Source organism: Miscanthus floridulus, chromosome 8 (genome assembly GCF_019320115.1).
Source record: "Miscanthus floridulus cultivar M001 chromosome 8, ASM1932011v1, whole genome shotgun sequence".
In the NCBI taxonomy this organism is placed as follows: domain Eukaryota; kingdom Viridiplantae; phylum Streptophyta; class Magnoliopsida; order Poales; family Poaceae; genus Miscanthus; species Miscanthus floridulus.
This window is the reverse complement of record NC_089587.1, coordinates 33223362-33293950: the sequence shown is the minus strand read 5'-3', so window position 1 is coordinate 33293950 and position 70589 is coordinate 33223362. Positions and strand designations below refer to the sequence as shown.

General features: G+C 44.4%; 5 protein-coding genes across 7 annotated transcripts; 3 read left to right on the top strand and 2 right to left on the bottom strand.

The window, feature by feature from the left end:
• The first annotated feature begins 21572 nt into the window (after nucleotides 1-21572).
• Nucleotides 21573-26080, top strand: LOC136476141 (polyadenylate-binding protein-interacting protein 8-like). Its single transcript, XM_066473859.1, has 10 exons — nucleotides 21573-22283; nucleotides 22964-23074; nucleotides 23155-23199; nucleotides 23394-23466; nucleotides 23550-23662; nucleotides 23778-23837; nucleotides 24201-24248; nucleotides 24335-24403; nucleotides 25458-25519; nucleotides 25617-26080. The coding sequence occupies exons 1-10, from the start codon at nucleotides 21846-21848 to the stop codon at nucleotides 25672-25674; spliced, it is 1077 nt and encodes a 358-aa protein (XP_066329956.1). The 5' UTR covers nucleotides 21573-21845; the 3' UTR covers nucleotides 25675-26080.
• Nucleotides 26081-27966: 1886 nt separating this feature from the next.
• LOC136471536 (meiotic recombination protein DMC1 homolog B-like) lies at nucleotides 27967-37908 on the top strand. The gene is made up of 14 exons (XM_066469274.1): nucleotides 27967-28053; nucleotides 28151-28269; nucleotides 28985-29076; nucleotides 29243-29314; nucleotides 29413-29451; nucleotides 29661-29715; nucleotides 29794-29839; nucleotides 30410-30455; nucleotides 30614-30675; nucleotides 30776-30842; nucleotides 30941-31033; nucleotides 31114-31182; nucleotides 31285-31363; nucleotides 37215-37908. Exons 2-14 carry the CDS (start codon nucleotides 28170-28172, stop codon nucleotides 37457-37459), a joined length of 1065 nt encoding a protein of 354 aa, XP_066325371.1. The 5' UTR covers nucleotides 27967-28053; nucleotides 28151-28169; the 3' UTR covers nucleotides 37460-37908.
• A 1826-nt stretch (nucleotides 37909-39734) lies between these two features.
• LOC136476140 (phosphoenolpyruvate carboxylase 1) lies at nucleotides 39735-46887 on the bottom strand. The gene is made up of 10 exons (XM_066473858.1): nucleotides 46591-46887; nucleotides 46114-46505; nucleotides 45895-45979; nucleotides 44184-44406; nucleotides 43803-43906; nucleotides 43626-43713; nucleotides 42456-42610; nucleotides 41372-42370; nucleotides 40495-40881; nucleotides 39735-40315 (listed from the first exon to the last, which is right to left on the bottom strand). The coding sequence occupies exons 1-10, from the start codon at nucleotides 46744-46746 to the stop codon at nucleotides 40022-40024; spliced, it is 2883 nt and encodes a 960-aa protein (XP_066329955.1). The 5' UTR covers nucleotides 46747-46887; the 3' UTR covers nucleotides 39735-40021.
• Nucleotides 46888-56255: 9368 nt separating this feature from the next.
• LOC136471535 (peroxisome biogenesis protein 7-like) lies at nucleotides 56256-59097 on the bottom strand. Of its 3 annotated transcripts, none has more exons than XM_066469273.1 (2): nucleotides 58028-59097; nucleotides 56256-56274 (listed from the first exon to the last, which is right to left on the bottom strand). In XM_066469273.1, exon 1 carries the CDS (start codon nucleotides 59006-59008, stop codon nucleotides 58049-58051), a length of 960 nt encoding a protein of 319 aa, XP_066325370.1. In that variant the 5' UTR covers nucleotides 59009-59097; the 3' UTR covers nucleotides 56256-56274; nucleotides 58028-58048. The 3 variants fall into 3 exon arrangements, with proteins under 3 accessions (XP_066325370.1, XP_066325368.1, XP_066325367.1); XM_066469271.1 differs by lacking the exon at nucleotides 56256-56274 and adding an exon at nucleotides 56370-56387; XM_066469270.1 differs by lacking the exon at nucleotides 56256-56274 and adding an exon at nucleotides 56534-56985.
• An 8999-nt stretch (nucleotides 59098-68096) lies between these two features.
• LOC136471534 (hydroquinone glucosyltransferase-like) lies at nucleotides 68097-69832 on the top strand. Its single transcript, XM_066469269.1, has one exon. It carries the CDS (start codon nucleotides 68209-68211, stop codon nucleotides 69715-69717), a length of 1509 nt encoding a protein of 502 aa, XP_066325366.1. The 5' UTR covers nucleotides 68097-68208; the 3' UTR covers nucleotides 69718-69832.
• The last annotated feature ends 757 nt before the right edge of the window (nucleotides 69833-70589 follow it).

The following is a 70589-nucleotide window of genomic DNA, read 5'->3' as shown; positions in this document are numbered from 1 at the left end:
ACCACCATCAGCTACACTATTTTCTTCAAAGGACGAATGCAGTGCATCCAAGGCGGAAGTCGGTAGCACGACAAGGCAACATGGAGCAGAGAAGGCCGGCGGGCATCTGTCTACCCAAGACTGATATGATGCTGGATATGGTGTTGATCTGCACCGGACAGTCTCAAGATAGACGACAAGGATCAACCCAGAACTGCCAGATGAAGGAACGAAGCCCATATCACAAGACTTCCTCCAACTACCACCACGTACATCCTGGCACAATGCTGTCGTGGGATTAGCCTACCTCTAATCTCTATCACAAGACTTCCTCCAGCTATGACAAGACACACAAGAACTATAAAATATGCCCAGGGGCTGCTCTACTTCACAAACTACCATGTTCATGACCACAAAGGTTTCAACAGAATGTCCAATGGATGAAAACAAGCACTCTAAGATAGTATTTATAGATCAAAGGAGCGGCGCACATGGACTAGGAGTACCAATGAAATAAGACTAATAAAGGACACAGTGAAAAGACAGGACTCAATAATGGATGACTCAGGCGAGAAGGAACAGTACTCGAAGATGGGCATATTCGGAAGAATATACCAGCACAGTACAACCCGTAAACAAAAGGCATTTACACTCAACTATCACTATACAACTACATCTGACAACAGTAGACTATCAAAGAATGCGCCAAGACCTCGCATCCGAGTTCTTCCTGAACAAAACAACAAGGATATACGCTCGAAAGCTGCATGCTGCGAAACTACTCGGATGATGGTTTAATCCAAAGGGCTGCTTCGAAAAGATGCCGCAAAACTACTCAAATGATGACATAATCCAACTCTCAGGAACTACTTCAGAACATAAATTTTAATACAACATAAAGATTCAAGACCCTCCAACTTTTTATTTCAAATAGCAAGAGGCTCGGGGGCTACACTCAGTGAGTGCACTTTTCTTCAAAAAAGCGCACGTCACCAAAAGACTTCCTCAACGTAGACCACTTCAAGACATTACGACAAAAAGAACCCGGAACGAGCCATATTCGAGTTCTTTTTTATAAAACTTCAACGAACAAACAGAGCAACTTCAAGACAAGATCCTCCAGCTCCTTGTTCCAAGTAGCAAGAGGCTCGGGGGCTACAACCAGATGGATGTACTTTTTCTTCAAAAAAGCACTCACCACTCGAAGGTCCTAAGAAGTGCTACAAGGTTTCACTCCAGAAAGCACTCGGATGATGTTTGTTCCTATTCATCAAAACCTGAAGGAGCAAAACGAGACTTTCAGAGCTCAACCATGAAGTGCTCGGAGGCTTGTCGATACGGGACCCACAGGATACCCCACAAAGGAGAGAGAAGATCTAGTCTAACTAGGATTCTTCCCTTATAATCCTAGTAGTAGTACTATTTAGTAATCCTACTAGGAACTCTTATTGTAAACCGACTAGGACTCTGGCCTCCTGACTATATAAAGGAGGGCAGGGCTCCTGGACGAAAGAAGAACGATTGTACAACACAACACTTCACAATCAATCCAACGCAGAGGCTAACGTCGACTGGACGTAGGGTTATTACTCGATCTACGATCGAGGGCCTGAACCAGGATAAATCGACTGTCTCTTACGTTCACCATCGAGTTCTGCATACGCTGAAGCCCGAACATACTGCCTCGGGTATCCCCATGGCAGGCTATCGGTGGTAAAACATCGACAACTACCTATCTCATGATCATCTTGATAAACTAGGTTAGCACTTAAGGTTTCATCAATTAACCAAAACCAAACTAGAGCTTTCACCCAGCCCACAAGATCAAGGCGTGCACGGCGCTACTCGGCGTGCACCGTAAGACATTGTATAGTATCAAATATGCTACTTTACTTGTAACCCTATCCCTCCAGACTATATAAGGAGAGGCAGGGGTCTCCTAGCAGACACAATCCATCCAGATCTATCTACTACATCTTAATACAATACACCAAAGACACAAGACGTATGGTATTACGTCGATCAGACGGCCCGAACCTGTCTAAATCGTTGTCTCTGCGCCTTGTGTTACCATCCGGTTTCTAATCACGCGTACCTCCACCGACAAATCTACCATCGCGGGATACCTCTCGGTGGACTGCCGACGATATTCTGTCGACAATATTTGTTCTTGGTTGTTTCTCTTCTCCCTCAAAGCGTCTCTTAGGATTTAGACTCGATCTACGGAGTGGAAACTTCGGACAGTTGCTGACCAGCTACTTTGAGTTTGTGTAGAAATTTTTAGATACGCCTATTCACCTCCTTGAGGCATTGTTTAGATCCTTTCAACTAATACCAATTTTTTTTCTAAAAAAATATCATTTTACTGTTGGTGATTTATTTACAATTATTCCAAGCTTATTTATTTCTGTCCCTATTGCTTTATTGCTTGTGGTATGGTTTATTAGAAATATGAGTTGATAACCCCTAAAAAAAGAAATACGAGTAGATAAGATTCAAATAACTCCAAATAGAGCGCTGATAGATAAATAACAATTTTAGGAAAAAAAATATTTTAGTTTCACATTTTTTTATTTGAAATAAATAAGTTATGAATTTTTAGAGATTTAAATAGATATTTATTATTTGGAAAACAAAAACCACCTTGGAAACTAGCTGAAAGACTAATTTTATCCAATTTCGACAGATGGAGGGTGGTGTCTTGTATCCGGTTTGATAGTTTAAGGTTGAAATTGGAACTTCCACAAGGTTGAAAAATGCACTTTATACCTTTTTTGTGATCTAATAAAGCCTACACCAACGCTAACCTCGTTTCAGCCCATGGGCCTATAGATTTTTTTTTGAAACTCCATGGGCCTGTAGAGTTGACACGAGCCCCATCTAAAATTTCGTGTCGAAGAAAAATGATGGGGGGTGAGCGCGGCAATGGGGGTATATTCTCCAACACAACTGCACAAGGGCACGAGGAGGTTGCAGCTGCAGTTGCAGTTGCAGCAAAAGATTCTCGCTGCACGCCTGCACAGCCGTATCGAAGAGCCGGAAGTGCACGTGAGATGATGGAGCGTGGCAGGCTCCACCTCCACACATCTCGCCACCGGAGTACTACTTATACTATCTCCAACAGACCCGACCCAAATACTAGACCTATTTCATCGTTTGGATCACGCATAGCGAAAGAAAAACGCATCCAAAACTGGCGAACTCCATCAGCGAACGCAAAAAGAGAGGACCCGAGCGCCGCCCGCCTCTCTCCCCACTGAGCGCCGGCCGCCTCCCTCCCCGTCGAGCGCCGCCCGCCTCCACGCTGGCCTCCTCCTCGCTCGTCTCCATGCCGGATCTGGCCGAGGAAGGAGGGATCCGGCCGCACGCCGTCGCATATGCCTCGATGTGCCTCGATCCGCCTCGATCTGCCACGTACTGCCTCGATCCGCCGCCGGAGCTCGCGAAGCACGCCGCCGAGGCGCGCGGCGCCCGCTGCAGGGCCCCCGCCGCCGGAGCGCGCGACACCCACGCCGAAGCGAGCGAACCCCGCTGCTAGAGGAAGACGCGCGCGAGGTGGCCGTGGCCGAGCTTGTGGACGAGGTGGAGGTGCGCGAGGCGGAGCACGCCGTCGGGCGTGGCGGCGCGTGCCGCGGCGAGTTGCGCCCAGTGCGGGGACGCGGAGGAGGAGTGCGGGCGCGGGGAGAGCGACGTGGAGGAGGAGAAGGACAACAGCGATAGTGAGCTCCGCGCGCTGAAGGTGGTGGCGGTGGTGAAGGACGAGGTGGAGGCGGAGGCGGTGGATGTGAAGGACAGGTCCAGCGTGCCGGAGTCGGCGTTCGTGAGCGCGGGAGGGAAGTGCGGGAAGAGGGCGGTGTCGGAGGAGAGCGGAGAGAAGGCGACGCAGTTTTGGTTCCCTCTCACCTCGGACGCAAAATAGGTACTCCGTTTGCGTACTCTGTTGGATGATGGTTTTGGCCTGTGAACGATGCATTTTGGATATGGGTAGCGTAATGCATAGCCTGTTGGAGACAGTCTTAATAGTAGAAGATTGCTCACACGTCACACACAACACCTGCTCGTACCTCTTTTTTTGGCCAGGAGCTTGTACTTTTTCTATTGACGATGAATATCGTTAATGTCTTGTTCGGATGTTGTTGGATTGATCTTAATTCATATGTATTGGGATGGATTAGGGTGAAATTTAGTTCAAATTTTACTCTAATCCACTCCAACATGTGTGAACTGATGCCAATCTGACTACGTTCAAGCAAGGTCTAAATATATAAAATTTTCTTGTCATTGTCACCTGACGACACTGATAGAAATATGTATGCACTTTCATGTGCCATGCCTGTTGCGACCACAGTTCTGTGACTAACGGCAAGTGGTTTCCAAGACCAGGAGGGGTCGTGACTGAATATTTAAGTAACTGAATCACGTTTGGAGCGTAGCATATGACATATTCGCAGCTGATGCTGTCGTGTGTCCTCCTCCAGCGACATTTTCCTCGTCACCCTGTCTGCTTCTCCGTCTTAGACTAATGCATGTACTAAGTGATTTCCTTGCAAGGTGGCATGCGTTTTTTTTTGTAACAAGAAAGATCAGGAGGAGGTGATATCGTAGATGAAGTGGTGGAGGTTTGACTAGCTGGTAAGGAAGTCTTTGCAGAAATATTTCCTCCATTGTCCGCGCAATGAACGAACGAACACCCTTGAAAGTGAATGGTGACCGGTAAGGAAGTCTGAACTTCTCTCAAGAACCCGACGGTGAAATCTCCCAGTGACGTCAGCGGCGGCGCCTTGCTGATTTTGATACCTGATGCTTCAGTCCCAGGCTCTCAGCTTTACGCAGTATACAAGTGCCATGTGTCTGCTGACGTGGCTTCAGGACATGAGTGTGCCTTCCTTCGAGTCTTTGCTGATGTCTGTATCCTGGATTGTCTTTTTGTGTTCCATATTCTCTGTTGAGATCATGGTCCTGTCTTGAAAGGCTGACAATTTGAGAAAGGCACATCTTTCTTTGGCACTTCTTCTCTCAGTAATAATTGTTAGGACCGTGGGTGTATCTTTCTGTGTAACCGTAGATCCGTAGTAAGGCTCCTTTGCCCTTCGGAGCTTCACCGCAGCGACGTGGACGCCGGTGCCGCGGTGTAGTAGGCATCCTGCGCGACGAAGATGAAGTCCAGTGGCGCTACAGTGGCGACGGTGAGGTTGATGGGCTTTCCGTCACTGGCAGCACTACTTTGATTGGTTTAGGTTTACTGTGGGTGGGATGGCGGCGGCTCCGTTGAACCTCGTCATACGAGCCATGATCCCCACCTCTCTTTTATATATGCTGTGCGACAGGGGCCCACCAACCATATTAGGGTTGGGCTCCCCCGATCAGGAAGCAGAGACAAGGGTCTATTGGTGGAGATCAAATAACATTCTCCCCCTTGATCTCACTACCATCTTTCAATTTCATTTCATTTACTTTTGTTCATTCCATTACAGATTAGCCCATAGAGCATGTCTTATCGTCACGGTCCATTGCCGATAGATTTAACAACTACAACACACTACTCTGTTCTGAAATTGATACTTATCTTTGGGCATTCCTTTTGTCCAAGAATTTTAGGCTTTCCCTTAAACCCATGCTAGTTACATGTTCTCTAAACACCATGTTCTCTGAACACGTTGGGTGGTAAGCTTTTTGTAAGCGGATCCGCGAGCATCTTTTCTATACTTATATGCTCAAGACTTATGACTTGATCCCGGACTTTATCTTTCACAACATAATACTCTACGTCAATGTGTTTGGCAGCACCACCTGACTTATGTTATGAGCATACTGTACTGCCGGATTATTATCGCAGTATAACTTAAGTGGTCTATAGATGTTGTCAACCACCTTTAAACCGGGTATAAACTTCTTTAGTCAGTTCACCTGCCCTGTTGCCTCATATCACGCTATAAACTGTCATACATTGTGGATGATGTAGTGACGGTTTGCATTTGAGCTTTTTCATGAAATAGGTCCCCTTTTCGAGAGTGAATACTATCCCGTCGTGGATTTTCTATCATCTCTCGCATAATCAGAATCTGAATTTCCCACTATGTGGAGTGAATCAGATCTTCTATACGTCATCATGAGGCCTTTCGTTCCTTGCAAATAATGCAAGACTTTCTTTACTAATTTCCAGTGTTCTATTCCAGGATTGCTTTGGAATCTGCCAAGTAACCCGGTAACAAATGCCAAGTCAGGGCGCGTACATACTTGAGCATATTGTAAGCTTCCGACAGCTGAAGCATATGGAACCACTTTCATTTGATTGAGCTTATATTGGTTCCTGGGGCATTGAAAATCCCCATATCTATCGCCCTTGACTATAGGAGTAGGTGAGGGACTATATTTGTGCATACTGAATTTCTTTAAGATTCTTTCTATGTATGCCTTTTGTGACAGTCCTAATACCCCTTTTCTTCTATCTTGGTGAATCTCGATCCCTAGAACGAATGAAACTTCACCAAGATCTTTCATATCAAGTTTTGAGGACAAAAACTTCTTTGTCTCCTGTAGTAGACTGACATCACTACTAGCAAGTAAGATATCATCCACATACAGGACAAGGAAGATAAACTTCCCATTCTTAAACTTTGCATAGACACAATTGTCCTCTGCATTCTCTTTAAAACCTAAAATTCTTTATTGTCTGATCAAACTTCAAGTACCACTGTCTTGAAGCTTGTTTTAATCTATAAATGGATTTCTTTAGGCGGCATCCCATTCGTTCTTTTCCTTCCATGACAAAACCTTTCGGTTGTGCCACGTAAACATTTTCCTCCAAGTCCCCATTGAGAAATGTCGTCTTTACATCCATCTGATGTAATTCTAAATCGTAAGGTGTCACTAATGCCATTATGATTCTGAAAGAATCCTTACATGAGACTGGAGAAAAGGTCTTATTGTAATCAATCTCTTCTCTTTGCATAAAGCCTTTTGCCACAAGTCTCGTTTTATATCTTTCTATATTCCCTTGAGAGTCAAGTTTTGTTTTGTAGACCCATTTACAGCCTACTGTTTTGGCTCATTTAGGAATTATCTCTAAATCCCAAACTTTATTGATATTCATTGATTTTATTTCATCTTCCATGGCCTCAAGCCACTTTGATGAATGATCATTTCCCATGGTTTCTTCAAATGAGGTAGGATCATCCTCCATTTGAAATTTTTTAGTATTGTACACTTCATAATCAGCAGGAATAATTGTTTTTCTAACTCTTTGAGACCTTCTAGGGGCCTTCATATTTGGCACATCTTCTGTTTAAGGCTGTTGTTGCTCCCCCTCATGTGTGGCAATTGGTTCTATAGAATCCTGAAGAACAGGTTCCTCATCATCATTCATTGTTGCCATAGGTGGGATAACAACAGGTGCTGGCACCACAGTACCTAGCACTGTCGGTGTAGCGACAGCAGGTAGTGAGAAAAATGGCTCATGAATCATTGGAGTGTGCGCATACACCCGCTTCACTTCAAAGTCAATTTCTCGAGCTACCATTCTCCCCCTCATCAATTCATCCTCTAGGAAGACAGCGTGTCTCGTTTCTACAAACTTTGTATGTCTCTCTGGACAGTAGAAAACGAAAAACTTTTGATTTTTCTGGGTAGCCATACAAATGACAACTTACTGTTTTGGGATCTAACTTCCTAATTTTTTAGGTTAAATACTTTAGCCTCAGCAGTGCTCCCCCACACACGTAAGTGTTTAGTGAGGGTACTCTTCCTGTCCATAACTTATACGATGTTTTAGGCACCGACTTACTTGGTACTCTATTGAGAATATGAATGGCGGTTTTTAACGCCTCCATCCACAGACTCATCGGTAAGGTAGAGTAACTTATCATACTGCCCAACATATCCATCAGGGTACGATTGATTCTTTTAGCTACACTATTCTGCTAAGGTTTGCTCGGTGTAGAATACTGGGCTACTATGCCATTCTTTTAGGGTATGTCGACCGTAGTACTCCCCTACGATCAGACCTGACTATCTTAATCTTTAATATCTCAAATTTATTAAATGCTTCTGTTCTTTTTTTGATTGGATAAATGTAGCCATAATGGGAGTAATTATTTGTGAATGTTATGAATGAATCATAACCATCCACACTCTTTATAGGAAAATGATCATAGATGTCTGTGTGAATAATCTATAAAATTTCTGCGCTTTGTTTTACATCTTTCTTAATTTTCTTTACACACTTTTCTTTTATGCATTCTCTGCATTGTTCTAAATCTGAGAGCTCTAATGGAGGAAGAATATTATTCTTAACTTGTCTTTCTATTCGTCCTCTCGAAATATGGCCTAAACGACACTGCCATAATTTCAACAACGCATCGTGAGCTCTCTTATGCCACCATTTTCAGATTAACACTCTGTGACCAGCTGCTTTATCAGCTAGGTAGCATATGTCTTTGAAGAGCTAGTGAACTGACTCTTTATGCTATCGTGGTACTCGATGACCGTGTCACACACTAGGATTGAGCCCACAATTCTAGGCTCGATCGTATTCTTTATCACAGCCAAACATTTTTTGTTGACAGTGACCCACTTCCTATGCACAAGGACATAGGATATCTTTTAGGATTCAAAATCCCTCTCTTTAGTTGCCCAAGTGGCATCATGCTCATTTGTCTCCCTCACCGGTACCACACACTTAGTGGAACACTGTGAGGTGATTACCTAGTTCACCTCAGCCAAAATGAAAACCTGGTCAAACCTTTTCTTAACATAAAATTAACACCATTTGCATGCCTTGATTCCAACGTTGGTCACAATCAAAACATATAATTATTCTTATACACTAATTCTACATCACCGTTTGACAGAAATAGAATTAATGCATAAAACATTAACTTTCACAACTTTCTTATACACTAATTCTACATCACCGTTGGGCAGAAATAGAATTAATGCATAAATCATTAAAATTTATAATTGTTCTTACACACTAATTCTACATCACCGTTGGGCAGAAACAAAATTAATGCATAAATTATTAAAATTATGATATTGTTATTAACAACGTTGGTCAGAAAATAACAACATCATAATCATGTCAAATCTTTTTTTCTCCAATTAAATATCACATTGATTCAAAAAACTAGAGAATAAACATTTTCTTTAGCAGCGGAAAAACTTTTTTTTCTCCAATTAAATATCACGTTGGTACAAATTAACTGGAGGATAAACAATTTCTTTGAATTTTACCCACTGGGAAAAATTACTTTTCCTATTTTCTTTAAGCCATTAATCAATTTTTAGGAAATAAACATTTACTGGAAAAAGAAAAACAGAAACTGCTTCAATTCAATACTGTACATTCAGCCCAGCCGACAAAACGGCCCAGCCCATCTCCCTTGACGCGCGCCCGGTCGCACCCAGGCCACAACCTGGGCCTAGGCCGGCAAAGCGGTTCGGTCGCGCGCGGCCGCCTGGGCCGCATCGCTGGCCCGTTCAATCTCGGTCGTCTGTTCCGATCGGACGGTGGCACGCGCGGATAGAGAGAACAAAAGCCCTGCCCGCGGCCGGCCTGTCTCCCAAAACCCTAGCGGCCTCACTCGCTTCCTATTCTTTCTCTCTCTTTGCTCTCTCTCTTCTCTCCTCACACAGCAGCGAGGCGAGCGCAATCGAGCGAGCAGCAAGCGAGGACCGGTAGAGCCATGGCGCCATCGCTAGCCCCCTCGCCGGTGCGCGTGCTCCCCAATAGGTGAGCACACCACCGTCTAGTGGCTTGGCCACGTCGCCCCCTTGGCCGAGCCCGGCGAGGGGCTGCCCCTGGCTCGGCCCTTCTTCTCCCGCGCCGGTGAAGGGTTTTCCCGATGCACGGCGTGGTTGGTCCATTCCCCCTTCCCTTTCTCCTTTCCCATCCCCTTCTTCTTTTCGATTTGGATTGTGTTCTTCTCTTTTCCGAACCGAGGTGGGGATTAGAGCTAGGGTTAGGGTTTCTTTTCTAATTCGATTCGACCAATTCGGTTTTTCTCTTCTTTTGATTTCTTTTCTTTTTGGAGTTCATCCGAATCGGGATCTAGGGTTAGGGTTCGAGTTCTGACCCCTGTTCTTCTTCTTTCTTTGGATTTCCTTTCTTTTCTTTGATTTCTTTTCTTTTCGGAGTTCATCCGAATCGGTCTCTTCCCCTTCTTCTTTTGGGATTAACCCGATTTAGGATGGGGTTAAAAATTAGGGTTACGGGATTTGCACTTTTCTTTTGATTTCTTTTCACGGTTTTGATTCCGATTGGGATGAGGATGGATTAGTTTATCCGAATCGGGTTCACTGTTGTTCTTCCCCATGGTTAGGGTTCGGCTTCGTGAGCCAAGGGCCCCTCCTCTTCACCCAGTTAGGGTTAGGGTTGGGGAACTACTGTACTTCTTTCCTTAGATCCGAATTGGATCTGTTCTGTTCTTGCCATGCGCCGGTGAGAACGGCGGTGCGGCATCTCCCCCCCCCCCTGCGCGGTGGCGGTGGTGACCGGTAGACAATGACGTCCGCCACCCTGGTCTCTCTTTCTCTTTGCTTTTACCCGGTTAGGGTTAGGGTTACACACTGGTAACCTGGCTCTGGTACCAATGTTAGGATCGTGGATGTACCTTTTTGTGTAACCGTAGATCTGTAGTAAGGCTCCTTTGCCCTTCGGAGCTTCACCACAGCGACGTGGACGCCGGTGCCGCGGTGTAGTAGGCGACCTGTGCGATGAAGATGAAGTCCAGTGGCGCTGCAGTGGCGACGGTGAGGTTGATGGGCTTCCCGTCACTGGCAGCACTACTTTGATCGGTTTAGGTTTACTGTGGGTGGGATGGCGGCAGCTCCGTTGAACCTCGTCATGCGAGCCATGATCCCCACCTCTCTTTTATATGTGCTGTGCGACAGGGGCTCACAAACCATATTAGGGTTTAGCTCCCCCGATCAGGGAGCAGAGACAAGGGCCCAATAAACCATTGGGCCTATTGGTGGAGATCAACTAACAATAATAACATATCAAAAGTTCAACCTCGGCGAAAACCACTTAAGTCTGTCCATACTCCATAGCACCAGAAACTCTGCTAATGATAAATGCTTACTTTTAACATGTCTTACTTTTACTCTAGTTATATTCTGACTAGAGAAAACTATTGATGCACACCATTTTTTTTCTTTTGTACTTCCACTGACCGGAAACGTACGTTAGGACATCGACGCATTCTCTGACACGTGAATCTGACACTTTAACCAATAATATTTATGAAATTATATTTGACTAATAACTATCCGGTCTAATAAAGGCTAACTTTTATTAAAAATATATTTTACATTGGCGAGGCTCAGAATGCAGAAGTATAATGTACTGATTTTTTTGGATAATAATGTGGTGACTTGCCTCTATGATATTTTAGGCACTCCGATACATCCAAGTTTGGTACCTCAGATAGGAAGGTAGGAAAACTGTTTATCGTTTCAAAAAAAAAAGGAAAACTGTTCATTCTTAGATAACAGGTGGGGCTGGCGCCCCTACTGATTTTATTAGAATCAAAACGTTAACAGAAGGTACACGGATACTTCAAGAGACAAAAAAAAAAGCGAAGAAAGAAAAATTACAGAGCCATCTCATTTGTCTCCTTACAGTTTTCAATGCTTGCAGGTATGCTTTTGAAGATGTGAGCATTCCTTGCCTCCTAAATTGCCCAGCACATTACCGCGTTCATAAAGAAAGGGGGTCAAGTTGATCCCTAATGACAGTCAGAGCCTCCCAAACGAAACAGTTTGGAGATAGGTTGATGTTTAACATGTTCCAACACTCATGCGCAGAAGTGAAGTTGAAGAATAGATGATCTAAGGTTTCTTCTGTAGCCACTAGCCAATTGACAAAGAACACAATTGTAACAATCGAGATGTATGTTTCTTCTTCTTAAGATGTCCCTAGTTCTTAATCTGCCCTTGAGGATTGGCCACAAGAAGAGACTTTATGTTTGAGCCGGCAGAAAGATTGCCAAAGCCATTTGTATCCATCATACAGCTGAATAAGGCCAACGAGGGTGTATCATCCAGCAGTGATAAAGTGGCCATCCCCATCGGTACGGCATTCGATCCGGTGGTGATGAAGTGGACATAACTGTTAGTCTGGTGCACGATCCGGCGGTGATGGAGAGCTCATCACCTCTGGTGTGTTGTTTGATTCGGCGGTGATGAAGTGATCATTACCATCGGTGTCACTGTCTGTGCGACGTTTGATCCGGCAGTGATGTCTTCATCATTACCGCCGATGCGATGCTTTATCCGATGGTGTCGTCTTGATCATCACTACCGGTTTCACCATATCACCAATAGGTTGTCTAGGACCAGCGGTGTTAATGCATTTTCAGAACACTAACTTAAATGTAGCATAATAGTTAATAGCATCAGTGATGTGATTACAAAGAGTGTTCTAGCACAAAGAGTTGTTGGCCATTTCGCTCTTCGCTCGGAAAACTCAAGGAGGAAGCTAGAATTTGGGTACTAGCGTGAGCAAAGAAACTATCTAAGATCTTGCCTCCTTATGGCTGGTCCTTTGTTATTAATAGCTTTTGTTTTTCTTTACCTTGAGAGGCCAGGGATTCCTAACGTGTTAAAGAAAGTAGTAGTTATTATAATCTAATTATTGGTGACCATTAGGTGATGATGCAGTAACCATCCTTCCTAGTTCTGTTCCTAGGAGCCCAACTTCGTGCTGCCTAGTCCCAACCACTACAAGAAGACCTCACCATATGCTTTGGCAACACTAGCTAGATGTCTATTATATATATATTTTTGACAACATAAATAAATCAACGCTAGCTATAGGGTGGATGGTCGTGACATGACGTGGATTTTACTAGAGTTTTTTTTTTTTTTTTGAAACTTGGATTTCAGTAGAGTTGGCGGCACGCGGTCTCCGGCAATAAGCAGCGGTCTCCGGCAATAAGCAATGTAGGCTAATTAATTGATTTTAGCCATTATCCTCCTATGATGTTTTAATTTTAGTTACGGTAAATGTAACTAAATATATAAAAAACATTAATATTTATGACATCAAATTAGTATTACTAGATAGACTATAAAATGTATTTTCATAATCTACTTATTTGGTACCATAAATGTTATTATTTTTTACTATAAAGTTAATCATATTTAAGATATAATTTGTGAGAAAATTGACTATTTGGCATGCCAAAAGAGTAGGCTTTGCAAATTCGCCGTTCAAAATATTGACTTCGTAAAATTACCGGCCAAAAGATGTGCACCCTGATTTCAATACCATCATACCTGTTTATCTCCTTTTTTCTCTCTCCTAAACTCAGCCATGCAAAAGTACAAAACTGCCCATGGGCCAAATTGACTTACCTGGAAGCCAATATATACATTACATAGATGCACATTTGAATTGTGTGGAGTATTTTGATGGAGACATTTTTTGAGGCTTGTGCCTCAGCTAGCACTGCACGACGATATCACAAGGTGCCATGGAATTGTTGGACCTAGCTGGAGGCTTATCAGAATAGCGGCACAAGTCTCACATCTAATGGGTTGGCATTATACATACCGGCTGTGGATTTCCCGCCACATGCATGCCTTTATGTCCCTGATCAGCGGCGGATCCAGGAAATATTCTAGGGGGGACTGAACAACACTGCTGCTTGATCTTAAGTCTCAGCCCCCCTACACTATAGAACTTTGTCTAAAAATTCATAGGGACTCTACAGTAATTTGCACTGATTCGGTTTGGGTAGGGGGGCTTGAGCCCCCCGCCCCACCGCTGGATCCACCCCTGTCCCTGATGATACTAATAAATATTTTGTAACTATATATATATTTCATTCATTCGTTCGGTCATCGGCTCAAATAGCCTGATGGGACCACCCTGCAGTACCATGGTGGACCAGTACTTTTGACACATGCTCTAGCCCCTCCATCTCCATGCCCATACAGCATCAACCTGGAATAGCGATTTTCTGGGCAGGCTCACAAAAGAAAGATGCCTTTGCTGTGGACAATTCTGAAGAGCATCTGCATCATAGAGATGAATGGCTGGCTGCAGCAAATGCAGCTCGCTTTCCGCTCTTTTCTCTCCAACTTTTGGTAATCCGTTACGCAGCCTGTTCGCTTGATTGTATTTCTCTTACGTCAAATCAACCAACAGTACTTTCAGCCATGGCTTATAAGCCAAACAAACCAAACAAGCCATGGTCATAAAGTTCTTGCCTACTACTCCATTTGGATATAATGGCAGACCTAAATAGGAGTTGTGAGGCTATAAGTGAAAATGTTACCCGAAAAGGTAAAATTCCGTGAACTAGTTGGATTATGCCTTGCACCGGAGCACTTTGTCAATCAATCCCTAAAACTCTTTGTCAATAAATTCTGTAAGTTGTTAATTTGCATACGTTCATACATTTAGGTCTCAACCGTACTCAACGTTCCTTAGTGCATTTATGGTTGACATTATTCCGACCCTATCTTTCTCAACGTGTTTAGTGAAAAAACGAAGAGGAAGAACTTGCGTTTCAAAAAAAAAAATCTCCAAGGATCTGGACTTGACGTGTGGGCGTGGCATTTTTCATATGCGTTGGAGGTTGGACACCGTCCTTCCAAGGATAGATCAATTTTGCACAAACATTTCCCCCTTATGGGCACGTAATCTGGGATGAATTTGACGCGCACGTCGTCCATCTGGACAGGTCATCATCATGAGGTACTAGCTGCTAGTTTTGTCCGTGGCCAATCTCTTTTTTCCAGTAGCCAAATGCAAACATTGTGACTGGGACGGCCGTCACATTTGTGTGGCTGCTCTGCACCTTTTGTTAAGCATCACGATTAGCCACGTCCGTGCCCCACCCAAACCTGATCTGATGGCTTGTCCAATTGTCTCGTCTCGCTGCCCTGCCTGACACGTTTGCCTTCACAGTGGAGTACCGAGCTTTTCACTTGTGTCATGTCTTTTCGTCATTGCACAGATTGAGCTATGAAGTTACCGTCCCCGAAAAAGTACAGTATGACAGTATATATATTGTGTCCAACGTCTGTCCCAAAGTAGAAGTTGTTGTTGCTTCGTGAGAAGTCAATATTTTATTAACTTTGATTAATTATATATAAAAAATATTAATATTTATAATACATAATTAGTATAATTAGATATATCGTTAAATATACTTTCATAATAAACTTACTTGAAGATTTAAATGTTGCATGTATTTTCTATAAAGCTAGTCAAAGTTGAGAAAATTTGACTTACAGACATCGACCTTCCTTCTTTCTGGAACGGAGTGAGTATTAATCTTCTTGCGACCGACTATTTAGGGGCTGTTTGCTCTACCCTAGGCCAGGCAAGTTTAGGTGGTGTTTAAATTTAGAGAGGAAAGTTTAGGATGTCACATGGGAGTATTCGGATAGTAATAATAAAACAAATTACATAAGTCCTTAGTAATTCACGAGACGAATTTATTAAGCCTAATTAATTCATCATTAGCATATATTTACTGTAGCATCACGTTATCAAATCATGGACTAATTAGGCTTAAAAAATTCGTCTTGCAAATTAGTCATAATCTGTGCAATTAGTTATTTTTAATCTATATTTAAGACTCTATACATGTGTCAAATATCCGATGTGATAGGGAGTAAACTTTAAAGGAGAAATTAAACAAGGCCCAGCCAGTCATGCATCCAGACCAGGTATGAAATCCAACGCCTGGGCCTGATGCAAGTGCCGTGCAACCTTCCCCAGTCATAAAGCAAACAGGCCCATCATCCGGAAACGTTAGTTGCTGCCAAGGAATCGTTAAGGCATATACACTTAGCCCTTGTTTAGTTCGCGAAATTTGGATTTTGGGGCTACTGTAGCACCTTCATTTTTATTTGGCAAATAGTGTCCAAACATTGACTAATTAGGCTTAAAACGTTCGTCTCGCAATTTCCCACCAAACTGTGCAATTAGTTTTTCTTTTCGTCTACATTTAATGCTCCATGCACGGGCCGCAAACATTCGATGTGACAGGTACTGTAGCAACTTTTTGGATTTTGGGGTCCAACTAAACAAGGGCTTATAGAGCTTACCTTCTAGTACCATTTTTTTAAAAAAACAAACCAAACAGTAAAGCCACCGATTATATTAAAAAGAGAAAAAAGAATTTAGACCGGACAATACAACAAAATAACAATAACAAGTATGACAACCCTAAAGGGACAAACAACAAACAACACCTCCTAGTATCATTGGGCATGTTTTCTCTAATGTTAACATTCAAAATTGTCGAAAGAAGGTGATCCGTTCCTAGCCGGTTTCCAAACTGGCCTCTATGTGTGTTAAAATGCGCAACAAATAAAATATAATTTTTGGAAAGATTTTGCTTTAGCCAGCAGAAATTGGCATGAGCCGGTTTTACAAACCAGTCTAGGATGGTGTTTCAACTTGTTCAAATTGCAAATTGGACTTCGTCATTGTCTCTTTCGTCAAGACGATCAAAATGCATATAGAACATCAAATTTGGAGTGATGGGAAAACCCCACTCCTGAAAAAGTTTCGCTCTACAGAAACCGGCACGAGCCAGTTTTGGTACTGGTCTTGGCTGGTTTTTGTTGTCAATATCGGCCCAGACTGGTTTTTACTGTCCATTTCGGATTTGAGTTGTTTTTATGTGATTTGCACGGGATTTGGACCTCGCACGGGATAAAGACCACCCTCTCATTATAAATATAAGGGAATCATCGCTGATTAAGGCATTCAACACACAATCAAACAAAAAACCAATCTACTCTCTATCTCCCTTTCTCGTAATCTCTTCTAACCTTCATGTCGCTCTTCATAGCTTGATCCGATGACCAAGGACAACGCTCTATACTTGCTGGCCGATCTAGGGCAACTCGCTGACGTTCTTGCTCTGACAAGGTCCCTCTCGGGCGTTCCACGTCTCCTTTGCTAGTCTGCATGAAAACTAGCCATTCTTCGTCATGTAAGCACGATAACTATCCTTTGCTGGTTTGCTCGTAAATCTTGCCACTCTTCACCACAAAAGCGTGTTAGTTATCCGCTGCGTTCTTCGATCCATTTGTGACCTGAACATTCTAGATACTTGTGGTGTGTGATCCATCATTTGCGACTTGAACAATTTGTGTCAACATCTAGCTAGGTGATCGTTGGATAGTTACCCAGAAGACTTAGCAGAATCATACGGCAGGGAAGCAAGCAAGTGTGATAGGAGTGAACGAATCGTTTCCACGCGTATGGAACCGTACCATTGGGTTGAATAAAGGTGCTGGGTGTTTGGAAGAATATAATCTATTCCAGGCCCAAGTGCTAATCCTCTTTTCCCATTACACTCCTCCTACTTGAGCACGTAGTTCAGCATCGATCTTTCTGCCGCAGATTCTCCACTGGCTGTTGTGTGCTGTGTGCTTGGGTCAGCTCAGTTCAGCTAGCTCCGTCGTGATCGTGGCATTGCTGAGTCAACTGGGGAATAAGAATAAGATAACCATGCCTCTGCGGCTCTGCCCAACATAACCGGATCCATTCCATATCATCACATAAAGAGCATCGTCTTCATGGTTTGTTGCGTCAGTTAGCAGCTTAGCGTTCGTGGCTTACCATCGATCACGCTGCGCTAACTAAGCAGCTGCTGTCCACGTGTAACTCATGACAGCTTTACACCTTTTTCCTCTTCTCACAAATGGCGCTATATTATTCTTGATGCTGCTCCTGCTACTCGTTTTTTTTTTTCCGATCGTCAGTCAACTCTGAAATTTTATTTCCACTTTTTGATGCGGCACTTTTCATAATTAATTCTTTTATTAGAAGCTCCCTAATCGTCTGTTGGATCAAGAATAGCTAACTGATTCCGCTGTTTAATTAGATTGTTGACCACGCCTGTTCTACAGACTACGTACAGCAAGCAGTAAAATACGCAGGCCCGTAGGGCAGTGAGATGCAAACCGTTGATAGCTGAAGATCGGGTTTCCAGTATGTTCCTGCCGTGTTCACGTTTTCGTGTCCCACAACAGGCCACAGTCTGCTGAAAATGAAAGCCCTGTCCTTTATACTCCTTAAAATAAAAATAACAGAAAAGACCCTAAGCTTTTGTTGAACGTCTCTGGTTACCCTGCTGTTCCCTTCACTCACGTGCTCAATTGACAACCACGGATTGGCTGCATCCATAAATAAACTTTGTAACATCTCATAGCACAACTCTCTCATGAGTGATTGTCATGTTTAGACTCCAAAGCTAATGGTTTCCATATTAAAGGTCTATTTGTTTGAGCTGTAGAGCTTTTGGTTTTTTAGCTTAAAATCTGGCTTTTGGCTTCTAATTGTTGACTTTTGTAATAAACTGTTAGCCTCTTAGCACAACACCAAATTAAAAGCTAGAAAAGCTCTTCTCAATGTGCCCCCCCCCCCCCCCCCCCCCCCCCCCCCAGGTTTTAGCTTGTGGCAGAAGCCAGCAAAAAAAATAACACAAATAGGCCCTAAAGTTGTATATTGGTATCAACATTCAAATTATTGTCAGCTCAATATATGTATACACACACTTTCCAAATTTAACTAGCTTAAGGAGGCCAGATACATAGAACTAGATGGTAGAAATGAAAAGAGCGGTCTCTATTCAGGTGCAACAACACTAGCTCCGACCTTCATAAGTCCACTCAAAAGGGCATTGTATGTAAGATGATAAACTATACTAGCTTCTATGGGTGTATATTGTACCTTTCTTTTGCCATATTGATATCGCCTCCATTCTCACTCTCATATGGCTGCCACATATGGTGCAATAACCATATGAAAAGAAAAATGAGGTAAGTTAGCCTCACCGTGTACTCTATTTATATTGCCTATTGCAAGTGCTTTTCAGCACCAGGAGCTTCTTTTCTTCTTGTCCCCGTTGTTAGTTTTGAATTCTTCAAATCTAAATGTTGCCACTAAAAACAACTAGGTTTATCGCCACCCTCGTGCCATTGATTGGCATCATTCTTGTTATCGTCGATTACAATTATAATCTTACTAAACAAGAGGTTTATGGATCAGATAAAAAGGAGTAAATTGCACCACGATCCAAATATGGCTCTCGACTCATTTTGTGAGATGTCTCATTCCAATCCACTGTCATATGGTTCCAAGCGACGGTATCTAGTCCCTCTATGATGCACTCACCGAGTTGCAATGGGGGGGGGGGGGGGGGGGGGGGGGGGGGGGGGGGGGGGGGGGGGGGGGGTCTCAAGCTCTACAATGCTGCTAGCAACCACGATTGAAGATGCTACGACACACTGGCCTCAGTGGTGTTCTCCTTTACTTTTGGAGTTTGTTGTCGCTAGGTGTTGATTTGGGTAAAGAATGGATTGAGGTGAGTATTTTCTTTTATTTTCTTTATTATATTTTGGATGCAAGGTATTGATTAAGCATTTGGTTGCTAAATTGAACTATTGTTTGCTGCCAATGCAAGAGAAGTGGCTATACTTTCTTCTTATTTTAGAGTTTTTAGAGTAAAAGGTAATTATAAGGCTTAAATATTAATATATTTATATTTTAATGTTAATCTGACAACAAGCTATCTCACCGATGTTGAGTAAAATGGTGTTAGTTTAAATGACCATTATGCTATCATGGTACTTAAGAGTGCAATCTGACTTAAAATCCTTATTTTCAACAAAAGTACAAAAGAAGAATTGATAAGATACAATAAACACAAGAGTTTAAGCTTAAGAGTAATAAAATCTGTAGCAGCTAACAAGATCAAAAATTTAAAATCAAAATATGAATTCACGATTTTATAAGATTATATCTCCTAAGATTGTAGCGTGTACGGGAGTATCAATTGATGTACTAGATTGCTAGATTACTGGTTTACTCAAATACAAACAAATTGATATTTGCACAGAAGAGTTGAAATAATTTCACCCAAAAGGTGCAAAAATTGTACCAAATATTCCCAAATGAGTGCAAGTCCTGTTTGGCTCACGGCACATGAGGAAATGTGAAATTTCATTGAAGGTTAATTTAATTTGTTGCACGGTGTTCTGGGATCGGTTGTATGGGCTATGCTCATGTTTGAACCTGTTGGATGTAGTTTTTAATATGACACCGTTAGCTATTGAAGTTAATTATATGGGGCTTGCTAAAATTAGGTGCCTGAATTTTAGTTTCCTTTCCGACGATAGTTATTGCATATATTTTATAATAAAATTGTAGTTTTAGTTTGTTGCAATTTATGTAGCCATTTGGGTCTGTGAATAAAAAATCCGTTAGACAAAACTACAAACCGGATAAATTTTGATCTATGTTGGTACAAAGATAATTAACAATAAACAATTATTTTTATCGTCAAACAAGGACAAAAATTTGATATGCTATGATACGAATACAAATAACAAAATTAACAATTTACTTGTACTAATTTGTTATAGAAGAGTGTTGTCTAAAATCATTTTAAAATTCACGCACATGAAATATAGGAGAAGTATATATATATATATATATATATATATATATATATATATATATATATATATATATATATATATATATATATATATATATATATATATATATAAAGTAAGCCTACTTCAACTAGTGGATGGAAGGTATCATCGTGTATCCAATCTCTCACGTATTTTGAGTTGTCTTTGACTCAAATTTAGATGCCTATTTCTTCTATGAAAAAACGTTTGGTTCGTCTTAGGTCAGTGTCTTTTCTTATTATATATTTTTTCATTAACACACGGTTTCATATATAATTTGCAATCTACAGTTGAGTGGACTAAAAATGAAAACTTGTATCTTACTTATGTGGCTTTTGATATTTTTCTAGGATTAATCAAATAAAATAAATCCAATTTGTCAAAATCGTAAGAATAAAGTGTCAACACACCTAGACACGAAAAAATCTCTATAATTAATTCATCAAATTCTTCTCCTAATAATTAGGTCCAGTAGGATGGGTAGACGGAAACAAAATTAATACAAAATTCAAGATCCCACTCTTCAGGGAGCATGTGCAACAAATGATATTGACGTATTCCGCCGTCCTAAAATAATATACATTTTGTTTTTCGATAAGTTGTGGAACATAGAAAATAGTATCAACATTTATATCTCTAAATAGAATTATGGTATATTAAATAGTCAATCTAATGATACGTACTTTACATCATAAATATTAGTATACTTTTGTATATATACGATTAAATTTTAAAACATTTAACTTCTCGAAAAATGAGATGTATATGGTTTATTTTGAGACAGAGTAAGTATTTTCCATGAACAAACAAATATCCAGAATAATTATAAGACCTGGTTTTTTCTATACAAGATGCAACGAAGAAGGATGTAGATTCTGAGAAGATGCAGGAGGCATGCAGCCGCAGGCAGGCAGGCAGGCAGGCAGTCAAAGACTGTTACCGCTGTAATGCAAATGCCGCCGCAGAATTTCTGAGATCAATCAAATGGATATCGCCGGCTAAATTTAGACACAGGAGATCCGGGAGAGGCGTGGACAGTGGACTGCTGCGTGCGCCAAGAGACCAAGCGGTGGCCATGGATGATGGGGATGGGAACAAAAGGCAGGGCCCCGTGACGTGCCTCTCCTCCACTCCACGCCTCTGACCGAGCTCCTGCCCTTCCGATTCTCTCTCGCCAACTACCCTCTCAAAACGGCTTCACTCTCCAGTTTTAATTTCCCATCGTTTCTCTTGTCCCGTATCTGCACTTCTCCTTCCTCCTCTTCACTCCACCCTCCCCTCTTGTAGTATCACTATCACCAACAACACCAACAAGGCTAACGCACACCAACGCAAGAACAAGAAAGAAAAAGAAAACAATTGATTCTGTTTTGATCTCTCTTCGATCGAGGTAAGTGCGCGAGGAGGCAATAATGGTGGCGGTGCAGGCTGCGGCGGCGACGGCGGAGGCGCCGATCCGTGTCGAGGCCAAGGTCGCGGCGGCGCCGGAGGCGGAGGCCGAGGTGGAGGTGGAGGTGAAGGGCGATGCTGCCGCCGCGGCGGGAGAGACGGAGGACTACAAGAGCGACCTGAGGAAGCTGGAGGAGCTCATGTCCAAGCTCAACCCTCGCGCGCAGGAGTTCGTGCCGTCGTCGCGCCGCACGGCTCCGGTCGCCGTGCCGGCAGCGGCAGCCAAGCTGGCGGTGGGAGGAGGGGTGCTCTCCGCCGACGCGCCTGTGTTCGTGTCCGCCACCGAGTACTACGGCGCTGCCGGCGGGCGCCTGGAGATAGGCCGCGGCGGCGGGGGCAGGGGCTCTAGCAGCGACGGATCCAGCAACGGCGGCGGCGGCGGACACCCACTGAATCGCCGGGTCGGTGAGCTGTGAATTCTGCGTTTTTTTATTTACGGTTCTGTTCTACGCGTCTCGATTTGGGAGGTTTTGGTGTTTCTTTGACCTTTCCTTTCCTGTGATCTCTGGAGGATTTGGTGATTTGCGTATCCCGATCGTCTGAATTGATGGGGGTGTCGGGACACGTTGATCACTTTCTTCTTCGTAGGATTTCGTTTTTGTCGCCTTTCCCTTCTTGTTTTATCTTTTGAAAATCAAGTCTTAAACCCTGAGGCAGGGTTTAAAATTTTGTTCTGTTATTAAAGAAGATTTTCTTCTGAATCATTTGCAGAATCATCATATTGCAGTATTATGATATAAAAAGAACCTCCCCCTCCTAAAGACGACAACTTGATCTTGTTCTTTTTTTAAGAAATGATTTGATGGGTGCTAAACTGCTAACCAGATAGTATTGATGAATGATCGGTGCTAGTGGTACGACAATTGCCAAGAACTTGATACGTGGATCGATGTGATAGTGATGGGCTACTGTGCTTGATGTCAACAATTCATTTTCGCGGGCCTCCCTTTACCCTTTGAGAATTTCAGAACAAAATGGTGTGATTCTGTGTTCATTTATTGATTCTGGTTTTTGTCTAAAAAAAATTATTGATTCTGGTGGTAGGACGACAAATTGACTTTGCCCTCCTGATTGATATCAGAGAAGGAACAGCTTCAACCAGGGGAGGCGGAGGGTGGGAGGTCGGCCCAGACGGGCTGATAGAGAGGACAGTGTGCGGCGGACAGTCTACGTCTCTGACATTGATCAGCATGTGAGCTAACTAAACGCAGTGTCTTTTTGCATTGCCATTTCTGTGTCAATGCTGTTATATTTCTTCTTGTTGCTTTACAGGTGACTGAGCAGAAGCTCGCTGAAGTGTTTTCTAACTGCGGGCAAGTAAGTTCTGTGATTCTTTTGTGGAAAAAAACATGGTGGTAGAATTTCCTCTTAATTATGTGATGGCGGATGACAGCATTTGGGTGACCTTTGTCACCTTTCATTTCTTTGAGAAGTGAAATAGATGATTTAGCTGCTCTTTCTTGGTAATAATATAGCGTATTTGTAACATTATGTCTACTATTAACCTGTAGGTGGTAGATTGTCGTATTTGTGGTGACCCCCATTCTATCCTGCGCTTTGCGTTCATTGAGTTTGCTGATGATGGTAGCATCCTTGAGACATTATCTTTTCATTTACTGTATTGGTAACAATAAAACAGCGATGGTGAAGTTTTCCTTTCTCTGCAGCTGGTGCAAGAGCAGCACTAACACTTGGGGGAACCATGCTTGGCTACTATCCTGTTAGAGTTTTGCCTTCTAAAACAGCAATTTTACCCGTCAATCCTAAATTTCTTCCTCGAGTAAGTCAATGATGATGGCAATGCTTTGACATCCGTAGCATTTATAGAAAGAGAAGTATGGAAGCAGTTCTCATAAAAGTTTTGCTAACATTATTATAATGATTTATTTTTACAGACTGAAGACGAAAAAGAAATGGTATCGAGGACTGTATATTGTACTAACATAGACAAGAAGGTATATAAGTCTTTTTTTGGTTAGTTGTGTGATTGCAAACTTAGATTCGGATTACACATAAGATGTTTGTCATTACATTCAGAGTTCAACATTGTATTTAACAGTGCTTCTGTAATCTTTTAAAACTGAATTGCGCAACTTCTAGCTGTTGTTTTAGATTGTAATGGGTGATTCCAAATCAAGGCCTGATTTGCTTTAGATTAGTTGCTTCATTAACAAGCTTTCCTTCGTGGGATTTGTGTACTATTCTGAAATGATTGGTAAATGCTTAAATTTGATACATATGATTAATAGTGAAGATAAAAATGTCTTGAAAAGTTAAAATTTTGCAGCTTATGCGTTCTGAACTCTACTTATGTGCAGGTTACAGAGGATGATGTAAAGGGTTTCTTCCAGCAAGCGTGCGGAAAGGTATGCTATAAAATTGTTTATAAGGTGTCTTTTCTAGAATATTTATATTCTTTTTTTAAATGGTTGCCATTTAACACTTTGTTTAGGTTTCTCGGCTGAGGCTCCTTGGTGACTATGTACACTCCACATGCATTGCTTTTGTTGAGTTTGCTGAAGTAAGTAAAACAAAGTCTTTTACTGATATATTCTGATTGAATTAAGATTTTAGCTAATCTTCGAGTGCGTACATAATAAGGGGCCTAGGAGTGAGAGTTATGTGAATCAAGGGAAACAAGGTCTTTAGTGATGTATTCTGATGCAATTAAGATTTTAGTTAATCTTCAAGTACTACTGGTACAGTACAGCTTGGTTTCTAATAGCAGAACACCTCTCACCCCTTGGGTTGGGTTGGGTGGCTTTCATATATATATATATATATAGTCACAAAGGACTTAGAAAGACACCCTATACCAACAGTTTTATAGCATACGTATCTAACAGTCAATTAGAATTAGACCCCTAGATATATTTGTATCTAACATTCACAAACATTACCAATTGAAAAGGTGCGCTCAAAGGACGAGTTTTCGTAACGGACATATTTGATTATACCAAAGTCGAACAGTTGTTGTATGCATTGTTTGAAATTTTGTTATTTTGTGTTCAGTCCAGGTTGGTGTTCCTTTTAGTTATTTTTCATTATATTTCTCTTTGCCTCAATGTTGATCAAGACTTAGTTTATGTTGATTGGAAAAATCCATTCACTGAGACGTGTTAATGTTCCTGAATTAGAACCTTGTTATTGTTGCTCTATCTTAGTTGGTGGGGAACTTGTAATAATTCCAGATGTTGTGACAATACACACCAATTATATTGTTAACTGCTCGAAACAGGATGGTCCTTGGTCCATTTTCTTAAAAAAAACATGCTACTCTATAGAGTAAAATTTTCACTGGCAAAGACTTAAAAATCAGAGTTTTCTGTAGTCCACTAGAACCTTTTTTTATAGGTGAAAGAACTACATTTGTTTCAAGTTACTATCCTTCTTAAAGCATTTAGGTAAAGACATTGATTAGAGAGGTTTCCAGTCCATCCTTTTGTGCTTTTTTCTTTTTTAATTCAGTAAGTATGCCCAAGCAATCCTATTGGTACATAGTCCAAGCCATTTGTAGCCATGATTGGTCTGACTTATGCATCATTTGTACTCTCGTTTTGCATGTTTTTTTTCAGGCTGAAAGTGCAATTATGGCCTTAAACTTCAGTGGTATGGTCCTTGGTTTACTCCCTATCAGGTAAAACATTCTGTTAGCAACCCATATTTGTGAATTCATGAAAGAGTATCATGAAATACCGTGATACCTACCGTAAGGAATGTCCTTGATTGCGCAGGGTGAGCCCTTCCAAGACACCAGTCCGTCCGCGGCCTCCCCGCGTGATGTCCAACTGAGCCCGTTCCAAGCCGTCGTCACCCTTGAGGCTGCCACCAATGGCAAATCATCCCAGGCAGAGCTTCTTCTAGCTATGAGCGCCTTAGAACCCTTGCTTCGCGGATCAGTGACGTCGTCGTCGTCCCGAGAGTGTCCCAGTACCTAAGTCAGTCATAGGAAACCAACTTGCTGCTGCTAATGTTCTTGGTCTGTCAGAGACCCATGCACCATTTCCCTTCTTTTTTTCTCATTCCCGCTTATGTTAATTATGTATGGATTCGTCTATAACCGCCTTTCTCGGGCATCGTAGGAAGAATGAAAAACTCTGGCATTTTTTCTAGCTGTGTGGGAGATTGTACATTTCTTGCTTGTGTTTTTTTTTCTTCACATTTTGGCTGATAGGCATATACGCAGTTTATTTCCCATGACTCCTGTTCGTTGGTCTGCACTCTACGTGGATGTATAAGGCATGTGTTTCTGGTGTTAAACGTGCTGCCGTTGCTTTGGCTCAAAAGATGGTGGGCTTCGGCATGTGTTCCCATGATTGAGCCCTAAGTGTCATTGCCTACGAACTCCTTCACCGTGACCCTTCCTGGATTTGTTTCCGTTGTCAATCGTGCACTGGAGGTTGACTGCACGGTGGCCGGTGGCAGCGACGGATCCAGAAATGACGACGGCAACCCACTGAGTCAACGGGGCGGTGTTTGTTTCGTCTTCTATTCATTTTTGGGGCAGAGTTTCATCTTTTGCTTATGCCTACCAGTCTAGTAATTCTTTTCTTCAAACACAAAGAATACATGTATCATTATATTAAAGAAAAAGAAATAAAATGACTCATACAATACCTGAAAAGAATATGACCAGTACAACAAAAATCATCAAAAGTGAGAAATGAGCAGACCAACAAACCAGTAATAGCCATAAGACACTTTCATTCACCCTTTTTCGTTTTGCTCTTTCATCTCTCAGTCTGTCGTCTCTCACCAGCACCCTTCTCGTTATGAGCTTACAAAACCTTTGTCGCCACCACACCACTCGTATCTTGGTCTAGACACTCAAGCCCATTCACCTATACTCACCTTTCATATTTTTCAAACTCACAATAGGTGCACGTAGTAGTCACCTATTCTCATCTTTCGTATTGAGTCTGTCTACTGCACAACCATGTGTTTTATACAATTTCAGCACATGAATTTTTTTACACCATAAGATTAAGATCCAATAGCCTCTATCCTTCTTCTACCTCTAGCCTTCTTCTACCTTCAGACAATCACAAGATCACAAATCCACATATCACAAATCATATATCATAGAAAATAATTTTTTTTCTATGAAAGGACAAAATACAGAGGAGTTGGTGCCATTGCCTGGCCGGTGCTGGTGCTACGCTGCTGGTGTTGTGCTGCTAGTGCTGACGGACTGCTGCTGCTGGTGTCGCGTCGCAGATCTGACAGATGGCTGCTACTGGTGTCGCGTCATGGTGCACTGCTGCTGGTATCATGTCATGGTGCACTGCTGCTGTACTGTAGATCGGACGGATGTAGATAAACCGAGCAAGGATCCGGTGAACTAAAATTCATATGTTTTTTTGTTGCTAAAACACATGTGTGTTGTATAGCATTCCTGTTCATATTTTTCAAACTCGCAATAGGTGCACGTAGTAGTCACCTATTTAAGTTGACTGAATCTGCTGTCAATTTTCTCATACGGGACAAATCCTTTATTGCACTAACACTTAGAATTTATTTGATTTAATAAGGTTAAGCTAAATCCAATTAAATAAATCCAACAAAAATGTCTATTTCATTATTATTGGCACGAACACCACACGAGCATAATAAATTGTACATTTTGTTGTAAGATCTGTGCTATCAATTTTAAATTGAATAAAAACTGTGCAAGACTAAGGAACGTGAGACGAAAAACAAAGCAAAACCAAGCGAGATTTTTTGTTTTTTTTTTTAATAGAGGGGGTAAAGATACGTGTGTCAACATATGGTATTGCATCATGGCTGGTCGTGTGCGAACGGGAGAAGCAGAAGAAACCACTTGCAAAGTAAAAGCGCAAAGCTCAATGGACTGCTGGCGTGTTGTATCCTCTGGGCCGCAAAGTCGGACCATCCCATGGATGACGGCCACGGCGACGGCGACTTCTCTGGGTGAACTCGGACCCATCAACCCATTCGTAGCCCAGCCCAACAATAAACCGAGCCTGATCCGTTCGAGAGCGAGAAGGCCCAGTTAGCCAGCCTTCAAGTACCCCACAGCGGCACACGAGACACCCACTGGCCACTTCTCTCTTCCCACCAGTCTCTCCTCTCGCCTCCGCTTGCCCCCTCCTCCAAGCCCCACCCCACGAGCGAGCTCGCGGCCACCGCCTCCTCCTCCTCCTGCCGCAGGTACGCGCCGACGCTCCTCCCCCTTCCTCTCGCCGCCGCTCGCGTCTCCCGCACTCGCGCTTAACTCCTCCGCCGTCTCCCGATCGCGCTACCGCAGGCAGTCGCAGCAGCGACACATGGCGCCGTCCAGGCACGCGGACGAGGGCGGGCAGCTCCAGCTCATGGACGCCGACAGGGTCGAGGACGAGGAGGAGTGCTTCGAGTCCATCGACAAGCGTACGTCGCGCCCTCTCCCCTCCCGTCTCTTCGCCTCCCGCATTACTTGTTGCGCTTCCGCGCGCGCGCCTTCCTACCACCCTGATCGATGCTGCATGCAGTCGCCTTCCATGGCGGGGCGGATCGCTTCCGCCTTCTGCCGTTTCGCTTTTGGGTTCGGAAATCCCTGTCGGAGTTGGGGCGATTTGCGCTTGGTGTCGGCATTTGTTTGTTTTTGTTGGGTGCCCGGAGTTGGGGTTTTGCGTTCCTTCTAGCTCCCCCTCGAGTGTTTTGGGAAGTAGTGTTGCATCGTGGCGTGAGTTCGTGAGGTTCTATTATTCCCCACGTTTGATCGAAATCCTGCTACTAGTTCGTTTTAATCAGTGTGTGCTACCGTTGCTTCTGCGTAGATTAATCTAAATTTGGCTTTAATCTGAGTTCACGAGCTCATTCCGCCAAAACGATGAACATAATCCAGTGGGATTCGAAATTAGCTCGTTCTATCCTTGGACTTTTGTGCGAATACTCTTAGCTTTTTTTCTAGCAAATTATTACGAAGGCCATTTTGGTGCACTCAGGGTTTTAGGCTTGGGCTCAGATAGTCAGATTTTGTTGCGGAACAAGATTCATGTTGTGTTGTATTCCCATTTGTGTCGTCCAACGCTATTAATTTGACTTCTCAGCATATATAATAAATGCGTTCAATAATCTGTGTGTATGCATCTGTTTGGCACAGTGATTTCTCAGGGGATAAATGCAGGAGACGTGAAGAAGCTGCAGGATGCAGGGATTTACACTTGCAATGGCCTAATGATGCATACTAAGAAGGTTCTGAACTTTGCATCCCAATACCCAAATCTTTGTTTTGTCTGTCTGAATATTTGTTGCACAGTGCTTAAATCGATATCTTGTTTGTGGCACTTGCATGCTTGCTTTCATTTGTTCAATATTCTGCACATATTGCTGTTGTTCTAATTTATGGATTGTCTTGCAGAACCTTACAGGAATCAAAGGTTTATCCGAAGCAAAAGTTGATAAGATCTGCGAGGCAGCTGAAAAACTTCTGGTCTGATCCTTTAAGTTGGTTTTGCTTACTAAACTTACATGCAATCAGTTATGTATGATATGGTATCTTTAAATTCTCTTCTTGTTTGTTTGTCACAGAACCAGGGCTTCATGACAGGAACTGATCTCCTTCTTAAGGTAAGAAAATTACATTTAAGCTACTAATTGGTGTATGGTTTCCCAGTTTGGTGTGTCTGATGAGTGATAACCAATGCTCGACTGCTTGTAATATGTAAACTAACTGACAAAGGTTGATTAGTTATTGGTATGGTTGAGCACTTTTAATTACTTCTCTTATGTGTTGTCCTTTAAGGCTGTTTGATTTATTTTGACTTATTCTGAAGCAGAAGTCTGTTGTTCGGATTACAACTGGGAGCCAGGCACTTGATGAGCTGCTTGGCCGTAATATATCTGAAATATGTTGTGTGATCAGTCGTGCCATTACATTAGTCTAATATATGGACATGTTTAAATTTGAAGGAGGGATTGAAACACTTTGCATCACAGAGGCATTCGGGGAGTTCCGGTATGTTGATGTTCTTGTTCCTGTTGTTTCTTTTTCTCTGAAGTTCTGCTGCAGGAGCCATATTATGTGTAGAGTTGATATTTATGATATGGGGCCACACTTGTACTAAATGTATTTAGGCCTAGCTTAGTTATGTATTAGTGTATATTGGTTGATGGTACAACCTTTCCAACCCTCTTGTAACACCTTTTTCTGTTGTCTCACCTTCCAGAGTTTCCAATCATGCTTTTGCTTTGCTAACTTCACATTAATACAGTTTCTCACCATTTTCTTGATGTGAAGTGATTCGTTAATGACAATGAAATTGAGTTGGGTCTCTTTTTTCCTAAAGGGAACAGTATATGAAACAATTCTTTGTTGTATTCTATTGCTGGGACTGGGAGCAATTTGTCATTGTATGGAACACACAATCACGCATAAACCTCTTACATGCAAATGAAAGAAACCTCTTAAGTATTTACTGAGAATAGTCGCAGTGAATGTTGACTTATGATGCGCTTTTGTAACTATATTTCTGAGTTCAGTTCTAGTTTTTAAGTTTGAAATATATGTCATCTGGTTGTCTTGCAGGTCAGGGAAGACCCAGTTGACTCATACTCTATGTGTCTCCACTCAGGTTCATCCCCTGTATCAAATTTTGTAGATAGCACGTAGACCATGGAACTGTAGAAGCAATAGAATTTGAGGAAACATAGAAACAACAGAACTAATAGAATTTGAGGAAACATAGAAGCAACAGAACTACTCTCTTATTTCTGATTGATGAAAATGCAGCTTCCAATCCACATGCATGGGGGGAATGGGAAGGTTGCCTACATTGACACTGAGGGAACATTGTATCTTTGGAATTTCATGAGTAATTTGTCAAGCTTATTCTCTCAAGAGTTTATATTTATTCCTATCATCTCCAAATTGTTTCCTTAATGAAGTTTTCAGCCGACCTGAACGCATTGTGCCAATTGCTGAGAGATTTGGGATGGATGCCAATGCTGTTCTTGACAATGTATGAATTCCATGCATTTAACATTTCTCGTTTCTTATCCCATTTCATGTCTAAATAGACCAAATTGGTTGTTTAATTTTACGCATGTTCCTGGTTAGATCATATATGCTCGTGCATACACCTATGAGCACCAGTACAACTTGCTCCTGGGCCTTGCTGCCATGATGGCTGAAGAACCTTTCAGGCTTCTGGTAGGCATGAAACTGTAAATTGCATTAGTTTTGATACTCACAGTTGTGCTCATGTGGTATTTCGATCGTCCTGGAAACAGATTGTGGATTCTGTGATTGCACTATTTCGTGTTGATTTCAGTGGAAGGGGTGAACTTGCAGAGCATCAGGTATTCTCGTCAATTCATTTCGATGGCAGTTGGCACCTCGTAAAAATGTTGAAGGGTGCTGTTTTATCTGCTTGTTCATGTGTATCTGCTGTGAAATTGCAGCAAAAGCTAGCACAGATGCTGTCCCGACTTACCAAGATTGCTGAGGAGTTCAATGTTGCAGTGTACATCACCAACCAAGGTGGGATTTGCTATTTAGCCCTATATATGTTAGTCGCTGAATTCTTACTCTTGGTAGTAGTAGAATTCTTACTCTCATCGAGAGAGGATGACACTAGGAGTTGGGGTAATTTTCTGGTTTATTTCCAAATGCCATACCAACCTGAGGGGTTGGGGGTACATATTTATAGGCTGCTAGCTAGCCAAGCATATGCCAAGATGCTAGTCTAAGATGCTGTCCTAGATGCTAAGATGCTATCCTCTAAGATGTTGTCCTCTAGTCTAAGATGCTGTCCTAAAAACAGACCATGCAGCCACAAGGACCATGTGACCAGCATAGCCCCACAAAGACCAGCACACACATGAGACTTATCCCATCATTCTCCCCCTAAGTCTTGTGCGTCGTCCTGTGGAAAAGTTGAACCATCCCAGTCCTAGAGCAGAGCTCAAGGAACTTGATCCTCCCAAGGGGCTTGGTGAGCAGGTCTGCAAGCTGGTCCTTGGTGTTGATGTAGCTCGCCTTGATGCTCCCTTCCTCCAAACAGCCTCGGATGAAGTGGTACCTCACCCCTGCGTTCATGGAACACAGGGTTCTTTGTCAGGGTCAGAGCGGACTTGCTGTCCACCCTGAGCTCCACCGCTCTAGTGTCTCTGCTGAGGAGATCACCGAGCAGTCGAGTGAGCCAGAGCGCCTGAGTCGAAGCGGTGGAGGCCGCTATGTACTCGGCCTCGCAGCTGGACAGGGCCACCACCTGCTGCTTGACCGACTGCCAGCTAACGAGGCACTTGCCGAGAAAGAAGAGGATCCCGCTCGTGCTCTTGCTGGTGTCGATGTCGCCAGCGTGGTCGCTATCGCTGTACCCGACAAAGTGTGCTGCCCCAGGGCACCTAGGGTAGTAGAGGCCGTGATCGAGAGTCCCCGCAACGTAGCAGATGATCCTCTTCACAGCCTGCTTGTGCTCCGTCGTCGGTCGCTGCATGAACCGACTAACGTAGCCGACGGAGAATACCAAGTCCGGCCGTGTGTGGGCGAGGTAGCGAAGGCTCCCCACAAGACGCCGGTACTGCGTAGCGTCCACCTCCTCCGTCGTGCTGTCACGGCTCAGCTTCAGCCTCTCCTCCATCGGAGTGAGAGCTAGGTTGCAGTCAGTGAGCCTAGCTAGCTCAACGACGCGCTTGGCGTAGGCGGTCTGTCGAAGCGTGATCCCGGAGTCATCCTGGTGCACCTCGATTCCCAGGTAGAAGGAGAGAGGCCCCAGGTCACTCATCTGGAAGGTGGCCTTCATCTCTTCCTTGAATGCCGCCACCTCCGCATCCTTGGTGCCGGTGATCACCAAGTCGTCGACGTAGACACCCACCAGGAGAGCATTTCCTCCACTGCCCCGTCGGTAGATGGCCGCCTCGTGCGGGCTTTGCTCGAAGCCCATCCCCTTTAGCGTGGAATCCAACTTGGCATTCCACGCCCTCGGTGCCTGCCGCAAGCCATAGAGGGCCTTGCGCAGGCGGAGCATCTTGCCCTCCTTGTCGAGGATCGCAAATCCCGGCGGCTGGTGCACGTAGACCTCCTCCTTCAAGTCGCCGTTAAGGAACGCCGACTTGACGTCCATGTGATGAACACGCCAGCCCTCCTGGGCAGCTAGCGCAAGGAGGAGTCGCACGGACTCCATCCGTGCCACGGGAGCAAAGGCATCGTCGAAGTCGACCCCCTCCTGCTGCACGAAACCTCGTGCCACCAAGCGAGCCTTGTGCTTGACGATGGTGTCGGCTTCATCCCTCTTCAGCTTGTACACCCACTTAAGGGTGATCGCGCGTTGACCACGAGGAAGGTCAGAAGCTCCCAGGTGCAGTTCTTCTCAACTGCATCCATCTCCAACTACATCGCGGCGCACCATGCCGCGTGTTTCTCGGCCTCAGCAAACGACCGAGGCTCGCCGTCGTCACACGCAAGGTGCAACTACGCCTCTAGGTCGTGAGGCACCGGTCCCAGCACCGGCTGGTCACCGAGAAGGTTCTCCATCGTACGGTACCGCAACGGTTCGCCGTCGTGGTACGCGTCGATGCGCTCCTCGTCGTGAGAGAGCGGAGTAGCGAGCTCAATCGGGTTGTGCTCGACACGAGCTGGTGTTGGAGTAGACGTGCCCGAAGAGGTGTCTGCCGATGCTAGAGTGCATGTCGGTGCCGGCTGTGGTGGAGCCGGCGAAGGACTCATCGCAGCCGAGGTCCTGGCTAGAGAGCGTGGTGCTGTCGGAGTAGCAGGCGCCGGGGTCGGTGGAGGCTCGGGGACTGGGGTAGACGTGCTCGCCGAAGAAGAGCTGCCTACTCCCCCAGCTCCCTCGAAGTGGACGTACTCGACAGTGAAGTCATCGTACGTCGGAGCCGAGCCGTCGTCCACCGCCTTGTCCCACGCCCATCCTCGCCCTTCGTCGAACACAACGTCGCGCGCCGTGCGCACACGTTGTGTCTTCGGGTCGAGGATGCGGTAGGCCTTTGAGCCCTCCGCATAGCCGATGAACACTCTCGGAGTGCTCCTATCGTCGAGCTTGCTGATGTGGCCAAGCTCCTTGGCGAACACGAGGCAGCCGAAGACCCGCAAGTGAGAGACCGCCGGCTTGCGCCCATGCCAAGCCTCGTACGGCGTCCTGCCGTCGAGCGCCTTGGTAGGCGAGCGGTTGAGGATGTAGACGGCCGCCACCACCGCCTCTCCCTATAAGACAGCCGGCATCCCCCTCTGCTTGAGAAGGGCCCGAGCCATCCCCACAGCCGCCTGGTTGCGCCGCTCGATGACGCCGTTCTGCTGCGGGCTGTACGGCGCGGAGTAGTGGCGCTGAATGCCCTCATCAGCGCAGTACGACGCAAATTCAGCCGCCGTGAATTCGCCGCCATTGTCGGTGCGCAGCACGCGTAGCTTGCGGCCGCACTCCGCCTCCGCAGCAGCCTACGAGCGCCTGATGGCGTCCGCAGCCTCTCCCTTGCTGCCGAGGACTATCACCCACATGTAGCGGGAGAGGTCGTCGATGAGCAGCAGGAAGTAGCGTTGTCCTCCCGATGTGGCCGGTGTCACCGAGCCACACAAGTCCCCGTGCACAAGCTCGAGCCTCTCCTTGGCTCGAAAGCTCGCCCGCTGGGGAAAGAGGAGTCGCCTCTGCTTCGTCAACACGCAAACGTCGCAGAGCTGCTCCGCATGGTCGAGGCACGACAGGCCTCGCACCATCTCCGTGGCACTGAGCCGCTTCAGGGCCTCGAAGTGAAGGTGCCCGAAGTGCTCGTGCCACTGCCACGCCTCGTCATCCCGACGAGCAGCGAGACAGAGGGGTTGTGCCACCTGCACGTTAAGGATGTAGAGTCGATTTGCGCTTCTGGATACCTTGACAAGAAGGCGACGACGGCGATCCCAAATTCTCATGACTCCATCCTCAACCACCATGCGTGAACCGTTCTCATCCAGCTGTCCCAAGCTGATGATGGAGTTCCTCAACGCGGGGATGTAGTAGACTCCGGTGAGCAGTCTGTGCTCACCAGACACGGCGGTGAAGATGACGGAGCCGACGCCCTTCATCTCCACGCCGGAGGCATCCCCAAACTTGACGGAGCCTCGGACGCTAGAGTCAAGCTCGGTGAAGAACTCTCGTCGACCGGTCATGTGATGGGTGGCGCCGGTGTCGAGGCACCACCCGTTAGTCTTGTCGTTGCCGGAGCCGTCATCGAGGAGGGCGTGTGCTTTTGGCTCGTCAAGGTGGAGGAGAGCCGCTGCGGCCAGTGCCGCTGGAGGTAGCTCGATGCTTGCATGTGCCATGAACAGAGCCGGCTCCTCCTCCTCCGCCTATGCGACGTGGGCCTGGCCACGTCGTGGCTGTCGACAGTCCTTGGTCCAATGGCCAAGCTGGCCGCAGTTGCGGCAGGCGTCGTCTCGTGCCGGCTTGTGCCTGTCGGCAGCGCCGCCCTAGGCGCCTCCGCTTGCATCACCCTCGGCATGTCCTCGCGCCCTGGCCTAGGCGTCTCTGCACGCCTTGCGCGGCTTGCCACGTTTGCGGCCGCCTGTCGCGGAAGAAGGCTCCCCGTCTTCCGGTCACCTTGGCTGGCAAGCCACTGCTCCCGAGTGAGAAGGAGCTTCCCGCCAGTGGTGATGGGCCCCGAGAGGAACTGTGGCTCATCGATGTCGACGACCTTGAGGCGACCTATCGCCTCCTCGATCGACATCGTGGAGAGATCCAGCAGAGACTCGATCGAGCGAGCTATCTGCTTGTACTTCTCGGGGACGCAGCGGAAGAGCTTTTCGACAACTCTCTCCTCGCCGTAGGTGTCATCGCCGAACTGCACCATCTTCTACAACAGAGTGTTGAGACAGAGAGCGAAGTCATCAACGTCCTCACCTGGCTTGAAGGCCAGGTTCTCCCACTCCTTGCGAAGTGCATGCAGTGTGGACTTGCGGGCTCGGTCGCTGCCGATGCGTGCCGCAGCGATGGCGTCCCAAGCCTCCTTGGCAGTCCGCTTGTTGGTATGCGAGAACTGCATCTCGGGCGGGACTGCAGCGATGAGGGCATCCAGCGCCCGTCGATCTAGGTCGTAGTCGACGTCGCCGTACCGGACTGCCTCCCACATGTGCCGCACCTGGAGCTTTACCCTCATCACCGCAGCCCACTCGACGTAGTTGGTCTTGGTGAGGGTAGGCCACCCACCGTCGAGGCCGACGTCCCTGACGACAGCCTGGAGCCCGTGGTAACCACGGTACCGATCCGGGGAGGGAGAGCCACGCTGCCTGTGAAGGTCGCACTCTCCATTGACCCGTCCACCACCGTCGCCGTGCGCGCCTCCTCCAGGAGCGCCACCGCCGTGCGCGCCTCCTCCAGGAGCGCCGCCGCCGTGCGCGCCTCCTCCAGGAGCGCCACCGGCGTGTCCGCGCCTGTCGGGGCTGCCGCCGCGCTCGTGGGCGTGCGCGGCTGCCCACTACGCCGCCCGCGCTCGTCCTGCCTCCCTCCCTAGCAACTCGAGGTCCGCGTCGGCGCTGTCGTCAGCAAAAACGGAGCTGCTGATGCTGCCGCGCAGGGCCTCGACCTCTGCTGTCGCCGCACGCGCTGCATCCGCCGCCGCCGCCGCTTCCGCCTCCGCTCTGGCTGCTGCCAGCTCCGCCGCTGCCAGCCTTGACGCCCTTGCCGCCGCTCGCTCGCATTCCTCTGCCGTGGCAAGTTCGGCCTCCTGCCGACGCCGCGTGCTCGAGGCGACCGAGCGCTGAGACTGCCCTGCGGACATGATGCGCTACCGGGGGGCTGCTGCGTAGGGAGAGGGCTGCTGCAGATGAGCTGCTGCTCGTCTGCGCAGAGGGAGAGGAGTGAGGAGGAACGGCCGGAGCTGCTGCTACTCCTAGCTAGGGCTGTTGTGCGGCTGGGAAAGGAGATGAGCAGGAGATGCTCAGGCTACAGGATAGTACGGCTCTGATACCAGTTGTTAGTCGCTGAATTCTTACTCTTGGTAGTAGTAGAATTCTTACTCTCATCGAAAGAGGATGACACTAGGAGTTGGGGCAATTTTCTGGTTTATTTCCAAATGCCATACCAACCTGAGGGGTTAGGGGTACATATTTATAGACTGCTAGCCAGCCAAGCATATGTCAAGATGCTAGTCTAAGATGTTAGTCTAAGATGCTGTCCTAGATGCTAAGATGTTGTCCTCTAGTCTAAGATGCTATCCTCTAAGATGCTGTCATCTAGTCTAAGATGCTATCCTAAAAACAGACCATGCAGCCACAAGGACCATGTGACCAGCACAGCCCCACAAAGACCAGCCCACACATGAGACTTATCCCATCAATATATCTATTCCAAGAGTTTACAGATGAATGAATTTCAATTTCTAAGCTTTTCCTTTTTGTGCTCCAGTGATTGCTGATCCAGGTGGTGGTATGTTCATAACTGATCCAAAGAAACCAGCAGGCGGCCATGTGTTGGCGCATGCTGCCACCATCAGATTGATGCTGAGGAAAGGCAAAGGCGAGCAACGTGTCTGCAAGATCTTCGATGCCCCTAACCTTCCTGAAGGAGAAGCTATATACTTTTGCTTCGATGGTCCATGTTTACTGCTTGTGCTAATGATCACCTTACTTTCACAGCTCGCTAAAATTTAGCTAAATTGCCTTGCTTACATAGCAAACTCTAGTGATAGCGAACCTTACCTGCTAACTGCCATGACTGAATGTTTCAGATGATACTCCTACAAATTATCAGTGTGATACATGTAACTTGTTTCCCTTGACCAACAGCACGTTTTCCAGGTTACATCAGGTGGAATCATGGACGCAAAAGACTGATTCGGTTTCCAGCCAGAGTGCTCCTGTCCAAATATGGTTCATGTTTCTTCAGTAAAGTTCATAGCATACATGGGTATACATACCTCGAGAAAAGTTACAGCAGTGTAACTCTGTTTTATCTTTGACATAGAAAAAGTAGGCAAGACTCTATGTTGCTTAGGCCTTCCATTAGGTTCTTTTTGCCACGGAATTTGAGATGGAACCAGTTGTACATGTTTTCTTGGCTTCCCAAAAGACTTCTAGGCAGACCAGAGACCATCTATTGTTAGTTGTTCATGCATGCCAATCTACATGCTTAATACTCCATGCTTGCCTGAATGGCACCGTGTTTCTTTCTTGTTAGTGGTTCATGCATGCCCATGTACATGCTTAATACTCCATACTTGCCTAAATTGCGCTGTGCTTCTTTCTTGTTAGTTTTGGTTTTACATTGAAGGAAAAGTAAAGATATTCTCTCAGATCAACTCTTGGAACAGATGACAAAGCTACTGCTGCTAATCTGTGTCTAGGTCGATCCGATTCCGAGCAGAGCAAGTCCAAATACTTCAGCCGGTTTCTCTTTCGTTTGAGAGGGGTTCCTGTCTTGTTGCTCCGGTTCTTCTTTAGCTGAAGCGCTTTCTTTTCTCTTTTGAGTAGTGCTTGTATCAACGTTGTTTTATTTTCTCTCGTCTAATAAAAATCGTGGCAAATCTCTTACCGTCCTTTCAAAAAAATATTGCTTTCCAGTTCTGGACTCGCTGCTCCCTCTGACACGGGCATGCTTCCAGAGAAAACTGGAAAAAAAAAAGTGAGTGAAGAAAAGAAAAAAAAAACATGAGAAAAAAGGGAAAATTCAGAGAAAAATACAGAAAAGAAGAAAAATAAAGGGAAATGGCCGGAAAAAAAAATACTGGATGTCCCGACTTTGGTAGGTGGGTTTTCCTTTTTGTTTTTTCCGTCAGTTCCCGCCCGTTTTTTTTACGTCAGATCGGGCGTTTTTTTTGTCCGTTTTTCCTTTTTTATCCGTGCTACCTTTTTTCTGCTTTTTCGTCCTTTTTCCCCAGTTTTTTTTTCGATTTTCCTGCTCCCCCTCACGCATCCCATCCTCCTTTTTTTTTGGTCAGAGGTGGAGAAAATCGTATCGAAGAAGAGAATAATAAAGACAAAATAGAAACATGAAATTCTAATGTAAAGATAGGGAACTAAACTCATTGCCGTAGCTTTATGATGAAGATTTTATTGTGTTCGTGAGTTTAGTGTACAAATCATTCTATTCGAGTGTTTGTCTGCCGTTGGGCATACCTAAAAACCAAACAAATTAAACTACTAAAAGATAATCAAGCATTTTTTTTGCCTATATACATGTGTCATACCATCTCCAACAACGATTAAAGTGCGGAGAACAGGGAGAGTTAGGTTTAGGCCCTTTTAGTAGGGTTTCTTTTAGCTCTGGCTCATCTAGAGCAGCCAGAGCTGGTGAAGCCAAAATACTGGCTTTACTAGCTCATAGTTAATTTAAAGAGGAGAGAAAAATAGCTCCTTGCTACAATGCAAAATATTCTTATAAGCTGGAGCTATTTTGTAAGGAAAAGCAGGGTTTTAGTCATTTCATGCAAGGTAAGTAGAAGAGATGCACATAAAAACAATTTGAGTTTTGTTTGTCTGGTCTCCACTTATGAGTACGAAAACAAATGCTTTATATACATCTCAAAATATGAACTATATTTTTCAAAATAAAGTATTATTTTAAATAAAGTACACAAAGCAACGTGTATAAACTTGTCGATATCGAGAATTAGGAGTAATCAAGTTTAGAGATAAGGTTGGTTCACATGAATTTTCTTTTTGCCAAGTTTATCTATGTAATATTAAAGTGTTTGTTTTTCTGGTTATTCGCTTTCTCCTATGTCCGTATGAATTCTACGCGGTGGAGTCTGAAAGACTGAATTAAACGAATTAAAGTGCATAACGTAATTACTTGTATATATAAATCTCCGAACCACCCGTGCCCGCATGAGTTTGAGCAACGGGCGTCCAAGCACGTTGTGGAGCCTAAAGGTAGTCATATAGAGACCCATTCCCACAATTAATTGAAATATCATAAAATAAAACTCGGAACCGCAAGTCATCCAGATGACTACGCAACAAGCTTTTCGTTTCAATGCAACGGAAGCATATTTGCTAGTTATTAGATAAACAAAAAACATAGTTCCGTAATTTATTTTGCATCAGGCTTCAACAGCCAATAAGCTCCCCTTGGCATCTACATCAAGCACGCAAGAGAGAGGCTGACATAAAAAAAAAAACCTCCAGAACACACTGGCGCCGGCGAACTAGCTTACAGGCTACACATATCGTCCACCATCTCATCTCATGGGAGACGGGTAGGAGGATCTTGGCCTAGCCGGTGTTCTGCATGCCGGCAGCGATGCCCTTCATGGTCAGGATCAGTGTGTCCTCCAGGCCTGGCGCATACTCGCTCTGCTGGTTCAGTTGCACCAGCTCCGCTGGCTGACTCTCGTCGGTGAACTCCTTGGACAGGGGCGGCTGCGGGCTCACCTGGAAGCTCGGGTCACGTATCCGCTTCAGGGTGTAGGCCTGGCACACGTTCAGAGTGGTGATGTAGGACTCACGCAGCCGCAGACGCTGCTTCAGGTAAGGATCGCCTTCAAGGACGTCCTTGTGACCAGCAACCTGCAGCGAAATCGCAACAGTTAAAATCATAATGCAATTAGACTCGTGAAATTTCAGAATTTTAGACAGCCACATAAAACTTGGCACTTTGAGTGCCGCTAATTGGCAACAAAATACAAAAATAGCTGAAATGCAAGCAAAACCAAATCTGTGGAGTGTGAGCTATTAGAGCACTTTACCTGAAGGAGTAGCTCTTTTGTCTCCTCATAGTTCTTCCTCAGTTGCTCACCGAAGGATTGCAAATCATCAGCCACTAGCAATTTGTCATATACAGCTGCAATTCCCGGGTCTCCCTTGGCGAAAACCATCTCAAGCAAATCAAGGGTGACCCTGAAGAATGGCCACTCATTGTACATTTCTTTCAGTACATGGATGTTCCTGATGTCCTTCTGCATGATGTGCTTGATCGCTGCGCCAAATCCAAGCCAAACAGGCAGATGGAACCTTGTTTGTGTCCAAGCAAAGATCCATGGAATTGCACGGAGCGATTCTATTCCCCCACTAGGCTTCCTCTTTGACGGACGGCTGCCAATATTCATCCTACCATATTCAGTCTCAGGCGTAGCCTGAAAGAATATAAGATCGAGTTAGTTCGCATACTCACCCACCGACTTCTAGAACCAGTTTAATAGCAGCCCACTGAATCATCATGCAGTGAGACAGGATGCTTAATAAGTATAAAAAATATTTAAAGTCCTTATTGGTCAATGCATACAGTTCAGTGCATTCAATTGTATGACACCAATGCCTTGGTAAAAATGGTATCCTACCTAGAAACGAGAGCATTTGTCTTAGTTTTTTTTTTCTCAAATTGGCCTGAGTCCACTTAAGAGTGTTCTAGCAAGTTTCAGTTAAAAAGGATTTGCAGAAAACTACATATGTTCAGATTTTCTAAAGAACCAAATAAAAGGTTGACAAAAGGCAGTATTGCTTTAAGTGCACTCTTTTGAGGGTACAGATTAGGGTCTTTTAGCAGATTTGAAACAAGTCAACATCATGCTTGAGCAAGTGCAAAGTGTTATGCTTGTAAGAATACTGGATACAGTTAAAACCTACCGATCTGAAGTATTCAACGAAGCGTGGTTCTTGGAAGACAATTGATCGATATTCTTTAGTTGCTACAACAGCCATTTCATCCATCAGAGCACGCCATTCTGGCTTGGGGGAAATTGGAGGATGCATGCCATGCTCAAGAGTAGCTGCAGTGTAGCGTTGCAAAGTTCTAAAGCACAAGAGCTCCTCTCCAAAGGAGTGCTCAATAACTTCGCCTTGAACTGTTACACGAAGCGATCCATGTATCGTGTCTGGTGGCTGAGATAATATGGCCAGATGAGTGGGACCACCTCCTCTGCCAACTGTTCCACCTCTTCCATGAAACATTGTCAACTTCACTCCATAATGCTTTGCCACCTTGATGAGCTCTTCTTGTGCTTTATACATTTGCCATGCTGCAGAGAGACGCCCGGCATCTTTGCCAGAGTCTGAATATCCAATCATGACCTCCTGCTTGCCATTAATCCTATTCATGTACCAGTCAATTGAAAAGAGTCGTGCTACAGCTGCTGGAGCTGCTTCAAGGTCTGCAAGTTTCTCAAAGAGTGGAACAACTCTCAGTGGCTGTTTTACATGGCACTCACGCTGCAAAAGCTCGACCGCAAGCACATCAGATGGGGCAGTTGCCATCGAGATGATATACGCGCCAAAGCAATCTGCTGGAAGCTCTGCAAGGACATGAAATGTGCCTAAAACATCAGCAGTCTCTTCAGTCTGAGGAAGATCAGAACCAAACAATGGACGTTTGCCCCTCAGTTCAGACAACAGCCAATCCTGGCGTTTCTCCTCAGACCATTCAGCATAGGAGCCAATTCCAAGATGTTTCGTTATTGAATCAAGGACATCGGTGTGCCGATCAGATTCCTGCCTGATGTCAAGCTTCACAAGGGCAAGCCCAAAAGTTGATACTTGACGCAAAAAATCAAGAAGACTTCCGTCAGCTATAGGTTTGTCACCACAAGCACATAATGATCTATAACAGAGCTCAAGAGGTTCCAAAAACTGCAACATAGAAGGTGGTAATTAGATTACTATAAGTATGATGGCTGCAGTCACTAGTATGTATATCACAAAAAAAAGAGCAAACCTGTTCAACGTTAGTAAAAGTTGCCTCCTCTGGAATCTCAGAAATTCCAGATGACAATAGGTGACGAGAACGTTCACGTGTGTAGTACAATTTATCCCTGACATCACCAAGTATGACACGATATGGTTCATTTGGAGGAACTTGCTTCCAGAATTCTGCGAGCAACAAAGCAACAACGCTCAATTAGTAATATAAACCTTTGAACAAATGCAGTAAGCCTCTTTGCAGGGAAAAATGTAATAAATCATCCACTCTACAAGAGAATGTAGGGTGTAGCATCCAAGTTGCTGATTAGGGCTCTGTTTGGTATTGTGGTGGTGGCTCTAATAAGACACTTAGTTCTAATTTTGGATGTTACTAGTTTGAAAATCTATTTGAATCTGTAACAGTAAAAATCCTGCAGATTAGACTCCAAGCACAGAGCCTCATAACACAACCACCACAAGCACACCATAAAGGAGTAACCAAACTGAGGGCACAAATATTGAGATTATACTGGTCAACATAGTGATGCATCCATGTTAAGAGTAGGACAGAAAAAATATATTCAAGTCTATTGAAGAACTATAGTACAATAGATTAATGATTCAAATGAAAGAGGTTTGCAGCCTCCAGAACATATTTCGAAGCTCCTCTCACCTAGCTTTGCTACGTAGGATGTATTAAATTGAAATTATTTTCTACAGACTCAATTTTAGCTGCTTTGACCTAACATATGCAGTTTCTAAAATAGCTGATGAGTTCAAGCTTGACTGTGTATCCAAACCATATATAAATTATAAATGGCAATTAGCATGCACACTTTTCTCGAATTAGTATGCATACTTTTTGTAGTGCATATGCACTAATGCATATTAAGTGCAAGTAGAGTGTTCGGGAATTCAAAAGGTATACAGAACCAAGATGTGGTTAGCCATTATACATAATCCTACGGTGAACCATAGACAATAAGAATAAAAATACAAAAATGGCATACTTAAAAGGTTATTATCCGCACAGGCACAGTAATGGCATCCTTCAGAGTTAATTGTGTGTACAGTTTTCAGATCAGAACTCTCATTTAAGTGAATAACTTCACATGGCCAAAGCAGAAAAAAAGCAAGAATAATAAGCAAATCAACAGATATGCAGTTTAATCCAAATTCCCTTGTTAGATTACAGCTCTGTTACCTATATAGTGCTTTGCAGCTTTTCTTGAAGAACGATGTAGTTCATCTGCACGGATCCGAAGTTCATCACTGCATCGCCACATAGAGAGCTAGAATAGAATATTGTGTTTTAGCACCAGGGAACAAACAATGTCGCAGCTCTTAACATGTAAGGGAAGAACTTTTTATATTGCAGTACCTCAAACATTAGATCTTCGATCTGAGAGAAGTACAAGTTAGCAGCCATCATTCTTGCCAACAAGCATACATCACGTGTAACCTCTGGTGTTACTCTTGGATTTCCTACAAAAACAATACATCATGGAAGTTTTAGCTTTTCTTTCTACAGTTGGTCAGCAAAACAACAAAAAGGTTCTACCCAAAATATTTCGAACTGTAATGTTTTGAGTGCAAAAAGGAATCTTAATAGCCAATATCAACAACTTTCTGTTACACATGCGACCAGAGTCTGGAGCATTTTAGAACTACTCAGACTGTTTCTTTTGTACAAAAACTCTTCAACGGAGTATTGTATTTTTCAGACAAATATATACAGTGGCATATGAAAACAAGAAGTTACCATCACGATCACCACCCATCCAGGAAGAGAACTGAATGAGAGGAGCATTGTAAGGGAGACGTTCATTGATCCCAATATTTTTTAGAGCAGTGTCAATACGGCGCAAGAATTTTGGTACACCCTTCCATATCGTTTCATGGAAGTAACTCATTCCAGCACGCATTTCATCTTGGGGAGTGGGAGGGGTTCTGCGGATTTCATCAGTTCTGAAAGCGGCTTGAATCTGTGAAGGGTGTCAAACAACAAATCAGCAAAACATATGTTTCACCGCAATTGACTGAAAATGAATGCATGACTATAACTTTTTATGTCATCAAACTGCACTGTCGAAAGCATTTTATTCAGTTATTCTGTGAAGAAAGACTATAACATCAGATAATCGAACTGCAGTGTCAACAAAAAAAAATCTGCAGTAATATAGAATCAACTGTAGCATAGTAACTACCTTTTTTGTGCACATTTGACAGTTTTTTGTCCTTTCACCTTGTCTGCTTGTCATGCGCAAGCATACAAGAGTTCAACAGAATAACATTTTTAAAGAGAAAAATGATGGTACAACCAAGGTGGAGTTTCATTGGAAGCATCTAATAGGGTCCACAATATAACCTCAAAAACAAGTTACAATAAAAACTAAAAAATAATGTGCTCTTCACCAGATTAATTTCAAAAAGTTTGGTGCCCACTTCTGATAACAGTAATTTGTGTGTGCTTAAGAGTTAGTTTAATTGAAGGTTAGTTATTTCCAAAAGTTTGACAGCTACTTCTGATAACAATAACCTTGAGGGTAACAACAATGACTAGTATAATTTCACACACAGGAAACCTTTGTTGTGCCACAGCACACCCAGAGAACCTTCCAACTTTCTCAGATAACTAGCCTTCTGTCAGTGCTATTATCAACTAATCTCCATTGGCCCATTGGGTATATTTTCTTGGTTCTTTCTCAAGGAAGAAATTGCCCCTATTGTACATACTTTACTGCTTTCTTCCTATCACCTTGTCCTATTCAAGTTATTAGATATCCAATAAACTACTATTAAAAGAATGGTGTATAGACAATAGAGATAGCATTCTAGACAAATGATTTGCTAGGGTCTCGTAGAGCATCTCCATCAGTTCCCCAATAATCTTTACCCAATATACATGTATTGGGGTAGCCCAATATCATCTTTTGTCAATATTGGGGGAGTTGTTGCAGCAGTACCCCAATATATCTCCCCAATACTGGAAGGTGGGTCCCACAGGAGTGTAAGAGAAAATATGGCTAAAAAGTGGTAGTTAGGATGGTCCCTATGGTATTGAGAGAGTTGTATCTCCCCAGGGAGATGAGGGAAATATTGGTGGCCACCAAAAAAAAAGGGAGAGGTATTGGGGAACTGCTGGAGCAAGAAAAAAGCATAGCTGTCCCCAATATGACAGTTTTATGGGGATTGGGGGAGCTAACTTGTCTTTCAGGAGTGGGGCAAAGTTCTAATAACAGTAATGTGGAGGTGCCTATGCTCTAGATCCACCGTTGAAAAAACGTGAGCCCCTGGCACCATCAAGGAAAAAAGGGCCTAGAGATGATAAGCTAAATAATGAGCACCTGTTTTTCAACTAAAAAAGTTAACCGCAAGGTTGTGGTGGACGCTTAATCTGCACTAAAACCTCACGAGTGACTTTTTTTATCAAAACTTTGTTCAGCTCAAGTGGTGAAGTCGAGATATTTTACCTCCCTCTGAAGTGCCTCATCAAGCTCCTGCTTGTCGTCAGCAGTGATGTCCTTGGCATAGAGCTGCCTCAGGCAGTTACGGATCCTAAATAACAAAATCAAATCAACACCAGGGGAGCATTCAGCATTTGCTTCAACACGCATGAGCCATGAGGAGAACCAAAGGACTTCAATCAAAGCAACCACAGTAACGCTACGACTACGATCGTCCTCACCCACCTGCCGTGCTTCTGGAGAAGAGACCTCCTCACGGACTGCGTGGGGTGGGCGGTGAAGACGAGGTCGACGGTCTGGTTCTTGAGCGCGTCGAAGACCTCCTCCCGCGACTTGCCGAGCTGCGAGACGAGGCGCTTGAGCGTCTCCTCGATGTCCGACTCGGTGGGCGCGGAGGCCTCGTCGGCGAAGTCCCCACGCTTGAGCTTGATCCGGCGGCGCTGCGCGACCTGCACTTCCTCGGCGAGGTTGGCGAGGTTGAGCATGTGCGAGAAGGAACTGGCGACGACGATGGAGTCCCCCGGCGGCAGGCTGGTGAGCTTGCTCCCGAGCTCGCCGAGCCTCGCCTCATCCCGGTCGTTCTCGTACTCAGCCGAGAGCTCGTAGCACTCCTGCACCTGCGCACGCGAAGAGACGCCACCTGATCAGCACAGATCTGGGGGATGAGGAGAAGGAGTGGGTATTGATGCGATCGGGGCGTACGAATTCGCGCAGGTGGGGGCCGTGCAGGTCCTGGAGGATGTCAAGGAAGCGGTCGACGAGGAGGGCGTCGTACTCGACGAGCTTGTCGTCCTCGGAGACCTTCCCGGGGGCCAGCAGCCGCAGCTGCGCGTCGATCGACTGGTGCCGCTCCGGCATCGCGGCGGCAGCGAATCCGAACGGATCAAAATTCCCGCCCGGCGGGACAGACGATTTCCTCCCGCCCGCGAGCCCGCAGCGGGCGGGCGTGAGAAGTGGAGAGTGGTGGCGGCGGCGGCGGCGGCGGAGATTTGGGGGGGCGGGGGGCGGGGGGCGGGGGGCGGCGGAGGCGATGGGGGTGGGAGTTTGGAGTGTGCGTGCCTATTTGTACAGGGGGGGACGGGAGCCCGGGGGCGATGGTGATCGTGTGTGGTGGGACCCGTTTGGAGAATTTTATGTTCCTCAACTGTGCGTCTCCCTCATGGTCATGACTCATCATGCCAAGTACAAGTACTTTTGCAGATTGGTCCCTGTGGACTTGGGGATTATTTGTAGTTATATAGGTTTCTAAGACTAAAAATTTGCGTGTCTATTTATGGAATTCTCCGTAGTCCATGAACCTTTTCCTTTGGAATGAGAACTCCTTCAACTTAAACAGAACTTGTGCGACCCTTCCCTTTTAAAGTAATAAGGGATTTAAAATCTATGAATATATCTCTATATTGTATTATATTAGATACCATTTAGCCTTGTTTGGAGGTAGTCGGATTCAAATTAATCCACATGTGTTAGGGTGGATTGGAATGAAATTTAGTTCAAGTTACACTCCAATCCACCCGACACAATTGTGGTGAATCTGATGACATCGCAACAAGCTAGTTTTTCGGTTTACTTTCCATCCATTGCATCACCGGAATACTTTAATTAGGAATGCTAGAAAATCAGTGCCCATGTGAGGCGTGATGTGTGCATATTGTCTCATGTCAAATCAAAAAAAAAGTCAGCATTGTGATGCAATATACTTGCGGCCCGTTTGGATGTGAGAATCGGGTTCATTTCTCACATGAATCACTAGAAAAACAGCTCCAAACGGTGTTATGTCTGGATCCAAAACGTTTTAGTACCGTGTTTTCTTCAGCAAAATTAGAAATCGGAACACGGTTGTTTCACATAGAGTTGTTTCGAATTCCTTGATGCACTTATAAGCTACCGATTTTATTTTTTCAGTTGTAATCTTTTTTATTGCAACAAATTCAAATGGGTTATAATTAAATCATTCTTTGTCCACAAAAGGTTTAGATTTTTTTGAACCATATTTTTATTTATATGATTTTAAAATATATATATTCTTCATATGAATATGAATCAGAATCCAGCCTACTAACCAAATGATATCACAAAGTACTTCTGATTCATCACATGAGAAGATAGTCTAGATCCGAAATATTTCGAAGAGAACCTAGATCCATACTAAATGCACCCTTAATCAATCAGGACATAGGTAAGATCTCCAATATGCCACTTTGATGAATCATATCTATAAAAACATTCTATTCAAAAAAATATTTATCAAAATATGCTATCTTAAACAATAGTCGCTCCATTCTACATCATACTTGTTCATAGTCTTGGAAGAAAATGCTGTGTGATACTTGTCGACCGAGACTCCCAAGAATGTAGTTATTGTAATATTCTCACTCCCACCCATAATTAAATGCTCCAATATAAGAGATATGGCTATATAGCTACATTCAATAGGGCTTTAGATGGTCATTTACTCATTTTTCATTTTCTTGAAAATCAGTACTTGCTTCTTTTTGTACATAGTGTGTTATGGATGATTATTATAGACCAGAGGTAATAGAAAAGGGATTATATCTATTATTGATGGTCAAAGCAAAGAAAAAGGCTTGGCCAATAACCACCGTCCAACTTTTGCGTGATGTTCTATTTATGTAATTTCAAGGAAAGTCATGCAAAAGTCATGACTGTGTTGAGAAATTAAAGGAAAAATGAATATTACGACATGCTTGGTCAATTTCATCTTCTCGTTCTCCTGGTTTGATGACTTCATAAATCAAGATAAAGTCATGAAAATGTCATTTGATGATGAGATAGAGAAAAATGGTCATGGGTTATACTTGGACATTTTGCTTTTCTCTTCTCTTGATTTGCATAACTTTATTTGCTTTAAAATTTGAGGAGCTAATAGTATAATAGAATGAGTGGTTGACTAGTGGTGTATGGACAGCTTTAAATCGTTTCTCAAAGAACTTTGCTAATGGAGTTACGGAACTCTAGCCCATGAATTTATTATCAAGAATACTTTAATTTATGCAGGTAAGAGTTAATCAGAGGCTCACGCATCGTAATTAGCAACAAAATTATAAGTTTTTTTTGTCTATGTGGTAATGTAATCATCGTACTATTGGTTTCTTTTTTGAAACTAAATGATTGTTGCCCTGGCAAAATAGTTAGATATTTGTTTTTCTCAAGCAATGATTGCCGCCACATGTATGTATAGATATGATTCATTATATGATGATTACATTGAATTCTTTGCTCCGTTGTCATGAGCTTACAATTATTCTTACGTTAGTCAATGCCCTGTTCGCTTGGCTGATAAACCATGGCTAAAAGTAATGTTGGTTGATTTGTTATGAGAGAAAAATATTGTTCGTTGGCTGAAAAAGTACGGCTTATAAGTCAAGCGAACAGAACACAAGTTCGGACTGGATTTTGTCTAAGAAACTTTTGCTCTAGATAAAGTAAATACTATCTAAGAAAAATGATGGAACGAATAGCTAGCTACGGTAATTTGGAATGGAGTCTAAAGTCTTGCACTGCGTGGAAGGTCGAACGAGAAACTTGAATTTCCTTGCTATGAATGAATTTCTTTTGGCACGGCCTCTGATTGCCGCCTCTGGTGGACCACACCATCGTGTCAAGCTGACGCCAATTGTCACGCCCAGCCAATTATTTGGTCTCCGTGACATGGAGGAATAAGAAAAGGCTTTCTGAAAAGGACCCTGAAGAAACAAATATTATCTAGTACTCTATTTGTGACACCTCACCAAAGTCCAAGCACGCACTAGCGGGTATTATTTTGGTCGGCGGTTGAAGCTGGCACCGTCCAAAGAGTGCTGTTTTTGTACCCTACCCAGCATTTGATTAAATAAGGTTTCTCATCAATCATTCAAACTAAACAAATTGAAGCCCAACCAATGCTTCCTCTCGGTCTTCACAAGAGAGGAACTAGGCTGTGAATGTGATGAATTTCATGAAAAGATTTTAGAATTTGATGAGGAGGGGTTTTACGCAAAGTGGCGTGCTGTGCGGGAGGGATCTTGGGGGAATCTTGATCGGATCTACCGCTCCCGCAGGCCGCAGGCCGCACGGTGCGAGTAGCCGCCGCCGGCGTTGCCTGGGACTGGGAGGCCTCTCTGTACGTTCTGTTCTGTCACGAGCCCATCCACTGGTCAACTATTGCGACCTCTGTGGCCTCCAGGTGGGGTGTTTGATCCCGTGATTAAAATTTAGAAGATGGATGGAGAGAGTGTTGTATAGGGTGTTTGGATACTAATAAAAAAATAAATTGTATAATCCGTCAGTACTCCATGGACGAATTTATTAAGCCTAGCTAATCCATAATTAGCACATATTTACTGTAGCAACACGCTGTCAAATCATGGACTAATTAGACTTAAAAGATTCGTCTCACAAATTAGTCGCAAACTATGCAATTAGTTTCATAATTAGTCTATATTTAATACTCCATACATATATTCAAACATCCGATGGGACAACGCTAAAATTTAGGAGAAAAAACCAAACAACCCCTAAAAAGGAAGAACGGATCCGGATTCGAGATTAAATGAGTACGGACTACGTACATGATCGAGGCAGAAATATGGACGAAATCGACGCTTTTCCAATTTGGCCAGGCTTCACTTGGAAACGAACTGACCCTCATCAAAGATGGCAAATTTCTAAATTATAGTACTACTAGATAGAAGCATTAGATTTGTGATTGAGGGCTCAAACCGCTGCGTCCAAATATCCCTAGACCCTAGGTGTTGTTGGCCTCTGGACCAATCCGTCGGTAATACTCCAATTAGAAGGCTGACTGATGCATGCTCCTTGACAATATATAAAATCTCAAAAAAAAAAATCTCGAATAATAAAAGATTTGCGCATCATGTACAAAAGTTACCGTATAGGCGACGTGTTTTTGACGAGCGTTCTAAAAGGTCTATAGGCCGGAGGCTATACCGTCCCAGTGCAGTGTGTGTGTGTGTATATATATATATATATATATATATATATATATATATATATATATATATATATATATATATATATATATATATATATAGATAGATAGATAGATAGATAGAGAGAGAGAGAGACTAAAATGCACCTGGGTGCATTTTGTATAGCAAATGCACCCAGCCGCGAGACGCGCGGAGCGCGGCGAGCGCGAGCCGTACCGGCGCGGAGTCCGACCCGGTTGACCCGCACACCTGTATATCCTGAGACCCTGCGCGCCTGTACAGGCCCCGGGCGCCGCCTCTTAGCCGCAACTCATCTCTTCAACCGATTGCAACTTCCGTCGTACACAAATTATAACTTTGGTGGTAGGCCAGTTGCATTCCGGTTGGGTAGGCCAGTTGCAACTGCCCTGGACGGCTGGTTGCAGCTCCGTTTGTATACCAGTTCCAACTCAGCCCGTTAGCCGATTGCATCTTCAGTCGTACACAAATTGCAACTCATCCCTTCAACCGATTGCAACTTCCGTCGTACACAAATTGCAACCTTGGTGGTAGGCCAGTTGCATTTCGGTTGGGTCGGCCAGTTGCAACTGCCCTGGATGGCTGGTTGCAGCTCCGTTTGTATACAAGTTCCAACTCAGCCCGTCAGCCGATTGCATCTTCAGTCGTACATAAAATTGCAACTCATCCCTTCAACCGATTGCAACTTCTGTCGTATACAAATTGCAACTCGTTCGCACGCTCGCTGTGTGCCTGCCTCGCTGCCTGGTGAGACGGTGTTGGCATCGGAGAGGATAGAGATGTGTGGCCCGCGCCTAATTAGTGGGTTAGTTAGGCCGGTTGTCCAGACAAGACACGCCGGTTGACCTGGGTGCATTCTGTACACAGATTGCACACAGATGCAATATAACAAAACAGTATATATATATTACATACACAAAAGTTTCGATCAAGTCTCAATCTCATCAGACATTAGGGACACATTATCTATCGTGACGCTTTTGTCTAGTAGCGCTAAAATTGTTTAATCAGGCAGGAGATGACAATTGACAACATTGGCCAAATTACATCGGTGTCACCATTAGCATTAGCATAGTATAAATTAAATAATAATAAAGGTATATAACGCGAGGTGGTGGAAAGATCCCTTTTGGCCTTCCTATTTATTAGAGATGCAATCGGCGAAGTTGATTGACCCGCCAACTTAGACCAACCTGATTACTCCCCTCCGTCTCGAAACGATTGGACCCACATCTAAAAAATTAAATAATTTCAAATTCAACTATATATATATATATATATATATATATATATATATATATATATATATATATAATGATTCTGTACATAACAATTATCACTAAATCAATGGTGGTATATATTTCACAAAAATATAATGCATTTAAAGATATAAATATTGATGCTATTTTTTTTATAAATGTAGTTAAATTTAGAATTATTTGATTTTTTAGAAAACAAGATTTTTATTTTTATGTTTTATTATAAAATGAAGGTACGATTAGTAGTATATACCACCCTCTTTGTTTTAAATTATAGGTCTTTTGACTTGGTCTTTTTTTGGTACATTGATTTTACTATTTATTTAGACATACGTTATATCTAGTACATAGTAAAACGTGTGAATAAAAAAAGTTAAAAGTCAAATTGACTTATAATCTACTCCCTCCGTTTCAAATTATAAGTTATTATTCTAATAATCTTGAATAGTCAAAGCATCTCAAGTTGACCAAAATTATAGAGGAAAACACAAAGATTTATGACATCAAATAGGTATACTATAAAAATATAACTAATGAAGAATCTAATGATACTTAGTTGGTATCATAGATGTTATTATCTTACTATATAAATTTGGTCAAACCTAAAAAAAATGACTATAAGATTCTTAGAATTTTGACTTATAATTTAGAACGGGGGGAGTAGAACTGATGGAGTATATTAGACATCAGCGCACGGCATAGGCCTTGACCTTGTGTTCTCCGGTCCCGTTCGTTTGGAGCCGCCAATTTCCCTCCATGATGATGGTTGAAAGCACGTACTGGGCGTGCGTGCGTTGAAGAGACACACCATTTTCCAAAGCCGGTTTGGGCAAGAGAAGAAAAAAAAAGGTAAACGAATGCAATGCCCACTTCGCTTTCAATGCCCCCCGGTCGCTCGGACGGACATGCAAGGCACACAAATGGAGACAGCCTTGTGTTGTGTCTCTTCTCCTTTCTTTTTCTTCGGGCCTCATCACATAAATTAATTCGGCCGCGGAGGAGAAATGGAAAATGTAGAGGTGAGCTAGAATTCAGGCTGTCGTTGCGAGGAGGCGTGCTTCTCCGCGTCACGGCCTTCGTTTCCCTGTCATCTCCTCACAAGAAAGCAGCCCAAGTGGTTAACTGAACAGGACAGGTGATGCCTCTCCCACCATCTTTACGCCTCATACTAGCAGCTTGTTCGGCAGACCATAAACGATCGTAAATGATCGTGGATTATAAGCTGGAACAGTATTTTTTTCTCACACTAAACCAGTCAAACCAATCAATAGTAAATAATTCACGATCCAACCCAGCCAGCCGAACAGGCTGTAGCAAGAGTCTCCATCATATGCCTTCCATGGCACTTTCTAGCTAGGTACAGTGGTTTTGGGCAAGAAGAGGAATAGTCGGTGCCCCTCTCATGATTAGACATCATTTGGATACATAGAGCTAATAGTTAGCTTCCAATAATCTAATTAATTATTAGCTAAATATCTAGCTAACGACTATCGTTGCCAAACCAGCTAATAGATGTTAATAGTTAGCTAACTAATATTTGCTATGAGATAAGTAGCTAACTATTAGCAGCTAATGGATTCAAACATGATCTTAGCTCACTGGAATGTTTATGTATAAAACCTATTTATGTCCAATGCAGCTAAATGTTAGCGGCTACCTAGAAAAAGCTAACTAATAACTTTTTACTAGCTAAATAATCCATTTTGAGCTTTTAATTTGGGCTGTTCAGATCTGCTAGAACTAATTTTGGCAGCTAATAGCTCCTAGTCCCACAATCATTCTCTCTCTCTCTCCGCCATCAGTTGTTAGCAAAAGTTCTGAATAGTGCGATGGAGTGCATACAATACAATACAACACTGTACTGCAGTACACATAGTATAGCAACAAATAAATCTCTACAGATTACTAGTAAGCGGTGTCCATGAAAGATGCAGAAAAGGAATGGACAGCAGGGAGTTGTGGTGACCGAATTTCCTTTCCGGTTTGATGGTTCAAGACTTCAAGGACTCCTCAGAAAACAAAGTGATGGCTGTTGTACAGGCCTCCATATACAAAGAAGCTGGCCTGCGTCTGTTCGGCTGGCCGGAAAAACGGCTGATGCTGCTGCTGATGCTGATTTGTTGTGAGAGAAAAAACACTGTTATTTCGCTGAAACGGTACGGCTGCGAGCGAACAGGGCCTGATTAATGAAAGTGCAACGTACCGAACGAAGCACAGCGCATGTGGGCACAATATATGGGGATCAGATTCAGCCATGGCCACTCCTGGAGTCCTGGTACGCTTGATCGGGCCAAGCCACACAACCTTTGCATTTTCTGCAGCCATCACAATGCGCTTTCGACTTTCGAGGGCAAAAGCATGCAAAAGGGAGCGAAAGCGGCACTATGTAGTAGGAGTACAAGCTTCTTCATAGGTTCCGTTTCCATACAGCAGTTAATACTGCGACATCTTTTCTCCGTCTTCTTGCAATGCCAATCTCCGTCTTCCTGCAGCTGACAATGATGAACAGTAAGGGGAAAACCCGTTGGCCAGAGATTGAAGATACAAATGACGACAAACACTCGAGTGACAAGTACTAGAGTAGTAGACGTAAATCAGGACAGCTACTTCCCATTACCCGCTCCTCCGATTTGGGTTTATACATTAAATGGATTATTTATATATATGATGAATCTAGACATTTAATATATGTATGTACCATATTTGAAATCTGAATATTTAACATTCGCAAAAAGAAATCTGAATATTTAAAGTTAGATTTCTAATATGTATGTAATGTGTGTATCAATACCCGACACGTCTAACACTATCTGTATCTGATTCTGAATCTAGAAAAAAAAAACACAGCTATCTGTTTAGATTCCAAAAATTTTTACGCAGTACCCATCACATCAAATCTTGTGGCACATGCATGGAGTACTAAATATAGACGAAAAAAACTAATTACACAGTTGGGTGAGAAACCGCGAGATAAAACTTTCGAACCTAATTAGTCCATAATTAGACACTAATTGCCAAATATAAACGAAAGTGCTACAGTAGCCAAAACCCAAAAAATTTTAGATCTAAACGCGCCCTTAATATCTGTTCCGGTTTCTTTGTTACAAGGAACTCGTGTGATATGTATATATGCGGTAATGCAGTGGTGACAGTGGAAGGCGGTAAAAAAGAAGTACCTTGTACATGTAAACGCTAGGTACAAATGAGGTCCTTCACATGAGCAGTGTGAGTAGCCAGAAAGGCAGGAACCTTATACTCCATATAATCAGTTCAAGATCTCATGATCATGAGTGAGACGATAAGAAAGCGTAACAATTAGCTACCAGGGCTGGGATCTAGAGTCCTCTTCCGCCAGGCCCATAGACAAGTACACGTTGTGGAGTATTGGACCTTGCTGAGCCGGGCCGCGTTCGGCTGGGCTGGCAGGCGCTCTAACAAATCACTGTTCACATGAACAGTGATTTCAAACAGAACAGTATTTTTCTATCACAACAATAACAGCATTTTGGCTTATTTTTCAGTGCTGCCGAACAGCCTTAGATCGCTAGACAAGGAGCCAATGTAACTGATGCACTTATTGTGCAGCTCTGGGCGCTCTTGCAAGAAAGAAAAAAAAAGGCGCATTATGCATGTGCAACCAGACGGCCGGACGGCGTCCAAAAAAAACACAAAAACGTAGAGTTCTGTTTTGCGTCTTCAGTGCTGAAGCCGATCGCGAACCTCATTGAGCGGAAAAGGGGAAAGTCGTCGGCATGGCAGGTGCAGATGTAGCACTGAAGCAGGAGTGCAGGACGAGAAGTGCTTGTACACATTCAGGTAAGCACCGCATGCAAATGCCTTCGCATTTGTCCAGATTTATATCCACAATAGTTTTTTAGACGAAAACAGAGCATGCAAGATGCAACAATATTGCATTCTTTTTTGGACGAAAAGAGTAGTATGCAACAACCCTCTGTTGCTTCTGAAATAAAAAATAAGGTTCCTCTGTTGCGTCGCCGAAGGTACCAGTATTCCGGGGCTTATCTGATGCTGTTTCATCTTCGGCTGAATAAAACCAGCAGACGCTGTCGGCCTGATCTGATGCTGCTTCATCTTGGCCGCCGCCGCAGCAGCAGCAGAGCAATAGGAACACTCCCCTTCATCCCAAATTCACCTGGCTGGCGCAGAAAAGGTGTCTCTTCAAAGCCATGCCTGCGAGTACTATTTTGCATGGACCAATGCACGGATTGACGGGTACCAGCACAAGAATAGCATTCCAGTGCGAGCCAAACTGTCAATGCAGAACTAATATAAATAAATAAAAAAATTCAAGAGAGCCTGATCTCCTTTACGATTCATGCCCACAAATGCCGCTAATGCTCAACACATTTTACTTCGTCAAAAAGGGCTAATACAATACACGACACATTTTATGTTTGGACCATAAAACATCATATGCCATTTTTGACAAAAGCCAAATCTCTGTCAGGTGTAGAAACACTGCAGCTGTGCACTTGCTGTCCCCATGGTATGTTCAATAGGCGACCAGTTTTTGTTTAGAATTGAGAAACACAAGAATTCAACAATACTAATCTCTACGGAATTTCACAGGAAACATGATTCCTCCAGATATAGAGAAGTTTTGCATTTCAAGTACAACCTTAGTTCCATGAGATTGGACTGACTTCTTAAGTAAGAAGCTTAAGTATGACTGCTAGGTTTTCATATTGTTGTGCGGAAACTGTTAGGCGCCATGTCATCTTCTCTCGCCAAAAGGTCTTCGTCTGTTGACAATATCATCTTTCCCCCAAAGCACTTCTCCAGTTTCCCTTTCTCATGCCTTTCAAAGTTTATTAGCCCTTTTTCTAATGTATTCGACATGCCATGGCCTGGAATTCATGGCAACATCAGCTATCTATATTTGGGTTAAACCAGTAAAGCTCAAACTTGTAACGAGTTGGTACCACAGAGAATGCTTCCTTAACTCCATGAATGTTCACCCACAATTATAACAGCAGCACAGTAACTAGTTACACTACAATTGTTTGCTCAAATCACTAAATAATAATGGGTTGCGTGTGGCTGCTCCAGTGGCAAAATAAATGATATATTTTTAATGTGCCTACATATATTATGCTACACCATGGCACCAAGATTATTTTCTGGGAGAACAGATGGCTCATCAGGTAAACCCCTGATGTCATAGCACCATAGATCTACTGCTTAGTGGACCGAAAAAGAAGACGATCTATAAAGCAGTACTCCCTCTGTTCCAAATTATAAGACGTTTTAACTTTGGCATGGAGGGAGCACATGATACCACTGGGCACAAAACCGAGATCGACATAGTAGACAGGTAAGGTAACTTCATTCATCTATGGACCCCATTACAGAATGTCCAACTATACCAAAACACACCGGACCTCAATTCATGCGAACAGTTGTCAATGGTCAACAAACCTCTAAGGTATCCAAATCACTCGAACTAATAATAGTTCCAAGGAAAAATTGATGTGGATGACCGACAGTGAAGAGAAATGCAATCTTCTTGCTCTGCTGTTGTTTTGTAACAAAATCTTAACAGGTGGTTCTCTGCATTTGTAAATTGGAACTGATTATTATGTTATTGGACTAAAAGGGCAAGTTATCGTGGCCTATGGTTCCCATCAGGTGTTAAGAGCTTGTGAACCATTTCCTTCTTACTATTATAAGAGAGGCCAGAGCTCGGAGCTCCTGCCAGGTTAACTTCCACTTCCACACACACACAAAATGAGAAAGGCAGTAAGAAGCTATGTCAATTTGGCAACAATTTTTGACATTATTCCAACTTTTTCAACTCATTTGAGGTGGAGATAGTAACTGAACATGTAGGAGTATGTATTCGTATCACCACCGCCCAATGCAAAGCTGAAAACAAACAGTACAAATCACCTGGTCTATTGCATCTGCGTGCTACATGGCTCTTGGATCGGTCCCAAATGGCCAGATGTAGACCATCTCGTCCCATCCGGTGCTGGCGAGTAAGCCGTCGACGAGGACGCTCATGTCGATGCCCGCGACGAACTCGGTGTGATGGTTGTACCTGGCGAGCAGAGCATCCTCTTTGCGGTAGTCCCACATGCAGACGGTCATATCGTAGGAGCAGGACATGAGCATGCCCTGGCGGTGCGGCGAGAAACGGACCCGCTTGACGGCGTAGCCGTGTCCGGCGAGCTGCGCGACGGGCGCCCGCGGCGCGCGCACGTCCCAGACGCGGATGGACTTGTCGACGGAGGCGGTGGCGAGGATGGAGGGGTCGTACTTGTCCCAGTCGAGCGAGAGCACCTCGTGGTCGTGCGCGGGCAGGATGAGCGTGGGCGCGGGGTCCCGGACGTCCCAGACGCGCGCGGTCCTGTCCCCGGAGGCGGAAGCGAAGACGTCCGGGTGGCGCGCGGACCAGGCGGCGGCGTAGACGCAGTACTCGTGGCCCCGGAAGGTGCGGACGGAGGCCGGGCGGTCGGGGGACCAGAGCTTGAGCGTGTCGTCCCAGGAGGCGGAGATGAAAGCGTCCCGGCGGACGGGGTTCCAGTCGAGGCCGTGCACCTCCCGCGCGTGCTCGCGGAGGAGGCGCACGGGGTTCTGCGCCGGCGGGAGCGCGGTGTCGAAGAGGCGCACGGAGCCGTCCCCGGAGGCGGCGGCGCAGAGGGAGTCGTGGGACTCGGACCACGCGCAGTCGAAGAGCGCGTCGGAGGTCGGGAAGGAAAAGACCGGCGCCGGGGCGGCCCCGGGCCCCGCGGCGGCGAGGTCGAGGACGATGAGGTGGCCGTTGCCCACGAGGCCGAAGTGCTGCGACGTAGCGGCGAGCAGGCGGTTCTCGTGGAACGGGCTGAAGCGCACGGCGAAGCCCGGCGCCGTGGCCTTGAACGCCGGCATGGCGGCGGTGGGTGGATCGGCCGGCGGATCGGGAAGGGGACTCGGGTAAGACTTGGAGTTCAATTTTATTTTTCCTTTTTAATTTCTTGTTTGATCGATGATAATGGGCTGTGCGCCTGTGCCGTCCTGGTCCTGCCAGGCCGCCAGCTGGCATAGCGCGCAGAAATCCGGATCTAAGTGGCGTCATCAACAGTGAAACCTTCCTGTAATAAATTGTACTACTGCAATGCGCTGCTGGCCGGCTGCATTTTACTCACTCTGTAAAAAAAAAAAAAATCAACCCAACTTTTTTTTTTTGGAAAAATCAAATCAACTCAACTTTTAGGATGGAGAGAGTACTCATGTTAAACGCATGTTTGGTACAGCTTTGATCAAAAACAACCTCAGGCGCATGTTTGGTACCGCGTGTGCTTTGGTCAAAACAACTTCAACAGTAACTTTTTCAAAGAAGCGACCCTGTTGTGTTCTAGTTTGTCTAGTTATAAAATGTTTGGTAAAACAACTTGTCTAGGTTGTTCAAAAAAGAAAATATCTATAATACCTTTTTTTCTCATTATTTCTCTTCTCTCCTCGGCTTATCCCTTCTTCTCACCACCGTATTGGTCTCTTCTTCCTCCTCACTTTCCCATCTCTCAGCTCCACCGTCACCCATCCACCTCACTCCAATCGCGACATGCGCCCAACAAGCTCGTCCACGCGTGGCACGGCAACTCGGCGGCAGGGCGCTCGCGTGGCTCGACGCCCGCATGTGCGCCCCGGACGACCCACCCCTACACTTCGACGAGCGCACCGCCTCCGCCCCTTCCACCGTGCCATCGACCCTACCCACGCCGGCCTTGCCTCCCCACGAGGGCAAAGTTGACCATGATTGTGATGGGCCCACTCGTGACAAAGCTAGGAGAAGCTAGGTTTTTTAAGCTCCTCTCTCTTCTTGCTTGTCTCAGCAGAAATCGTGGAGCTTGTTCCCTAGAGCGGAGTTGTGTGGGGATGTTTGGTTGTCGAAGATGTAAAACAACTCCTCAACTCGTGCCAAATAACCCCCTAACCGTCACTTTGTCAGGGCTGTTGTTGTCCTTCCTACTTGACCGCATCAAGATAATAGGAAAATCATTTTAGGATTGTGATCTAGTTTGGATTTTGGAACATTGTTAGCAGTCTTCAAGTTAGAAACGACCATACAATGTATTCCCTCCATTTTGTATTCTGTAATATAAGAAATCCAAACGATTTTCATATAAAATAAGGCTAGCAAAAGACGACCATACTCCTCACTAATTAGCATGGAAGGAGTAGTTCCATTATTCCTTAGTAGATGACGAGAATAGTTTGTAAGAAAAGGATGCCAACACATGAAGCTACGGCGGGTTTACGCCGAGAAGCGTGCTGGCGGCGACGCTGAGCTTCTACCACTCCTGGTGGCGCGGAGGTCGGCGGCGGCAGTGTTTGGCCGCGGCGACGAGGACTTGGGCCTAGTTTAGTTGGGCGAAATTTGGAAATTGGGTTACTGTAGCATTTTCGTTTTTATTTGACAATTAGTATTCAATCATGGACTAATTAGGCTCAAAACGTTCGTCTCGCGATTTCCAACCAAACTGTGCAATTAGTTTTTTTTCGTCTACATTTAATGTTCCATGCACGTATTGCAAGATTCGATGTGATAGCTACTGTAGCACTTTTTTGGAAAACTTTTTGAAACTCAACAAGGCCTGCCGAGACGTGCAACAATGGTCCCAATCTGCAACTGGAGTGTGATCTTGAGGCATATCGACTAAGAACGCTCCTTGCGGATTCACGGTGATATGTGTGGAAGTGGGATGATCTATGAAATCTAGAGCTCTAACTCAATCTAATCTAACCAAGTACACAATCAGATCCAACTCAAATAAAGTTTTCGGCGGCACTCGTATTTATTTTAATCTGTGTGTGTGGTCTTGTTGAGACTCTAATATAGATAGATCGAGATGTGCAAGTGTGGCAAACGAGGTCTAGCGTCTTGGAGAGCAAAGAAAAATAGAATCTCAAGCATCCAAGACAGCAATGGTCAGACTGTGTCAAATGAAATACAGATCGGCAAGTTAACAAATAGCTTTTTTCACTGAACTTTATACAAAAGATAACTCAGTGGAACCTGATTTAGTCATTGACAACCTGCAGGCGAGAGTAAATGATGACATGAATTTTTCTTTGTGCAAAATCTTCACAGATGAGGAAATCAGTGATGCCTTATTTCAAATAGGTCCCCTAAAAGCCCTCGGACCTGACGGATTTCCAGCTAGATTCTTCCAAAGGAATTGAGACCTCATAAAGGACGATGTAATCAAAGGGGTAAAGCAGTTTTTTGCCTCTAGTAAAATGCCTGAAGGAATAAATGACACTGTTATTGTTCTAATTTCAAAAAAGAAAGATGCCAAGGAAATCAAGGATTATAGACCCATCAGCTTGTGTAATGTTATCTACAAGGTGATCTCAAAATGTTTGGTCAATAGATTACGACCTCTTGTGCAGGACATCATCTCCCCAACTCAAAGTGCTTTTATCCTAGGTCGGATGATTACAGACAATGCTATTATAGCTTTTGAATGCCTCCATGTTATTCAACAGTGCAATGACAAAACAGGGGAATTTTGTGCCTATAAACTTGACCTGGCCAAATCGTATGATCGTGTTGACTGGGACTACGTGGAGAAAGCTTTCCAAAAACTTGGCTTCCAAAATAGGTGGACTGGTTGGGTGATGTAATGTATAAAATCAGTCAAATATTCTGTTCGTCTCAATGGGCAGCTCCTACAATCCATCTCACCCACCCGCGGCCTCAGACAAGGAGACCCATTATCTCCTTACATTTTCCTTCTGGTAGCAGAGGGGCTCTCTACTCTGATTGACAAGGAAATTGCCGATGGCCGGCTGCAGGAACTCCATATATCCAGGCATGATCCAGGTATTTCTCACCTCTTATTTGCAGATGATAGCCTCCTGTTTTTGAAAGCCAATGAACAGCAAGCCCAGATTGTGAAGAACATTTTGAATATCTATGAGAAAAACACTGGTCAGTCAATTAGTAACAATAAATGCAGTGTCATGTTTGGGCACAAATGTTCTGAAAGTAATATTGCAGCAATCAGCTCCTGTTGGGAAACCCAGGATAGAAGTTTTGAGGAAAAATATCTAGGACTTCCAGTTCCGGAAGGAAGAATGGTTAATGGTAAATTCAGAGTTTAAAAGAAAGATTCAGTAAGAGGGTGAATGACTGGTCAGAGAAATATCTTTCAAGTGGGGGTAAAGAGGTTCTGGTCAAATCAATTTTACAGAGCCTCCCCACGTATGCTATGAGCGTGTTTAAATTCTCTGCAGGTCTTTGTGATGATCTCGAACAAATGATAAGAAATTTATGGTGGGGTGATGAAAATGAAAGGAGAAAGGTTCACTGGTTAGGTTGGGATCAAATTACAAAGCCAAAGTTGAGAGGAGGAATCGGCTTTAGAGATCTGAAAATGTTTAATCAAGCTCTGCTAGTGAAGCAAGCCTGACGTCTGCTTATATATCCCAACAACCTGTGCGCAAAATTGCTAAAAGCAAAGTACTACCCTTTTGGTGATCTGCTAGATACCAGTTTCCCTCAGAATTCCTCATAAGTCTGGAAGAGCATTGAGCATGGCCTGGATCTCTAAAAAAGGCGTCATTTGGAGAGTAAACAGCGGACACAATATTAAAATTTGGAGAGACAAACTGGATACCAAGATCAGACTCGCTGAAAATTTCAAGTCCTCCTTAAAATTCAAGAGTACGAAAAGTGGCAGACCTGATTCTTCAAAATCCAAGGGGCTAGAACGAACCCCTAATTAGGAAAATGTTCCTATTTCATGAAGCTGAAGAAATTCTCAATCTCAGAATACCAGCATCTGAAGGTGATGACATCCTAGCATGGCACTATGAAAAGAGCGGCCTCTTCTCTGTTAGAAGTGCTTACAAACTTGCAATGGAAGGAAGATCCAAAAACAACTGTGGAACTAGCATGTCAGCTGATAGGAAAATTTTTGACACAATATGGAAAACCCCGGTTCCACAAAAAGTAAAAAATTTTATTTGGAAGCTAGTCTGTAATGGTTTGGGTGTCCAATCAAACAGGCTGAGCCATCACCTTATCTTTGATGCTACCTGTCCAATATGTGGTATGGAACCTGAAGATGGTCATCACGTCATAGGCCTTGTTTAGGTGGCGATTTTTTTTTGGAAAGTGTTACTGTAGCACTTTCGTTGTTATTTGGCAATTAGTGTCAATCATAGTCTAATTAGGCTTAAAAGATTCGTCTTGTGAATTTCGTCTAAACTGTGTAATTAGTTTTATTTTTTATTTATATTTAATGCTTCATGCATGCGTCTAAAGATTCGATGTGACGGGGAATCTTGAAAAAATTTGCAAAATTTTGGGCTTGAAAAATTTTGCAAAATTTTGGAAACTAAACACTACCTTAGTTCCCAAAATTTTGCAAAATTTTTCAAGATTCCCCGTCACATCGAATCTTTGGACGCATGCATGAAGCATTAAATATAAATAAAAAATAAAACTAATTACACAGTTTAGACGAAATTCACGAGACGAATCTTTTAAGTCTAATTAGACTATGATTGGACACTAATTGCTAAATAACAACGAAAGTGCTACAGTACCATTTCCAAAAAAAAAATCGCAAACTAAACAGGGCCTAAACAGGCACATAGTCCGCTGCACTTTTGCATCTGCGCTTAGACATGCTTTACGCCAATCATGGAACCTCCTTGATGACTCAGCCTTCACCTATATAGGACCTGGTTGGATTCTAGCTCTTTTAAATAGTGCCAACAAAGATCTCAGAGCAAAATTGATGTTGTTGTTCTGGACAATCTGGCATGACAGGAATGACAATGAGTTCGGGAATGGCCAATGCCCCATCTCTGCTTCGGTAATTTTTTTTTTGGAAAACTATCTTCGCTCCCTGAAACTTTGTGGAGATACAGCACCTCCAGTTAATGCTAAAGGGAAAAACCCATGCACTTCAAATTCAGATTTCTTGTGCCAGAATGATCAAAGAACAATCCAAAAAAGTATCCTTGGACACCTCCCCCTCCGGGATGGATGAAACTCAATGTTAGATGCAGGCTTTGATCCTATCACGCGACAGGCAGGCTTGGGTTTTGTTGCTAGGAATCATCTGAGTGGGTGGTTTTCTCAGGCTGGACTAGCGACCGCTTATGTTTCTCAGTTGAAGAAGCTGAAAATCTAACGGCTTTGACGGGCTACGGGATCTATATGGTTGGAATCTGATTGCCTAGCTGCACTACAAGCACTCAGCAGCAATATTCCAAATCGCTCCCATAGTTGGTTCATCATCGAGCGGGCAAAAGAAACGTTAAGACATTTTAAGAACTTCAAAGTCACAAAATGTCATAGGAGTACTAATGGAGTGGCTCATGCTTTAGAACAATTTAGCAGGAGAATGTTTTCATCTTGTTTTTTTGTCTGAAGGTGTCCCGACCTGCGCGTCGGAAGTCTTGGACTTTGATTGTAATCACGCTCATGGTTGAAATATAAGCTCTTTTCTGTGTTCAAAAAAGTAATCTCTCCGTGGACTGGATTGATATGGATGGGTGGGTTGGTTCAGTTAAGTTGCTAAAGCCCATGAACACCCTGCCACCGATCCTCGACGCCAGCTTAGGACACCAGGCTAGCGCTCTTAGTGGTTTTAGTATAAATAAAGTGATCCACGTAGACTATAAAACGTTGAGACTACTATTTACACAATGCAAATTATTACTACTTATGGTTTATATAGAAACTTTTTGCTTTTATCATACCTCACCTTTATTTTCTCTCCCTCTTCTTTTTTAGCATGGATCACATTCTCTCTCTAAGTATACGTAGCTTTTACGAGTCACCATAACAAGTATAAAGTATTTTTTTTATCAGATCCTACTTGATACTTGGTGCTACGAGTAAAAGTATAGCGTTGGGGAAGGCCTTACGTGGCGTCCGGGCCGCTGCTGCTTGCCTGCCAAAGGTGTGCGGTGCGGTGTGCTCTCGTGCACTGTCGCCAGTCGCTGTCCGGCCTCGCGCTCGGCGGGTGCAGAGTGTACGTAAACCCCATCGCCCTCCATCGACCGTCCGTTTTCGTCATTGAACCAAGTGCGTACGTACGGGAGTACTATTAGATACCGTAGAAGAGAAGACAGAGAGTAGTCGTTTTCGTTCTTTCTTTCGTTAGACAACCGTGCCTACGGCAAATACCTCTCCATCGCACCAAACATCGACAGCTGCTACTTGTACCCCTAGGACTAGGACGGTTTATTTTTTTTTCTCCACCGACCAATTGGGAAGCGATCCGGTCTGATGAAGCCAAATATCATCTAGGCTAGGGCAAAGTTGGAACAAAATAAAGAGGATGTAAGAGCATCTATAAGAGTACCTTATTTTTCCAAAAACATGTTATTTTCCAACTCTTAAAAAGTATTAAGAGGAATAAATAAGATCACTCCAACAATTTATAATAATCCACTCCTAAAATTAGAATACAATTTTGCATAAGAATCCTATACTATTTCTAAATTATTCTAACAACTTTTATAAATTATTTCTCTCTTATATATTTGCATCAGAAAACCTTTTACTACTCTTTATTCTTTCTCGTCCTTCCACCGTTAGATTGGCCGCACCATACGCGCGTTTAGATCGGTGGGAGGGGATACGCGCGACTTCCAGTCCGTGCATCTTTACGCGCAACGGATGATTTTTCTCAAGTGCTAAAAGAGTGGGAGGCGGGATTAGAAGTTGTTGGAGATGATTTTTTTTCTATCCTGTCAAAAATCCTGGATTGAGAGAGTGTTTTAGATACTCTTGGAGATACTCTAATATATGATTGTATAGCTATATTACTAGCTAAAATATATGATGAAAATTTAGTGGTGATAGTTTTCTTCTAGTTATTCAGCCTGTTTGCCTGTTGGTTTCAGCCAGGGCTTATCAGCTAGCCAACAGTGTTTTTCTCTCACAACAAACCAGCACCAGCCAGGCTTATCAGTCCAGAAACCAACCAGGAAACATGTCAATTGTTTTTAGGGGTATTTCTGGTTATTGTTACCTCCACAAATGACACATCCGTCCTTGTCGTTTTTTCTAATACTAGCAAAATATGTCCGTACATTGTGATGGAGAAAAAAAAACTATCAAATACGGGAGACCCTTTCACATTCTCATAAACCGGCTCGGACAGATACATTCTCATAAACCGGTTCGGACCTCATCTCTCAGACGACCTCACTCGCAATCTTGGTTGCCAGAATATAGACATTATCAGATGACGTGTTATTGATCTGTAATGAGACTCATTTTTTTATTAAAAGACATCAATATTTATAGTGTGTTTCAATGCATTGAAATTTGAAGAGATTTTTCAGAATTTTCTTACCATCGTTGGTGTATCTGTTTCGGCCATTGTTTTAGCGGATCCTTGCTTGAAGATGAATCTTGTGCTGATGATGTGTTTTTTTATAGTGTAATTTATACTGGAGGAGAATAACTGATACATTCCTTTTTTTTTTGTCGTTGTACGGCTCTCAATGAATAAACGTGCCTGAGTTTGTCTTGGGTCTCGTTGGGAGCCTCTCCCGGCTTGATTTTATATGTGCCGTCACGAGGCCTATTAGAATAGGTTTCGTAATGGAAAATATATATTTTTTATTTGGAAAGGAATCGGCCAGAATAAAAAAAAATAGAATAGGTCTTTCTTTTATATGGATTCGGTCAGACAAATAGATTGGAATTCATTTTATATTGATCAGTTGCGCTATTTTTGTTACATATATGAGTGTTATTATAAAAATACTTTTGCTATCAATATATATACAAGACGCACCGAGTTTGATTTGTGTTAATTTGTATTCACAAAGGAATCGTTGTCTTGTTAGGCCTCCTTTTCTAGTAGTATCCAGTTTTCTATTTTTAATTTGAAATAGCCTTTGTTTAATAGAACCTTTGTCCGAGTTGTATTCTAATCAGAGTATGCAAAGGAATCGTTGTCCTATTAGGTTCTTTCTTTCTAGTATTACCCTGTTCTTTATTAAGGAACGACGAGACGAGGAGCGGGCGAGCGAACAGAGAATTTTTATATTAACAGGGTTAGTCAGGAGGACCATACCAAAAGAAAATGGTACAAAAAAAATTAGAAAGAAATTTTATCTGTTTATTGTTAGGTATAGATATAAACCTTCCGCGGGCATACTATAGTTTTTTATTCTCATAACGAATACAGCGGTAGCCGCTGTAGCAGTGCAGCCGAACGGTTTCATCTGGCTGTACTCCACAAATGACCAAATCCAATACCGTCTCCTCACGTTTTTCTTCATCCAAGAGTAAAAAATGAAAAAATTACAAAAATGACACTCGAAAAATTGACTCCTTGATTATACACTTGGGTGGATGACAGGCGAATCCATCTATGTCTATGAATGTTGATCCAGTGTTAAATCTGTAAACGACCGATGTTTGGAGTCCCATTTTTGCAAATCGCCCGTAAAAAATGGAGCAACGTGGATACGGTGACAACAACAGCAGTATCTAAACTGAGAACCAGGGTGTCATCTAGGGTCCGAGACAAGTTTCAGGATCTAGAAAAAAAAAAACAGGAGTTTAGGACCTATATGACATACCAACCCAAGTTTAGGCACCACCAGGGTATTTTACTCAAGAATAAATAACCCAAAACGTCAAAACTATTTGACTCCAACACTCCATCACTGATTTTTTAAGGGCACTGTGTTTTGGAGGCCGGCTTCACACCTTCTTCTTCCTCGAGCCCGTCGCGTCATCGCCGCCCGTTGAGAGAGAGAGTGGAACATTCGGAGTGCCATTTAGCATTTCTCATTTGTAACAACCCCATCACCGTGCATCTACTTGGGTAATATATGACGGTAAAAATTAATAAAATACTGAAATATATATATATTTTTATAAATTATACTAATAGAGTTTGACACAGTTTCGATCTTTTCCGTCGAAATCTTACGTATTCAACGGCACCATCCTGTCCTATAGTGACTGCAGTGAATAGACTGTGCCCATCCTCTCGGATACAAGCAGCAACAGCAACCACGCGTGTCTTTCCTACTTCAGTTTGCATCACGGGTCACGGCGCTGCAGCCTGCTGCCGAAGCGTGGGCGAGATCCATCCATGGCGTCCGTAGCCACCAGCACAGCCGCCGCCGGGCCACGCCCCGAGCGGCCGCACGTCGTGCTTGTGGCCAGCCCCGGCGCAGGCCACCTCATGCCGATGGCCGAGCTGGCGCGGCGCCTCGTGGCGCACCACGCCCTCGCGGCCACGCTCGTCACCTTCTCCGACATCTCTGCGAACCCTGACGCGCAATCCACCGCCGTCCTTTTCTCCCTCCGCGCGGCGAACGTTTCCACGGCCACGCTCCCCGCAGTCCCGCTCAACCACCTCCCCGCCGATGCCCGCATCGAGACCGTGCTCCTCGAGGTGATCGGCCGCTCCATCCCGCACCTTCGCGCTCTGCTCCGCGACGTTGGCTCCGCCGCCCCGCTGGCCGCCCTGGTGCCTGACTTCTTCGGCACCGCGGCGCTGCCCCTCGCCTCCGAGCTCGGCGTCCCGGGGTACGTCTTCTTCCCCAGCAACCTCAGCGCGCTCTCCGTCGTGCAAAGGGCCGTGGAGCTCAACGACGGCGCGGGCGCCGGCGAGTATCGCGACCTCCCGGACCCTCTCCCGCTTCCCGGGGGCGTGTCGCTGCGCCGCGAGGACTTGCCGGACGGGTTCCGGGACAGCAAGGAACCGGTCTACGCGCACCTCATCGACGAGGGCCGCCGGTACCGAACCGCTGCCGGCTTCTTGGTGAACAGTTTCTACGAGATGGATCCGGCGACCGTGGAGGACTTCAAGAAGGCGGCCGAGCAAGGCAGGTTCCCGCCGGCTTATCCGGTGGGCCCGTTCGTCCGGTCAAGCTCCGATGAAGGCGGCGCGTCGTCGCCGTGCATAGAGTGGCTGGATCGGCAGCCGACGGGATCCGTGGTGTACGTTTCCTTCGGGAGCGCCGGCACGCTGTCCGTGAAGCAGACGGCCGAGCTCGCCGCCGGGCTGAAGGACAGCGGGCACAGGTTCCTCTGGATCGTGCGCATGCCAAGCCTGGACGGCGAGCACTCCGACGACATGGGCCGGAAATCCCGTGGCGGTGGCGACGAGAACGATCCCTTGGCATGGCTTCCAGAGGGGTTCTTGGAGAGGACCCGGGGGCGCGGCCTCGCCGTGGCATCGTGGGCGCCGCAGGTGCGCGTGCTGTCCCACCCGGCGACGGCCGCCTTCGTGTCCCACTGCGGGTGGAACTCCACGCTGGAGAGCGTCTCGTCCGGCGTGCCGATGGTGGCGTTGCCGCTGTACGCGGAGCAACGGATGAATGCCGTGGTCCTGTCGGAGAACGTGGGCGTGGCGCTGCGGCTGCGCGTCCGCCCGGACGACGGGCTGGTCGGGCGCGAGGAGATCGCGGCGGCGGTGAGGGAGCTGATGGAGGGGGAGGACGGGCGCGCCGTGCGGCGCCGGACGGGGGACCTGCAGCAGGCGGCGGACCTGGCGTGGGCGCCCGATGGCTCGTCGCGCCGGACGTTGGAGGAGGTCGCCGGCAGGTGGAAAGCGGGTGCGGTTGGCGAAACATTTGTCGTTTCGTCATCGTGAATCGTGATGATGTTGATGTCTGTTATCGTGGTTTGTCGTCGGAATTTGTGCTAGATAAATAAAAGGATAAAAGTTCGATTTAACCTTGAATTTAAAAACATCATTGAACTATTTCTTAACTTTCAAAACCTGACAAACTACCACCGTCACCTCGGCTGAAAATAGTACACAATGGTTTCGAATGAGTTTTTGATTGAATGTACCACATATGTGACGTGTGGGTCCCATATTTCTTCTTTTCAGCCATGCCATTGTTTATTGAATATTTGGGCACCCACATAATCTTAAATAAAAAATTTCAAACAGAAAGATATAGATCTGGTTGAGAACTAAAATTTTTGTATAGAGTGTGTCTCCGTATGAGTACATGTCCATGTTTGATGTCATTTGAAAAATAGAAAAAAAAAATCAAAATCTGAGAACCTCAATCGGAAATTCAATTTTTTTGACAAAATGAATTCAAAAATTTTGTATACGAGAAGTGGAGCGCGAGGCTGGGATCGGAGTGGTCGGCACAGCAGGTGCGCTCTATTGTCTCCATCCAGCCGGAGACGACCGCAATCTGGGCCGCCCAAGCGGGAGGGAGCATTTTTTTTTGTTGGTAAAAGGCATAAAAATTTTATTAGCAGCACAAGGCTGCAAGTGGTGTAGAATGGTCCTAAATTACAGAATGCAATGCCTCTCTAGTAGGGCAGCTGGAAACATGATAAACATTGGAGCATGAAATCTCCATCAAATTGTGTGAGACAGTAACAGATTTGAATGCTTGAGTGGCTATTCAGAGTTTTCAAATGGGCCACAGACTAGGCCCTGATTTAGCCCATTTAAGTTGACACGTGGCCCAACCAACCTGACTCGAACTCCATCCTCTC

Coding starts and splice junctions, on each gene's coding strand:
- LOC136471534 (XM_066469269.1), top strand. CDS start 68,209: ATGGCGTCCGTAGCCACCAGCACAGCCGCCGCCGGGCCACGCCCCGAG.
- LOC136476141 (XM_066473859.1), top strand. CDS start 21,846: ATGGTGGCGGTGCAGGCTGCGGCGGCGACGGCGGAGGCGCCGATCCGT. Junction 23,838..24,200: donor GTACTAACATAGACAAGAAG/GTATATAAGTCT, acceptor ACTTATGTGCAG/GTTACAGAGGATGATGTAAA. Junction 24,404..25,457: donor CTTTTGTTGAGTTTGCTGAA/GTAAGTAAAACA, acceptor GTTTTTTTTCAG/GCTGAAAGTGCAATTATGGC.
- LOC136476140 (XM_066473858.1), bottom strand. CDS start 46,746: ATGCCGGAGCGGCACCAGTCGATCGACGCGCAGCTGCGGCTGCTGGCC. Junction 44,407..45,894: donor ATGAGGCACTTCAGAGGGAG/GTAAAATATCTC, acceptor CACCCTTCACAG/ATTCAAGCCGCTTTCAGAAC. Junction 43,714..43,802: donor TCGAAGATCTAATGTTTGAG/GTACTGCAATAT, acceptor ATTCTATTCTAG/CTCTCTATGTGGCGATGCAG.
- LOC136471535 (XM_066469273.1), bottom strand. CDS start 59,008: ATGCCGGCGTTCAAGGCCACGGCGCCGGGCTTCGCCGTGCGCTTCAGC.
- LOC136471536 (XM_066469274.1), top strand. CDS start 28,170: ATGGCGCCGTCCAGGCACGCGGACGAGGGCGGGCAGCTCCAGCTCATG. Junction 30,676..30,775: donor ATTGACACTGAGGGAACATT/GTATCTTTGGAA, acceptor TGAAGTTTTCAG/CCGACCTGAACGCATTGTGC. Junction 31,183..31,284: donor GTGAACTTGCAGAGCATCAG/GTATTCTCGTCA, acceptor GTGAAATTGCAG/CAAAAGCTAGCACAGATGCT.